The 72,089-nt window shown below is 46.3% G+C and overlaps 1 protein-coding gene across 1 annotated transcript; it reads right to left on the bottom strand.

Annotated features, from left to right (window-relative positions):
* Positions 1–51,195: 51,195 nt before the first annotated feature.
* LOC122941197 (osteoclast stimulatory transmembrane protein) lies at positions 51,196–59,156 on the bottom strand. The gene is made up of 3 exons (XM_044298253.1): positions 59,092–59,156; positions 54,154–55,204; positions 51,196–51,658 (listed from the first exon to the last, which is right to left on the bottom strand). Exons 1-3 carry the CDS (start codon positions 59,118–59,120, stop codon positions 51,383–51,385), a joined length of 1,356 nt encoding a protein of 451 aa, XP_044154188.1. The 5' UTR covers positions 59,121–59,156; the 3' UTR covers positions 51,196–51,382.
* Between the last annotated feature and the right edge of the window lie 12,933 nt (positions 59,157–72,089).

Below are 72,089 nucleotides of genomic sequence, written 5' to 3'. Positions count from 1 at the left end.
GGTCCTACTACTGCGCTAACTATGGTGTGAACACGGTCTGAAGGTGATGAAATCCAGCTCACAGCCAAGCTTCCACACAACCGCACAGCTGGACAACTAATGCAATGTGAACAAAGCAAGACTATAAGCCCAAAGAGAAACACGCTACAGTGTTTGGAGCTTGGGCAGTTCCCCCATATTGGCCACTATATGTCTGTGATTTTGTTTTATAAGTATTGAATGTGCCTTCATCTGGCAATTGAACATTCTTTTGCACCTGGAAACCTCCATCACATGGTCTGATATGGGTGTGGCTTATAGTCTTGCTTTGTTCACATTGCATTAGTTGTCCTGCTGTGCGGTTGTGTGGAAGCTTGGCTGTGAGCTGGATTTCATCACCTTCAGACCGTGTTCACACCATAGTTAGCGCAGTGGTAGGACCCCTTGCCATGCTGAGGACCGTGACGTGGTGCATGATGGGCTCCGATATCTTCCTGACTGGAATATATTGGCTAAAGTCTCAGCTTTTAATATCTGCTTGTATGACCAGCTAGTATAGTCAGTGGCATATCAGTTTGGTGCACTTTCTTCAGTGATTTATATAATTGTATTGTCATCCGCACAATTTTCTGGTCTGTGTAGGATGCTTTTGTGGTGCATGTGGACCGCAAAAGCATGGACTATTAAGGGGACACTAAGTTTTCTTTTTTGGGAGCATTGTTACAACATTGTTATTGGGCACAATGGTTCTAAATACTATGGGGGCAGTAGGGTTGGTTTTCTTATAGGACACTGTGACTGATTCTGTAGTGGGGTGCTTAGGCTTGCTGTTGGAGGCCTAGTTCACATGTCAGTGTTTGATCAGGGATTTCCATGTGTCATTGTGGGTCTACACAGAGATAAGTAGAGATTAGCGAATCGAAGTAGAATTCGATACGAATTTCAGGAACAATTTGATTCGTCTCGAAGTCAAATTTCCTTGCGCTTCATGGTAACGAATCGTATTTTCTCCTAAAATGGCTGCTGCACATGTTATAACATGGAGCTAAGAACTGTGGGAATGAGGGATCACCCATGTCACGAACCACTGTGCCACGTGTCCTGCCTCCTCTAAGGGCATTGTCTAAGTGAACCCCTTGATCTTCACAGCACCCCTGATGGTGGGGATAGACTTTCTGAGGGGAACACTATGTCTCTACCACTTGAGGAGGATAGGCACACGAGGCAGCTGGTCCAGGCGGACCAGGAGGTACCTGAGAAAGGTACCAGAGGTACAGGTGTTGTCAGCAGGCTGAGTTGTAACCAGGAGAAACAGTGCAGGACCAAAGGATGAGGCAGAGGCGAAGTCAAACAGGCAATAGGTCAGGGCAGCCGACACAGGTACAGGCCAGGCAATCCGGGTCAGCAACAGGAGAGTGAAGCCAAGCAGGCAGGGATCAAACAGGTAGCAGAGTCCAGGAATACAAGTACAAGTCAGGAACACAAGCGGATATCAGTAACCTTAGCAGGACACAAGGACCTTCACACTGAGGCATCTGGGAAGGGGGCTGAGCGACTTATATATGTGCAGGAAGGCTAGGATTGGTCAGCGAGGTCACATAACCTAACCCATAAAGCACAAGTGACGCACGCCGGCCCTTAAGGAAGTACTGCAGGAAAACAAGCAGCAAGCATGCTGTGGCCAGGGCTGAGAGGAAACTGTGGAGCAGATCCCAGAACAACAGTACCTACACAGACAGAGCCTAGGACTGCACAGGTAAATGGGAAGCACTGGCTGTAGATCACCGCTGAACACGGCGCCTGGGTCCGCAGCGGTAAGCAGGGGAACAGCGGCAGACAGCAGCCGCTGTTAAAACCCACAATGCCATGCATGCATGCAGGCAGTCAGCAGCCAGCCCCTATGATGTCAAAGCCCTATAAAAAGCCTCAGTCATCTTGGTTTCTGCCATTTTACACTGTACTTAGTACAGGGAGAGATGTGATAGGCGCTAGGGACAGTGTTAGGAAAGACTTTATTCTGCAAAAAAATGACTGAGAAGTTCAGGGAAAGATCATTCAAAGTGTAGGGAACGGATAGGGAGGCATTATACACACTATCGGGGGACAGCAGGGACAAATAGGGGAGTGTAAAGCCTGGGTAATAGGAGTGATTACTATTACACCTTGCTGCACTTATTGGGGATCCAAATTGCACTAGATGATAGCTCAGTAATTCCAGCAAACCTTGCTTGTTATTGGGGTGAAATTACACTCAGATACAGCCTTTTTTGGGATGTATTAATAGGAAATATAAGTGTGTGTTATTAGATGTTCTGCAGTGAAATCACATTGTCATACAGCCATTTTTGGGGTGTATTAATAGGAAATATAAGTCCGTCTTATTAGTAGTTCTGCGTTGAATTTACACTGTAATACAGCCATTTTTGGGGTGTATTAATAGGAAATATAAGTACGTCTTATTAGTAGTTCTGCATTGATTTTACACTGTAATACAGCCATTTTTGGGGTGTATTAATAGGAAATATAAGTATGTCTTATTAGCCGTTCAGCTGTGAAATTACATTGTGATACTGCCTTTTTTGGGGTGTATTAATTTACTTTTAATTGAATTATTTTATTTTACAGTATGTCAGACAAGGGACAGGCTCTTCAAAGGGAATGGGCAGTAGCCAAAATGTTTCTGGCGTAGGCAGAATTAGCAGCAGAAGAAGGGGAGGGGGGGGGGGGGGGGTGGCAGCAGGAGTCGCAGTGACAGGCCTGAGCTCCAAGTGTCATATAGTGCATGCCTCCCAACTGTCCCAGGTCCAGCAGGACGGTCCAGGATTTCAGTGGCTGTCCCGTTACGGGGGAGGTATGTCCCGCTTTCTGACAGCTGTCTCTGCATCCATAGGAAGCAGAGACAGTTGCCATAATGAAGCAGAGAGCCAGCATCGGCTCCCTGCTTCATTATTCCTTCCCTCCCTGCTGGCTCTCCACACCGCCTCCTTCACAGACTAGAGCAGCCGATGTCCTGCTGATGCTAGGAAGAAGGTAAGTATGTGGCATTTTTTTTTTTACATTCTGTGAGGGGCACAATGTGGGCATATTACTAGGGGGCACAATGTGGGCATATTATCGGCGGCACAATGTGGGCATATTGCAGCAACTGGGCACCAGGGGCAATATGTGTTAGTTATGGTGGGTCGATGGGGGTAGTAGTTTCTACTCACTGTTCTGTAGCTCCCTGGGCTGGAGTGCAGTGATTAGAAGGACAGCACTAAATCCTCTGGGGCACTCTCTGTTGTCCAGGGATCACCAGCCAGATGGTAGTTGAGGTGCCCTAGGTGGTGTGGGTATTTAAGGTGCCTTGGGGGCCGGGTCCCTGGTGTTCGTGACGCCAGCACCACTTGGTGCAATGAGAGATGGTGTAGAATAAGGAGAGAGTCAGGAGTTGAACCAACAGGAACTTTACTTGAAGTTTTTGCCTTGAGGTATTCAGCATCCATGCAAATAATGCCTTGGTACATAAAATGGGGATGAGCTGACTCCAGACAACAGGTTCGGTGAGGCAGTTTTATACAAGATCCAACTCTATCTAAGAGAGAGAGTGTGATACTTTCCTTTCTTCCTGAGCTTGCTCTGACAACCTAGCCTTTCGGTATTTTGGATTTTCTGAACTAAGATTCGGCAACCAACAGGGCCGTCTCTATAAAAAGGGATCCAATAAGTCCTGGGTCTGGCTTCCTAGATAAATATATTTATCTTGCCCCACTGGGAGGTGCCCAGGGGCACAGAGCAGGATCTACATGCTCTCCTCTCCTTCACTAATCTCTCAACAACCTATCTTGTGACTGACCTGTTCTATATACAAATGTTGTGATAGCACCACCTAATGGTGACTGTGTGCAAATGCGGTTACCAGCCTGCTATGAGGAATTTGCAGCTGTTACAGATGAAATAGACAATGGCATAAGATGACATACACATAGGTTTTTACACATAGTGGGACACTGCAATATTACTGAGGGGCACAATGTGGGCATATTACTGGGTGGCACAATGTGGGCATATTACTTGGTACTTGGGGCACAGCTGGCCATATTACTGGGGGCACAATGTGGGCATATTACTGGGGGCACAGCTGGGCATAATTCTGTGAAGGAGGCACAATGTGGGCATAAATACTGTGTGGTGGCATGAAGGGGGAATAATTACTGTGTGGGGCATTAAGGGGACTGGGTGAAATTAGGTGTTATGTAAGTTATTTATAAGATATGTTTTGGGTGGAGTTAGAGGCGTGGCCTAATGTGGAAAAAATTTGCGTCCCTCTTTGTTCGTTTACAAAGTTGGGAGGTATGATCTAGCTGTTGTGTCTTGACCAGCAACCCATCAGTGCTTGTGTAACGGTCAGCAGAGGAAGAGACCGTAGAGCAGGACTCAAGTACAGTGCAGCAGACAAGGAGGCTGAAGTAGAAACCGGCTTTATTAAAGGAGAACTCTAACTGCCGGAGAAGCAGATTTACAATATGAACAGCTTGAGAATTCACAACAAAGATAATGGAAATTTGCATAAAGAACACAAATGAATCACAAACACAAGTACAGACAATAGCAGGCTACTCTCTTCTAGGTCGTCCTATCTGTCCCCGCTACCCGGGGTGCACCTCTACGGTGCACTAAACTAAATCCTATCCCACTATGCCCTAGCTCCGGTTAGCATCAGTGCACTCACAGTTCGGTGTCCGGCACATGCAGGCAGATACAGTCTGGGTCCCGATCTGGTTGCTTGCTTGCTTGCTTGCTTCAGCGTGGCTCAGCTCTGGCCTCTCTTTGTAGTCTCTGTAACTCTGGTTAGAGATAATCAGCAGCTCTGGACGTGTAATCAGGCAGGGCCTGGAATTCACTCACAGTTCCTCTGGTAAGTGCCTCACACTACAGCAGTCTCTCTTCTACACCAGGACACATCAGCTCAGTCAGAGAGCAAACACACTCTAATGTCCCAGATACCATGTCACAGCAGGTTGGCAGGGAGAAATCACTCTAATCTTCCCTGTGGATCTCCCTCTCAGTGCACAGCGTCCTTCTTCCTGTGTACTCAGACACCTGCAGCCCAGGCTCTCTGCTCAGCCCGGGAAAAAACACTTAACTCCTTGTCCTCTGGAAACAACTCCTCTCACTGTCCTACTCAGCCACAGTGGCCTCTGGTGGCTGGAGGGAAACATGACAATCTGCTATATATATATGTGTTGGAAATGTTGCTGGATGATCAGGGCTGCCTCTTACATGCCTCCCCACTTAAAGGTGGCCGTCCTCGGCCTTGCTATATAGTCCATAGAAATAATGGTTAATGTAACTTTTTATACAGCAGTACAACATTGTCCACAATACATACAGGTGGACCAAATGAACTCATCAGCAGCGTACCTGTTTGGTGGAACCCCTGCAGTAAGCCTACTGGATCTCCGGAGGTCCTGGCTATCTGTTACGACCTGACTCTCTCCACTAGGAACTGCCAGTCTGGATTCATCCACCACAATAGGAGGTTCGGGTGTGTCCGAGGGCCCCTCTCCATTACGGGCTGGCAATGGTTCTGTGACAGTGCCTTCATCACCTGTAACCTGGGAGGCTCCTTCAGTGTTGGGAGCAGTCCACCAGTCTTCACCATAATCTCCATCAGAGATAACAAGTTCTGAGTATGGGGCAGGAGGAGGTGTCCTCTGAACAGGTGCGGGATCTTTGGACCGGCATGGCCGTAACATATTCCTATGTAGAGTCCGTGAAGCAAATTCCTCATTCTCAACCTGCACTTCGTAGACCGGACCATTAGGGTACACTCTCTTGATCACTTTATACGGCTGTACTTCCCAACGCTCACTCAACTTGCCTCTGGGACGTTTCTCTCGTACCAGTACCCGATCCCCAGGCTGCAATGGAACCTCCTGAACTGGAGGACGGTCTGTATGAGCTCTCTCCTGTAACCGCTGACCTGCCAACCGGCGAATGGTCTGGAGACGCCGACGGTGTTCTTTCACCCATGAGGTGGTTGATCGCTCTATTAGGTCTTCTGGCTGTTCTAGGTTTAATTCCACGATCTCTCGACCAGCCCTACCGAACAGTAACATGTATGGGGTGTAACCGGTGGTGGTGTGGACACGATTATTGTAAGCCCAGACTAATTCTGGCAGGTAGTCAGGCCAGTGTGCCCTCTTGTCTTCCTCTAGCGTCCTCAGCATTTGCAGCAATTGTGCGGTTAAAGCGCTCACAGGCTCCGTTTCCTTGGGGATGATAAGGAGTTGTCCTGGATTTTTCAATGCCGTACAGTCGATGTAGCTCTTCCATCACTTTTCCTTGAAAGCACGCCCCTTGATCTGAATGGATCCGCTTTGGACACCCATAGACCCGAATGAAGTCTTGACAAATGGCTCGTGCCGCGGACTCGGCCGTCTGGTCCCGAGTTGGGGTGACTACTGCAAACTTGGAGAAGTGGTCGATCATGACCAGGCAATACTGTGGACCTCTTGACGATTGTCCCACAAGAAGATAGTCTATCATCAACACTTCCAGCGGTTCTGTGGTCTGGATGGACTGTAGGGGTGCTCTCTGTTCTGTACTCTTCGTGAGTTCACACACTCGACACTGTCGGCAAACTTCTTCAACTGTGGCCTCCAGTCGCGGACAATACACATAACGCTGCAGCCACTGGTATGTCTTGACTGGCCCGAAGTGAGCTCCAAACTCATGAGCCTCTTTGGCTATCTCCCGTGCCATTCTTCTGGGTATCACTACCTGCCACCTCGCCTCTAGGTCGGCAGGCTGTTGCCACTTGCGGAACAAAACAGCTCCATGCACTTCCAGTCTGTCCCATTGATGTAGAACAGACTTCATCTCGGCATCCAGATCAGTCCTTTCTTCTTTGTTGGGTTTCCTGCACTGGGTTACCCAGCTTTTCATTTGCTGCAGTCCAATGTCTTCATCTTGCAATCTGCCCCATTCTTCATTAGTTCTCCCCAATGCTTTGGGTAGCTTACGGGCCTCCCCACTTGTCTGGGCCGCGACTGTTGGGGGAGCGAACTTGCGGAAGTCAGGAGTTTCATCTTCTTCCTTTTGTTCATCCATATCCCCTACTGGAGTTTCAAAAGTAACCCTCGAGAGACCATCAGCATTAGTGTTCTCTGTAGCGGAGCGGTAGCGAATTGAGAAGTCATACTTTGCGAGGCGAGCCGCCCAGCGTTGCTCCAGGGCTCCCAACTTGGCAGTACCCAGATGGGCCAGGGGATTGTTATCCGTCCGTACGAAGATCTTAGCTCCTGTCAGATATCCTGCAAATTTCTCCGTCATAGCCCACACCAGGGCAAGGAGTTCCAGCCGGAAGGAACTGTAGTTATGGGGGTTTCGCTCCGTATCTCGCAAGGATCTACTGGCATAAGCGATCACTCTCTCATGTCCATCTTGTACCTGCGACAGGACTGCCCCAAGTCCGTAGAGGCTGCCATCAGTAGCTAAGATGAATGGTTTATCAAAATCGGCATAAGCCAAGATGGGGGCCGATGTCAGGGCTTCTTTCAGGGCCTGGAAGGCCTCTTCCTGTTTCTGTCCCCAGGGGATACTTTGGCCCTTGGGTTGCCCAGCCGTTCCTCTCAACAACTCATTCAGAGGGCCCGCTATTTTTGCGTAGTCTTTGATGAACCGCCGGTAGTACCCAGTCAGTCCCAGGAAGGCCTTCAACTCACGCAGTGTTCTCGGCACTAGCCATTGTCGTATTGCAGCCACTTTGTCTTGGGACGGTAGCACTCCGTCTTGGGACACCCTATGGCCCAGGTACTCGATCTCCCTCTTGAAGAGATGACACTTCTTTGGCTTTACCTTCAGGCCATGGGATCGCAGTCGCTCGAGTACCTGCCCTAGCCGATTCAAGTGTTCTTGAAAAGTAGCAGAGTATACGATGATATCGTCTAGGTATATCAGAGTGGCTTCAAAATTCAGGTCTCCCAGGCATCTCTCCATCAGCCGCTGGAAGGTTCCAGGGGCATTAGTCAGTCCGAATGGCATCCTGTTGAATTCAAATAACCCCATGGGGAGTATGAATGCTGTCTTTGCCTTGTCCTGCTCAGCCACTGGTACTTGCCAGTACCCACTTGCTAGATCCAGGGTGGAGAAGTATTTGGCTCGTCCTAGAGCCGTCAGAGACTCCTCGATGCGTGGCAGAGGATATGAGTCTCGCGCAGTGCAAGCATTCAACCGCCGGTAGTCCACACAAAATCGAATAGTGCCGTCCTTCTTCTTGACAAGCACCACTGGGGCTGCCCAAGGGCTCTGGCTTCCCCGCACCACTCCGGAATCTATCATCTGTTTCAATAGCGTCTTCACTTCCTGGTACAACTTGGGCGGAATCTGTCGATATCTCTCCCGAATTGGTGGAGTGTCCCCCGTCGGTATATCATGTGTGATAGCATTCGTGCAGCCAAAGTCATCGGCGTGGCGGGCAAACGCAGCCTGATTCTCCCACAGCATGGTTTCAACTGCTCGCTGTTGGTCTAAACTGAGAGCCTTAACATCTATCTTCATTTGATCCAAGATGGTTCCCCCATTCCATTCTGGGGTCGGCGCCTCTTCTGCACTGGCAGTAACTGCCAGGGTCCAACCAGCATCCCCTACCGGAGCTAGAGTCACTTCTCTCTGACTCAGGATTTCTCCCTGATGTAGGTACACACGAGCCAGTTCCACCCCTGGCGTCAAGGGAACTTCTAGATATCCCACATTCACAGCTCTTATGGGTACTCGTCCATTCTGGACCACTCCCAGTGTCCGGGCCACCAGGACGTCCTGACCCAGCTCTCCTAGGCCTGTTGGTTCAACGAACACCTCCATGCCTTCAAGATTACGGAAAGTTCCCACGGGTAACGTCAGCACGGTCTCCCGACCAGGGGGAAGGGTGAAGGTAGCCTTTCCTGGCGCTCGGATCGTTCCCACCGCCTGGTGTGCTGGTACACTTTTCTGTGTTCCACAAAAACGGATTAGCCGTTGAAATGCTTTCTGGGTAGGTTTGTGCGGGGTGGCTTGTTTCCAGTAACCCGGCCCCCGTTTGGTTAACATGATCTGATCCAATTCTCGCAGGATATTCATGCCCATTATCACCGGCACATCTTCTTTGAACGTTTCGGGGACCAACAAGATACCTTTCCGCCCCACTTCCTGTCCACATAGCCGTACATTCATCCACACGACCCCTGTGACAGGAATCTGTTGTTGGTTAGCCGCTGTAACCCGGACCAGTGTCTCTCGTTCCGGCTTGGCCAGCGCTTGAAAGTAACGGTAGAAGAATGACTCGGGCATAGTTGTCACTTGAGACCCAGTATCCACTAAGCAGTCGACAGGAACACCTTCGAACTCAGCTCGTATAGTGGGGCACCCTGCGACCAGGTGTTCGGAGCTTTGCTGGGTAACTTGGCTCTCCACCTCCCCTGCAGTACGCCCCACTACTGCAGGGGTCGGTAGTTTAACGGCGGCTCTTGGCGTCCAGCTGGATTATTCCGACACTCTCTGGCGAAATGTCCTAGATCTCCACACCGCCAACACTGTGCCCCTTGACGGCCCATTTTTTGCCTGCGAGTGGGAGGTGCCCTCAGAGCTTGGCTGGATGGCCCCACTGAATGGTAATGAGGGGCTTGATGGTATGGTAAACTAGCATAAGGGCATTCGGGTGTAGGAACCCACGGAGTCGCCTGATAGGTTTGTTGTCGGGCTGGATAGGCAGCCTCAGTAGTATGGCGCGACTCTATCCGTTTCTCCAGGTGTGTCAACTTTTCGTGCATGGCACTCAGGGAGCTCTGCAAGTCTTGTACCACTCTGACCAGGGCTTCCTCATTTCTTGTAACCCCGGGGGGTGTAACGGTCTGGGTCCGTATTACTCCAGAAGCATAGCCGTCTTCTTTGTTTCGCGTCACGGCCTCTGCCAAAATTTGTCGAAAGGTTAGGGTAGGGTCTACTCTGACTCGTTCCCGCAGAGCCTGTTTCAGGGGATTGCTGTAGAGCCCCAGAATAAATTGTTCCCGCAGTATCCGGTCTATGGGTCCCATGCCAGTAACCCCATCTGCCTCTTTTTTTTGTACCTCGGCCAACACTTCCTGTAGGGCTGTAGCGTACTGAGAGACACCTTCGTCTTCCCGTTGAATCCGGTAAAAAAACTTCGCCCGGAGGTGCCCTGCACTGGCTGTTTCCCCATATATTTCTTCCAGGAATCTCACCATCTCTTGCAATGTATTGCGCGTGGCTTCTGGTTGTAGGAGAACATTTCTTCGGGCCTCACCCTCGAGAGCGGCCAAAGCAATTTCTACTTGTAGTTCTGGGCTGACATTGTAAATCCTAACAGCACTCTGTAACCTTGTCACCCAGTCTGACAGTGTCATGTTCTGGCCATCAAATTTGGGTAGCAAGTTGAACAACGTGCCAATAGGAAGGGCCCTTGCAAGGGTTCCACCATTGCCTGAGGTACTCACATTAACATCATACACATTGCCTTCAGCCGCCTCCATCTCTGTGACTGTACCCTGCTCGCAGCGCCACTTGTAACGGTCAGCAGAGGAAGAGACCGTAGAGCAGGACTCAAGTACAGTGCAGCAGACAAGGAGGCTGAAGTAGAAACCGGCTTTATTAAAGGAGAACTCTAACTGCCGGAGAAGCAGATTTACAATATGAACAGCTTGAGAATTCACAACAAAGATAATGGAAATTTGCATAAAGAACACAAATGAATCACAAACACAAGTACAGACAATAGCAGGCTACTCTCTTCTAGGTCGTCCTATCTGTCCCCGCTACCCGGGGTGCACCTCTACGGTGCACTAAACTAAATCCTATCCCACTATGCCCTAGCTCCGGTTAGCATCAGTGCACTCACAGTTCGGTGTCCGGCACATGCAGGCAGATACAGTCTGGGTCCCGATCTGGTTGCTTGCTTGCTTGCTTGCTTGCTTCAGCGTGGCTCAGCTCTGGCCTCTCTTTGTAGTCTCTGTAACTCTGGTTAGAGATAATCAGCAGCTCTGGACGTGTAATCAGGCAGGGCCTGGAATTCACTCACAGTTCCTCTGGTAAGTTCCTCACACTACAGCAGTCTCTCTTCTACACCAGGACACATCAGCTCAGTCAGAGAGCAAACACACTCTAATGTCCCAGATACCATGTCACAGCAGGTTGGCAGGGAGAAATCACTCTAATCTTCCCTGTGGATCTCCCTCTCAGTGCACAGCGTCCTTCTTCCTGTGTACTCAGACACCTGCAGCCCAGGCTCTCTGCTCAGCCCGGGAAAAAACACTTAACTCCTTGTCCTCTGGAAACAACTCCTCTCACTGTCCTACTCAGCCACAGTGGCCTCTGGTGGCTGGAGGGAAACATGACAATCTGCTATATATATATGTGTTGGAAATGTTGCTGGATGATCAGGGCTGCCTCTTACACTTGAATGGGTGACTCAGTCTTCTACTTCATCGCAAGTGACATCAGACACCCCCAGCCAAGAGTCGGTGGGTTCCCCTGACACGACGCTTAGTTGGCATGGCCCTGGAGCAGGCCTTGTGTCACCTGTCCTGAACCTGCCTCTGTCATTTTCAGTTCCCTCAGCTCGAAAAGTATTATATGCTTCTAGAAGACAGTCAGCAGTTACTGCCCAGCCAAGATCTAAAGGAGAAATCTGCCGCTTCCTCTGGTAGGTGGGCAAGTAGGGATAATGAGAGTTGCATGGGAGCTGGTGTTGCGAGCGGTCAGGCTTCTGGCCATTAGACCGTTGAGGGGGACATCAATGACATGCAGACAGTAGTGGATGATGATGTAGCCGGGTGAAGAAGGGGCTTCATCATCATTAGGAGAAGAGGGTGGCAGCTTGCACGTGAGGCAGCGGCTGAGACATCAGGGTGGTAGCATGGCCGTGAGTTAGCAGGGTGGCAGCAGTGCGAGGTCAGGAGCCAAACGTGCTAGGGGAAGACCGCCCAAATCGCAGGAGCCTACCCGCCCGGAAAGTAGCGGTGTAGGGCTTAACGGAGGCAGCAGTAGAAGGCAGTCAACGCGGAGTGTTGGGGGAAAATGCCATAATCGGCAGTGTGGCAGTTTCTCATCAGGCCGCCGGAGGAGGTGAACATGGCCATTTGCTGAATCTGTGGGCAGAAGGTGAAGCGTGGCCAGGGTGCCAATGTTGACACAACAGCCCTGCGTCAACACATGCAGCGCCACCATAAAGTGGCCTGGGAGAACCATGGCTCCGATGTAGTGGTCCAGCCTGATGCAGCAACCGCTGCATCATCCAATGGCCCGCACCCCTTATCCTGCAGTCAAGGCTCCACCACCTCAGCCGACGGAAGCTGTCTTTCTTTCCCATCAGCTACTGGTCCTGATGCCCCTGCTCCTTCTACTCCCCATTAGTCATTTCATCAGCAAGCGATTGTAAAAAGACAACAGTATGCATGCACTCATCCAACGGCGCAGAAGCTGAACGTGCTCCTGGACAAGTTTATGGTACTGCAGGCCCTCCCTTTTCAAGTGGTGGACTCTGCACCTTACAAAGAACTGATAGCTTGTGTCGAGCTAAGGTGGATAGTACAAAGCCGAAAAAGGCAGCACCAGCCCTGCACATGTATGTTAGACAGAAAGCCTGTCGGTGTCCTCCAAAGTTCAAGGCAGCGCCGACATGTGGAGCTGTAACTACGGTTTAGGACAATATATGTCCTTTATGGCCCACTGGGTAAATGTGGGTCCTGCGCCAATGTCCGCCTCTGTCTCCTCATCCTCCACCGTGTCCTTCACTGCAGGGACAATTCAGAGTGCTCCTCCAGCATACCACATGTGCAGGGCACAGCAGTGTCACACTGTTCTGCACCTAGTTTGCCTGGGTGAACATAGAAACATAGAATGTGTCGGCAGATAAGAACCATTTGGCCCATCTAGTCTGCCCAATATACTGAATACTATGAATAGCCCCTGGCCCTATATTATATAAAGGATGGTCTTATGCCTATCCCATGCATGCTTAAACTCCTTCACTGTATTTGCAGCTACCACTTCTGCAGGAAGGCTATTCCATGCATCCACTACTCTCTCAGTAAAGTAATACTTCCTGATGTTACTTTTAAACCTTTGCCCCTCTAATTTAAAATGATGTCCTCTTGTAGCAGTTTTTCTTCTTTTAAATATTCTCTCCTCTTTTACCTTGTTGATTCTCTTTATGTATTTAAGTTTCTATCATAGCCCCTCTGTCTCGTCTTTCTTCCAAGCTATACATGAACGGAGTCACACAGGGTAGGAACTGCTCCGCGTCCTCCATCAAGAAATCAAATCCTGGCTTTCTCCTCGCTAACTCAAAATCGGAACCTTGGCCCGACAACGGGCAGAACATGGTGTTGGCGCTGTGTCAAGGAGGGCTGAGCTATGCCCCTGCATGGTGCACGTGTTTAATATGATTGTAAAGAGGTTCCTGAAGTCTTCCAAGTCTGCAAGAAAATGGTCAGAAAACTGTGCATGCACTTTAGACACTCTTACACTGCAAAGCACACCCTCCTTGAGCTGCAAAGGCAGAATGGCGTTCCCCAACATCGGCTGATATGAAACGTTTACACCCGTTGGAACTCCACCCTCCATATGTTGGACTGACTATATGAACAAAGAAAGACCATAAACTATTTTTTGATGATACAGGTGGACGGAGGTACTCCACTGTGTAACCTCGATGTTAGCCAGTGGCAGCTCAAGCGTGACACCTGTTATTTGCTCGGCCCCTTTCAGGATGTCACTTTATTTGTCAGTCGCCTTTCTAATTGGCCCTTTGTCAATCCTTTATTCCTGAGTGAGGTGCTGGTAAATTCCCAGAGTCTTAAGAAACCATAAAAACTTAAATGCATGGCAGCCTTGATGATGGTGCTAGGATATGGCCCAAAAGGATTCCCATCTAGTGAATTGGATAGCTTCCTGAACAGGTCGCCTGATACTGGCTGTCTAATGGAGGTGGAACCCTTGCAATTTTTTTGAATACCCCTGAGGGTTGCTTTTACCGCCTGAGATGAAAAAACCAATGCACTATCCGGATGCTCGAGCATGAAATAATGCTGGACCCCAGCCAAATACAATCTGATGGTGTTGTAAGAGAGCTTGAGCTCCGTGTGGCAGTAAGCCAGAAACGCCAGAATGTATGTGGTTTTGTCAGTGTTGGCACCAGGGTATGAGAGCGAGAATTTGTTGAATATTTTCCATGCGGACCCGTAGTTCCTGCTGGTGTTGGCTGACAGTGACCTGTGGATGAGAGCTTTCGTGGAGGCAATGTGGGAATTTAGTCCATTGTCAGGGTATGGAAGGCTGGCGGGGTTAATCCTGTTCGGTCCGCTTCTGGCATTAACTGGAAAAAAGTGGGGAAGTTAAATTGAGAAAGGGCGTCTGCTGCCAGTTTCTTGGAGCCCTGGATATACCTAAAGAAAAAAATGGAAATTTTAATCCATTGACAACCAGATCAACTTGCGCAAAAAAGACATGATTAGGGGGGATCTGGATCTGCCCTTGGTGACTATTTCCACTCTAGACTGGTTGTCTGTGATGAAGATGACTGGGGAATTGGCCCAGTGCCTACCCCAAACTTGAGCTGCTGCTATGATGGAATAAATTTCTAGCAATGGTGAAAATTTAAGGGCTACCTCGTCTGACAGTATTTCTGGTGGCCAAGGACCTGCGAACCACTGCCTTCCAAAGATTGCCGCAAAGCCGCAGGAGGCGGCTGCATCTGAAAAAACGGTGGGGAAAGCAGGGCTCCAGTGTGGAACGAACAAGGAAACACCATTCCATTGGGACAAAAATCTGTCCCAGATTGCTAGGTCGGCCATGGCTTGGTAATCCAAATAAATGGGAGAGTCCTGTTCGGCGGCTGTGGGGAGTAACTGGAGCAACCTGGAAACGAAGGCCCTGCCTTGGGGCATGACTCTCGTGGCAAAGTTTAACATGCCTAATAAGGACTGCAAATCTGCCTTGGTGAGGGTATTAGATGACACTGATTTGGAGATAGTGACTCTGATTTTCTCCAGCTTTTCTTCCGGAAGCCTTGCTTCCATCTTAACAGAATCCAGAACAATGCCCAGGAATGTGACGGTCGTGGAAGGAAAAAAAATGCACCAAACGGATATGCCACTGACTATACTATCTAGTCATACAAGCAGATATTAAAAGCTGAGACTTTTGCCAATATATTCCTGTCAGGAACATATCGGAGCCCATCATGCACCACGTCACGGTCTCTCAGCATGGCAAGGGTCCTACCACTACGCTAACTATGGTGTGAACACAGTCTGAAGGTGATGAAATCCAGCTAACAGCCAAGCTTCCACACAACCGCATAGCAGGACAACTAATGCAATGTGAACAAAGCAAGACTGTAAGCCACACCCATATCAGACCGTGTGATGGAGGTTACCAGGTGCAAAAGAATGTTTAAATGCCAGGTAAGGGCACATTCAATACATATAAAATAAAATCACAGAAATATAGTGGCAAATATGGGGGAATTGCTCAAACCCCAAACACTGTAGCGTGTTTCTCATTGGGGGAGCAGTCCTACCGCATGTGGACCGCAGCAAACGACCGTCCACATGCACCACAAAGGCATCCTACACAAAACGGAGCATTGTGCGGATGAAAATATAATTACAGTGGGATGCGAAAGTTTGGGCAACCTTGTTAATCATCATGATTTTCCTGTATAAATCGTTGGTTGTTACGATAAAAAAATGTCAGTTAAATATATCATATAGGAGACACACACAGTGATATTTGAGAAGTGAAATGAAGTTTATTGGATTTACAGAAAGTGTGCTATAATTGTTTAAACAAAATTAGGCAGGTGCATAAATTTGGGCACCACAAAAATGAAATGAAATCAATATTTAGTAGATCCTCCTTTTGCATGAAATTACAGCCTCTAAACGCTTTCTGTAGTTTCCAATGAGAGTCTGGATTCTGGTTTAAGGTATTTTGGACCATTCCTCTTTAGCAAACATCTTTAGTTCATTCAGGTTTGATGGCTTCCGAGCATGGACAGCTCTCTTTAAGTCACAGCACAGATTTTCAATTATATTCAGGTCTGGGAACTGAGATGGCCATTCCAGAACGTTGTACTTGTTCCTCTGCATAAATGCCTTAGTGGATTTTGAGCAGTGTTTAGGGTCGTTGTCTTGTTGAAAGATCCAGCCCTGGCGCAGCTTCAGCTTTGTCACTGATTCCTGGACATTGGTCTCCAGAATCTGCTGATACTGAGTGGAATCCATGCGTCCCTCAACTTTGACAAGATTCCCAGTCCCTGTACTGACCACACAGCCCCACAGCATGATGGAACCACTACCATATTTTACTGTAGGTAGCAGGTGTTTTTCTTGGAATGCTGTGTTCTTTTTCCTCCATGCATAATGCCCCTTGTTATGGCCAAATAACTAAATTTTAGTTTCATCAGTCCACAGCACCTTATTCCAAAATGAAGCTGGCTTGTCCAAATGTGCTTTAGGCCACCTCAAGCGGCACTTTTTCTGTTGTGGGCGGAGAAAAGGCTTCCTCTGCATCACTCTCGCATACAGCATCTCCTTGTGTAAAGTGCGCCGAATGGTTGAACGATGCACAGTGACTCCATCTGCAGCAAGATGATGTTGTAGATCTTTGGTGCTGGTCTGTGGGTTGACTCTTACTCTTCTCACCATTCGTCGCATCTGTCTATCCGAGATTTTTCTTGGTCTGCCACTTCGAGCCTTAACTTGAACTGAGCCTGTGGTCTTCCATTTCCTCAATATGTTCCTAACTGTGGAAACAGATAGCTGAAATCTCTGAGACAGCTTTCGGTATCCTTCCCCTAAACCATGATGGTGAACAATCTTTGTCTTCAGGTCATTTGAGAGTTGTTTTGAGACCCCCATGTTGCTACTCTTCAGAGAAAATTAAAAGAGGAGGGAAACTTACAATTAACCCCCTTAAATACTCTTTCTCATAATTGGATTCACCTGTGTATGTAGGTCAGGGGTCACTGAGCTTACCAAGCCAAGTTGACTTCCAATAATTAGTTCTAAAGGTTTTGGAATCAATAAAATGACAACAGTGCCCAAATTTATGCACCTGCCTAATTTTGTTTAAACAATTATAGCACACTTTCTGTAAATCCAATAAACTTCATTTCACTTCTCAAATATCACTGTGTGTATCTCCTATATGATATATTTAACTGACATTTTTTTATCATAACAACCAGCGATTTATACAGGAAAATCATGACGATTAACAAGGTTGCCCAAACTTTCGCATCCCACTGTATATAAATCACAGAATAAAATGCACCAAACGGATATGCCACTGACTATACTAGCTAGTCATACAAGCAGATATTAAAAGCTGAGACTTTTGCCAATATATTCCTGTCAAGAACACATCGGAGCCCATCATGCACCACGTCACTGTCTCTCAGCATGGCAAGGGTCCTACCTCTACGCTAGCTATGGTGTGAACACGGTCTGAAGGTGATGTAATCCAGCTCACAGCCAAGCTTCCACACAACCGCAAAACAGGACAACTAATGCAATGTGAATAAAGCAAGACTGTAAGCCACACCCATATCAGACTGTGTGATGGAGGTTACCAGGTGCAAAAGAATGTTTAAAGGGCTTCTGTCAGCCCACTAAACCGTTTTTTTTTTTTTTTTGGTTAATAATAATCCCTATACTGCGAGCTCCCTATACATAAGCTAAATATTCATTTTGGTTCAGTAGATTTTGTTAAAAAGCTATTTTTATAATATGTAAATTACCTGTCTACCAGCAAGTAGGGCGGCTACTTGCTGGTAGCAGCCGCATCCTCCGATCCTAATGACGCCCCCTCCGCTGTGTGATTGACAGGGCCAGGGAACGGAATCGTTCTCTGCTGGCCCTGTTTGAATTCAAAATCTCGTGCCTGCGCCGAACCTGTCTTTAATCGGCGCAGGCGCACTGAGAGGCGGCCGCTCCATCCTCAATGCGCCTGCGCCGGGTGTAGATGTGACGTCATCGGCGCAGGCGCATTGAGAATGGAGCGGCCAGAGAGCGGCCGCCTCTCAGTGCGCCTGCGCCGATTAAAGACAGGTACGGCGCAGGCGCGAGATTTTGAATTCAAACAGGGCCAGCAGAGAACGATTCCGTTCCCTGGCCCTGTCAATCACACAGCGGAGGGGGCGTCATTAGGATCGGAGGATGCGGCTGCTACCAGCAAGTAGCCGCCCTACTTGCTGGTAGCAAGGTAATTTACATATTATAAAAATAGCTTTTTAACAAAATCTACTGAACCAAAATGAATATTTAGCTTATGTATAGGGAGCTCGCAGTATAGGGATTATTATTAACCCAAAAAAAAAAAAAACGGTTTAGTGGGCTGACAGAAGCCCTTTAACCACCTGTGCAGGTCCGGAGGTGGCAGCGCTGCGCACAGTCACAGCATATACGCATCATCTCGCGAGACGCGAGATGACGCTTATATGCGCCCGCGCATGCGCAGTTCGCGCCGGCATTTCGTTCAGGACTATTTCGTCAGCAACCTGCCAGCCGTGATCATTGGCTGGCAGGTTGCTGATTTTTAAAAAATCCAATCAGAGAACCGAATAACAGATCATATTTGTAAATTTTCGTCGGTTGGATCCAGCAGAGGAGCAGGCTTCACAGTGAGTACACCAAACAGCACACTTTAGCCCCAGATCACCCCCCTGAACCCCAATTAACCCTTTGATCACCCCTTTGATCGCCCCTGTCAATCACAAGTGAAAAGAAAAAAGTGATCAGTGCAAACTGTCACATTTTTTTTTCACTGGTATTGACCGTTAGGTTTCAGTATAGTTTAGGCCCCTTGGTTAGGTAGTTTAGGGATCGGTTAGCGCCCAGCCCACCGCACCGCAGTCCGTTATTCGCTGATTAGCGTATCGCTAATCAGCATTTGTACTTTTATAGTATCTGGAAGTGATCAAAACTGATCACGGTCAGATCTATAATAGTACTAGTGTCACTTTAGTTCTCCCTCCACCCAAAACGCAGTGTTTGCCCGATCAGGCCTGATCGGTCGCCCACACGTGCGTTCGCCCACACCCGCCCCACCGCAGTGACAAAAAAAAATTTTTTTTTGGTTCACTGCACAATCACTTTACACGCACTGCGGCGATAAAAAAATCAGTTTTGATATTTTTTATCAACCGCAGCGGCCTCCGGTACTTCGCTAGCTTCCCCTTTGTAAGACAGGCTTGCTTTTTTTTTATTGGGTAGTCTCAGGGAATACCCCTAAATTTAGTTGCCCACATGTCTAACAGGGGGTATTCCTCTGAAGAGGCCTACAGGCTTCTGACCCAGTCGGATGAGGAGTGGGAACCCTCATCTGATGAATCCAGCGGGTCAAAATACGAACCTGTAGAAAGCAGTGGCTCTCTGACCCAAAGTTCGGACGAGGAGACTGAGGTCCCTGATACCACCAGGCGTACCCGGCCCCGTGTCGCTAGACCGCAGGTTGCGCAGGATCCGCTTCAAGAGCAGCAGAGTGGGGCTGGTGCTGTCGGATTACGTGGTGAGGCATACACCAGCAGCCCAGCCCTCCCTGGACCTAGTACCAGCACTGCCGTACAACCTGGTGAAGTAGCGAGCACCAGAAGGGCAGTTGAAGCTGGTACGGTGGCACGTGCAGTAGTGACCCCGTCGCAGCCACCGCAAAGACGTGCCCGTAGAGCCCCTAGAATCCCAGAGGTGCTGGCAAACCCTGATTGGCAGTCCCCAACTTCAGCCGCACCTGTAGTTTTCCTTTTCACTGCCCAGTCTGGAGTTCGGGTTGAGACAGCTCAGATCGGTTCGGCCCTGGGATTTTTTGAGCTGTTCTTGACTGCGGAGCTTTTAGACATAGTTGTGGCCGAAACAAACAGATATGCCACACAATTTATCACCGCTAACCCGGGAAGCTTTTATGCCCAGTCTTTCCGGTGGAAACCAGTCCAAGTTTCCGAACTTAAAACTTTTCTGGGCCTCCTCCTCAACATGGGCCTGACAAAAAAGCATGAATTGCGGTCATATTGGTCCACGAACCCAATTCATCACATGCCCATGTTCTCTGCTGCTATGTCCAGGGCACGTTTTGAGGCCATCCTGCGTTTCCTGCACTTTAGTGACAACACCGCCTCCCGTCCCAGGGGCCACCCTGCTTTTGACCGGCTCCACAAAATTCGGCCCCTCATAGACCATTTCAACCAGAAATTTGCAGATATTTATACCCCAGAGCAAAACATCTGCGTAGACGAGTCCCTGATACATTTTACCGGGCGCCTATGGGGTCAAATTGTATAAGCTCTGTGAAAGGGCCACAGGCTATACCCACAAATTTCGGATCTATGAGGGAAAAGATCAGACCCTGGAGCCGGTCGGCTGCCCTGACTACCTGGGGAGCAGTGGGAAGACAGTTTGGGACTTGGTGTCACCCTTATTCGGCAAGGGGTACCATCTTTATGTGGACAATTTTTACACAATTGTGGCCCTCTTTAGGCATTTGTTTCTAGAACGGATTGGCGCCTGTGGTACCGCGCGAACTAGTCGCGCGGGCTTCCCCCAACGGCTCGTTACCACCCGTCTTGCAAGGGGGCAGAGAGACAAGCGTGACGTTTACATGCTCTCCTCCATTCACGCAGACACGACAATACAAATTGAGCGAGCAACCCGTGTCATTGAAAAGCCCCTCTCAGTCCACGACTATAACCTCCACATGGGAGGGGTGGACTTCAATGACCAGATGTTGTCTCCGTATTTAGTTTCCCGCAGAACCAGACGCTGGTATAAGAAGGTGTCTGTATATTTAATTCAATTGGCTCTGTACAATAGTTTTGTTCTCTACAGTAAGGCTGGGAGAACTGGATCCTTCCTCAAATTTCAGGAAGAGATCATCGAGAACCTCCTGTACCCAGGAGGTTCCGTGGCCCCATCCACCAGTGTAGTTAGCCGTCTACACGAGCAACATTTCCCCAATGTCGTTCCTGGTACCTCAACCCAACCGTCACCCCGAAAAAGATGTCGTGTCTGTAGCAGGAGTGGAATAAGGCGTGACACCCGCTATTTCTGTCCTGACTGTCCTGACCACCCTGCCCTATGCTTTGGAGAGTGTTTCCGGAAGTACCACTCACAGGTACACTATTAGCATAGGGATCATCTCACCAGGATAGGCACACAGGGCTATTAGGGCCCATTCACTCACTGCTGCTGCAAACGTCTCCTTTCACATGGGACAAAGTGCATAACGCACTTCGCCACATCTTTGGACGATTTGCGCTTTGCACATTGACCCATGGGGAAGGAGAGGTTTGTTCTATAAAGGTAAAAAAACAAAAATTAAAAAAAACACCAGTAAGCAAAAAGGTTAATGTTCAGTTAAAAAGTTAAAGTTACATGTTCTGTTGCAAAGTTAATAAAATTATTGCGTTGCGGCCTGGTTTTTTCTTTTTTTTTTTTTTTGGTTTTTTACCTTCCAGGTGGACCAACCGATCGATTAGCTGCAGCACCGATGTGCATTCTGACAGAAGCATTGCGCTGCTGTCAGATTACACGCAAGTCGGTGTATGCGGCGCTGCAAGACGGGATTTTCTCCTCTGCAGTAACAGATATGTTTGCCGAGGCATACGAGCTGAGGAGGAGGCGGCGTTCCTATGCTTTGGCAAACACTTTGTATATATATATATATATATAAAAAAAAAAATATAAAATCCCGGCAATGATTTATTCATCCACATCGATTGATGTGAATGGAGAAATCTGGTTTGCCAGGGCATACGAGCTAAGTGGGTATGGATGTAGGGCGGAGCTCCTATGTCCTGGCAGACGCCATTCCCCTCCATTTTTTTTTTTTGGCAGAGATTTTTTCATCCACATTGATCGATGCGAATGAAGAAATCTGTGCCGTTCATTTTTTTCTTTCAGCCCAGAGGCTGAACGGAAAAAAAAATCTCATTACCTGTATGCTCAATATAAGGAGAATAGCAGAAACTCCTAATGCTGGCCATACATGTAATGATTGCGGAGACCCTCAAATGCCAGGGCAGTACAAACACCCCACAACTGACCCCATTTTGGAAAGAAGACACCCCAAGGTATTTGCTGAGGGGCATATTGAGTCCATGAAAGATTTAAATTTTTGTCCTAAGTTAGCGGAAAGTGAGACTTTGTGAGAAAGAACAAAAAAAAAACAATTTCCGCTAACTTATGCGAAAAAAAAAATTTCTATGAACTTGCCAGGCCCCTCATTGGATACCTTGGGGTGTCTTCTTTCCAAAGTGGGGTCACATGTGGGGTATTTATACTGCCCTGGCTTTTTAGGGGCCCTAAAGCGTGAGAAGAAGCCTGTGATCCAAATGTCTAAAAATGCCCTCCTAAAAGGAATTTGGGCACCTTTGCGCATCTAGGCTGCAAAAAAGTGTGACACATCTGGTATTGCCGTACTCAGGAGAAGTTGGGGAATGTGTTTTGGGGTGTCATTTTACATATACCCATGCTGGGTGAGATAAACATCTTGGTCAAATGCCAACTTTGTATAAAAAAATGGGAAAAGTTGTCTTTTGCCAAGATATTTCTCTCACCCAGCATGGGTATATGTAAAATGACACCCCAAAACACATTCCCCAACTTCTCCTGAGCACGGCGATACCAGATGTGTGACACATTTTTGATACCAAGGTGGGCAAAGGGGCACATATTCCAAAGTGCACCTTTCGGATTTCACCAGTCAATTTTTTACAGATTTTGATTGCAAAGTACTTCTCACACATTTGGGCCCCTAAATTGCCAGGGCAGTATAACTACCCCACAAGTGACCCCATTTTGGAAAGAAGACACCCCAAGGTATTCCGTGAGGGGCATGGCGAGTTCCTAGAATTTTTTATTTTTTGTCGCAAGTTAGAATATGAATATGAGACTTTGTAAGGAAAAAAGAGAAAAAAAAAAAATCATCATTTTCCGCTAACTTGTGACAAAAAAAAATTAATTCTAGGAACTCGCCATGCCCCTCACGGAATACCTTGGGGTGTCTTCTTTCCAAAATGGGGTCACTTGTGGCGTAGTTATACTGCCCTGGCAATTTAGGGGCCCAAATGTGTGAGAAGTACCTTGCAATCAAAATGTGTAAAAAATGGCCTGCAAAATCTGAAAGGTGCACTTTGGAATATGTGCCCCTGTGCCCACCTTGGCAGCAAAAAAGTGTGACACATCTGGTATCGCCGTACTCAGGAGAAGTTGGGAAATGTGTTTTGGGGTGTCATTTTACATATACCCATGCTGGATGAGAGAAATATCTTGGCAAAAGACAACTTTTCCCATTTTTTTATACAAAGTTGGCATTTGACCAAGATATTTTTCTCACCCAGCATGGGTATATGTAAAATGACACCCCAAAACACATTCCCCAACTTCTCCTGAGTACGGCGATACCAGATGTGTGACACTTTTTTGCTGCCAAGGTGGGCAAAGGGGCACATATTCCAAAGTGCACCTTTTGGATTTCACCGGTCATTTTTTACACATTTTGATTGCAAAGTTCTTCTCACACATTTGGGCCCCTAAATTGCCAGGGCAGTATAACTACCCCACAAGTGACCCCATTTTGGAAAGAAAACACCCCAAGGTATTCTGTGAGGGGCATGGTGAGTTCCTAGAATTTTTTATTTTTTGTCACAAGTTAGTGGAATATGAGACTTTGTAAGAAAAAAATAAAAATAAATCATCATCATTTTCCGCTAACTTGTGACAAAAAATAAAAAGTTCTATGAACTCACTATGCCCATCAGCGAATACCTTAGGGTGTCTACTTTCCGAAATGGGGTCATTTGTGGGGGTTTTCTACTGTCTGGGCATTGTAGAACCTCAGGAATCATGACAGGTGCTCAGAAAGTCAGAGCTGCTTCAAAAAGCGGAAATTCACATTTTTGTACCATAGTTTGTAAATGCTATAACTTTTACCCAAACCATTTTTTTTTTTGCCCAAACATTTTTTTTTTATCAAAGACATGTAGAACAATAAATTTGGTGAAAAATTTATTTATGGATGTCGTTTTTTTTGCAAAATTTTACAGCTGAAAGTGAAAAATGTCATTTTTTTGCAAAAAAATCGTTACATTTTGATTAATAACAAAAAAAGTAAAAATGTCAGCAGCAATAAAATACCACCAAATGAAAGCTCCATTAGTGAGAAGAAAAGGAGGTAAAATTCATTTGGGTGGTAAGTTGCATGACCGAGCGATAAACGGTGAAAGGAGTGTAGTGCAGAAGTGTAAAAAGTGCTCTGGTCATGAAGGGGGTTTCACCTAGCGGGGCTGAAGTGGTTAAATCCCAGGAAAAGGCACATTCAATACATATAAAACAAAATCACAGAAATATAGTGGCAAATATGGGGGAACTGCTCAAACCCCAAACACTGTAGCGTGTTTCTCATTGGGGGAGCAGTCCCACCGCATGTGGACCGCAGCAAATATAATTATATTTTAATCCGCACAATGCTCCGTTTGGGTAGGATGCCTTTGTGGTGCATGTGGACCGCGCCGGCATCCTCCATTGTACGCATTTTTTGCTGGGGATGGTCGTTTGCTGCGGTCCACATGCGGTGGGACTGCTCCCCCAATGAGAAACACGCTACAGTGGAACATTGAAAAGTTGCAGTAGGGACGCTAACCTGTCGGGCTCATGACCTGGCTCTTTTATTATAAGGAAGTCATCTAGATAGTGAATAACCATTGGGCAGTGGCAGTGGTTAACCAAAATCCAGTGCAGGGCTTGGGCAAACTGGTCGAACAACCAAGGGCTACTTTTGGATCCGAAAGTCAATCTGTTCGCGAAGTAGTATTTATCCATCCATTTGATGCCATAAAATTTCCATAGCTGAGCCTGGACAGGCAGCAACTTGAAGGCATCAGCGATGTCTACCTTTGTTAACCATGCACCTCTTCTTGCCAGCAGGATCAACTGGGCAGCTTCATCTACTGAGGAATAGTGCATGGAAAATTCTTCAGATGGAATCAAAGAGTTAAGTCTGGGTATATGCGAACCATGAGGAGCTGAAAGGTCGTAAAGTAATCTTTTTTTATTTGAAAACAGTATTCGTGACAATTCCTATGGGGCTAACCCTCCAGTGGTCGAAGGGGACTGTGGAAAAAGGACTAATTAGAAAGCCCTTTTGGAGCTCAGACTGGAGCAGGGTACTTACAGAATCGGGATCCCAAACTGCAGACAGAATATTATCTCCCTCCCAGGTGGACTGAGGCAGGGCTATGAGCCCCGTGTGAAAACCCCCCGTGAAGCCGGAAACCAAGAATCGGGTGAAGGAAGGATCGTGGTGATTCAGCAGAAGGGATGCTAAGAGCTCTACATTGACCCCGACTAGTCAGGACTGCTTTGAGGATCTATGAGGGCAGGTGGTTTGGGGGTGGGCCCTGAAGCAAACTGAGCAGACGTGGAGAGCTCGACACTTATTATAATTGCAAACTGCGAGATTGTAGTTATTGCAGATTTGACTTTTGACGAGTAAAACTATGGGTCTACCTAATTTGTCCACTGCTGGGGGCCTGCCTTTGGAGGCCAGATGGACCGGGGACGGGCCTATCTTGGTAAGCTGAGGCTAGATTGGGGCACAAGTTGGAGGAATGGAGAATGTACTGGCAAGATGCGCAGGAAGGAGCCTTGAGGCCTGCGAAGTGCCAGCAGAAAAGCTCCATGTCTAGTATGGCCCAATTGGTGACGTGCCTGAACTGAGCTAAGGTAGCGGCGGCTTTGGCTGAGAAGGAGCTATGGTAGTCGTAAAAAGCAAAAACCACCATACATATGCCCCAGGTCGGTGACCCTGTAGAGATAGATGTCCAGCTCCTCCCATCTCTCTGGCTGGGCAGAGCAAACAATGTCCCTGAAGAGGCTGAAAGCCAGAACGAATTCCGGTATAGACAGCTTCTTGTTTAGATGGGCGTCTTTGGACTTAAGGACTATGGACACATCGCTGCAGGTGATTGTCTTGTTCTCCATGGTATCGTGGGTGGCGATAAGTATGGAGGCTAAATTGACGTCCTTCCCAGCCAAAATGTCCTTCCTAATATTCTCGGGAACAAAATGGGAAGGTGCGATGGCCGGGGTGCTGGGAACCCTACCTGGAGAGAGGCAGCGGGAAGTGGAGGGGACTGGAACAGGCGGGACTGGACTACCAGCCGCGAAGGTTCGGGACTCGACAGCGAGCAGCCGAGACTGCATGTCCAATACTGGCGATGCTATTTATGGATGCGTGCAACTGTTGCAGGGAGAGTTGAATAGAGGACATTGACACCTGATCCTCAGCTGGTGTGCTGGTGACCAAAAGCCTGTATAGTTCAGCCTTCCGAGCGGAGGCCGGATGGCGAATGCTTCGATGATTTAGTTCCGCGATTAACCTAAGTACGGTCCAGCTTCGCAGGGACATGCCACTAGCACGATCGGAGGTTTGAGATTCCGGAACTGAGACGGCGTCCTCGATATCAGAAGAGTGTGAAATGACTGCAACTGTGAAGCAAGAAAAAATTAAGCCTAGCCGTGACCTCGAACTAACCAGAGCCACCTGAAGTGTGCAATGGAGTAGAAGTGAGAAGGTTGATGGTTGAGAGCAGACGATAGCAGCCCGCAAGGCTGGATGTGGAAGTAAGAAATTAAAGCGAGGAGAGGGAAGTGACCGGCTGTTGGATGCACTGTTACCTGAACTGAGATTAGCTGAGACCTGGAAGAAAAAACAAAAGAAACACAAATGCAAAACTAGAAGAAATAAATTGCGACGACATGTAAAACACGAGTACAGGCAGCAACGTAATGGACAGTGGAACTTGAATGAGGAACTGCCGGGTGGAGGCCCGATTGTGAAACGGGCTATGTGGCCTGGGAGAGGATAATAAGAAATATATCCTGGGCGACGTGGCAGGTTGACCCTAAACAAATTGTAGTATGTGATCTGAGGAACGTGGCAGGCCCCCCTCCCCCCTTTCTTTTTTTTTTTATTATAAGCATGAGCTGGCGAGTTGGTGGTTTGGCTCTGGTCAATTTGAGCTACGTGGCTTGAGTGATGACAGGCGTTAGAGAAATTAACAAACGTAAACCTGGCCGACGTGGCAGGTTGACCCTAAGACAAGTTGTTACTACGTGGCCTGGGCAACGTGGCAGGCGGCAAAACATAAACAAACGTGACCTGGTGACGTGGCAGATTGGCTCTGAACAATTTCAGCTACGTGTGCTGAGTGAAGAGAGGCGGTGGAGAAATTAACAAACGTAAACCTGGCCGACGTGGCAGGTTGACCCTAAGACGAATTGTTACTACATGGCCTGAGCAACGTGGCAGGCGGCAAAACATTAACAAACGTAACATGGTGACGTGGCAAGTTGGCTCTGAACAATTTGAGCTACGTGACCTGAGTGATGAGAGGCGGTGGAGAAATTAACAAACGTAAACCTGGCCGACGTGGCAGGTTGACCCCAAGATGAATTGATACAACCTGGCCTGGGCAACGTGGCAGGCGGCAAAACATTAACAAACGTAACCTGGTAAATGCAGAAGGTACAAAAACAAGAGGCAAGAGAGTGGTTCGTTGAACCTTGTGAGATGACTCAAGGCCGCAACAGCTGAAAGCAATGGCAAGGCAAAGGATAAATATACTTTTTTTTTTTTCACAACTCTCTGCGGCCTCTGCGGGTAGCGAGGAAAGAGAGGGATCAGATACAGCAGAAATTGTAGGTGAAATCGCATGTGAGCTCCCAAACTTTGCTGTTGCATTGGGTGATGGTAGAGCTCAGTACCGATGTATCTGCTCATACACTTAGACTATACTCATTTCATGACAGTTTACATAACTGTTTATGAGAATCTGTGTGGCGCTTGATAATTAATAATATTTGTATTGCAGTGTGTCTATGCTTATATTAACTATGGTTGCAGGAAGCCTGAGGACGCCAGGGTAACGTGGTCGGAGTTCGGGGACGCGAACTCCACCGCCAGGGAACAGGAAGCCCGGGCGGCGAGAATCAGAGCATGTGGCCCATCTCGGGGCCGTGCATACCTGCGAAGTAACGCTGCGAGAGGGGACGTGCTGCTTGAGGATGGCACCGGAAGCACACGGGAGCAGCAAGCACCCCCCTGGGGGTAGATATATCCTATACGCCCCTCCCACAAATGCAAGCTTGAGAAAACTCAGCCTTCTAACTTGGTTAAAATACAGAGGATTTAACAAATGTGGGGGACACCCCTGTAAAACCTACAAATTTTCTGTGCAAATAACAGAGTTTAAAAATTTCACACATACTGATACTTTCCCGATCAGAAGTCATATTGATTGTAATACGACAGCTGTGATCTATGCCAAAAATGCACCTTATGTGATTTGATGTATGTGGGAAGTACAAGCAGACAATTCAATGCAAGGTTGCGAGAGCATCTTAATTAGATTATTAAACCCCTAGTAACAGGCATATCCAATGCAGCGAACCATTTTATAGTGGAACACAATAGCAACATGAATAGTTTACGCACTTTTGCCTTTGAGAAAGTGACAGTTCCTCCAAGAGGAGGTAATATTAAGAAAAACATCCTGTTATGGGAGGCATATTGGATTTTTAGACTGAATACTAGGTTTCCATCTGGACTTAACTTAAAAAAAAAAAAAAGAATTGATGCACTTTTATTAAATGCTTCATTATTGTATGATTGATATTGGGAACTTACTTTACAGGCCATGTAGTGTCACTGTTAACCCAGAGAGAGAACTACATGGAGGGTATTATAGTCTGTTCCCTCACCACTCTGTGGTCTCCTAATGCTGCTGCCACCTCACCCCTCTGTGGTTTCCTCCTGCTACTGCCAACTCGCCACTCTGTGGTGTCCTCATGCTGCTGCCAACTCGACACTCTGTCTTTCGACTACTCTGTTGTCTCCTCATACTGCTGCTAACTCAACACTCTGTGGTCTCCTCATGCTGCTGCCACCGCAACACCCTGTGGCCTCCTCATGTTGCTGCCAACTCACCACTCTGTGGCCTTCTCATGTTGCTGACACCTCACCACTCTGTGGCGTACTCATGCATCTGCCAGATCAACACTTTTTGGTTTCAGTGAAAAGAAGTGGCGCACTGGATTGGTGTTAACAGCTGGAGAGGTGCTCTCAGTAAAAATGACTCACCCTTCCTTTGGTATAATAGAAAAATGTAAAACAGATACTGGGCACTCTCTTAATATAGGAACCTCATAGTTTGTTTATTACTTTTTGGTTTCAAATGCTGCTGCCACCTTAACACTCTGTAACTGGGCAACTCTGTGGACTTCTTATGCTACTGCCAACTCAACATTCTGTGGTCTCCTCATGCTGCAGCCAACTGCAGCCAAAGGCTGATGGAGGCATATTGGGCTGTTTGAGGCATGTGGGGGCTGTTTGAAGCATATGGGGGCTGTTGGAAGCATATGGGGGCTATTTGAGGCATATGAGGGGCTGTTTGAGGCATTTGGGGGCTTATAGAGGCATACCGGGGCTGTTTGAGGCATATAGCGGCTGATGGAGGCATATGGAGGCATATGGGGGGCTGTTTGAAGCATATGGGGGGCTGTTTGAGGCATATGGGGGCTGTTTGAGGCATATGGGGGCTGTTTGAGGCTGATGGAGGCATAGTGGGGCTGTTTGAGGATTATGGGGGGCTGTTTGAGGCATATGGGGGCTGATGAAGGCATATGGACGCTGTTTGAGGCATATGGGGGGCTGTTTGAGGCATATGGGTGCTGTTTGAGGCATATGGGTGCTGTTTGAGGCATAAGGGGGGCTGTTTGAGGCATATGGGGGCTGTTTGAGGCATATGGGGGCTGTTTGAGGCTGATGGAGCATAGTGGGGCTGTTTGAGGCATATGGGGGGCTGTTTGAGGCATATGGGGGCTGATGAAGGCATATGGGCGCTGTTTGAGGCATATGGGGGCTGTTTGAGGCATATGGGTGCTGTTTGAGGCATATGGGTGCTGTTTGAGGCATATGGGGGGCTGTTTGAGGCATATGGGGGCTGTTTGAGGCATATGGGGGCTGTTTGAGGCTGATGGAGCATAGTGGGGCTGTTTGAGGATTATGGGGGGCTGTTTGAGGCATATGGGGGCTGATGAAGGCATATGGGCGCTGTTTGAGGCATATGGGGGGCTGTTTGAGGCATATGGGGGCTGTTTGAGGCATATGGGTGCTGTTTGAGGCATATGGGGGGCTGTTTGAGGCATATGGCGGCTGATGGAGGCATATTGGGGGCTGTTTGAGGCATATGGGCGCTGTTTGAGGCATATGGCGGCTGACGGAGGCATATGAAGGAATATGGGGGGCTGTTTGAGGCATATGGGGGGCTGTTTGAGGCATTTGGGGGCTTATAGAGGCATATGGGGGCTGATGGAGGCATATGGGGGCTGTTTGAGGCATATGGGAGCTGATGGAGGCATATGGGGGCTGTTTGAGGCATATGGGCGCTGTTTGAGGGATATGGGGGCTGTTTGAGGCATATGGGGGCTGTTTGAGGCATATGGGGCTGATGGAGGCATATGGGGGCTGTTTGAGGAATATGGGGGTGTTTGATGCTGATGGAGGCATATGGGGGGCTGTTTGAGGCATTTGGGGGCTGATGGAGGCATATATGTGCTGTTTGAGGCATATGGGGGGCTGTTTGAGACATATGCGGGCTGATGGAGGGATATGGAGACATATGGGGTGCTGTTTGAGGCATATGGGGGGCTGTTTGAGGCATATGGGTGCTGTTTGAGGCATATGGGGGGCTGTTTGAGGCATATGGGGGCTGATGGAGTCATATGGGGACTGATGGAAGCATATGGGGGCTGTTTGAGGCATTTGAGGGCAGATGGAGGCATATGAAGGGCTGTTTGAGGCACATGGGGGCTGTTTGAGGCATATGGGGGGCTGTTTGAAGCATTTGGGGGCTGTGTGATGCTGATGGAGGCTTATGGAGGCATATGGAGGGCTGTTTGAGGCATATGGGGGCTGTTTGAGGCATATGGGGGCTGATGGAGGCATATGGAGACATATGGGGCCTGTTTGAGGCATATGGGGGGCTGTTTGAGGCATATGGGGGGCTGATGGAGGCATATGGGGGGCTGTTTGAGGGATATGGGGGGCTGTTTGAGGAATATGGGGGCTGTTTGATGCTGATGGAGGCATATGGGGGCTGTTTCAGCCAATATGGGGGCTGTTTGAGGCATTTGAGGGCTGATGGAAGCATATGGGAGCTGTTTGAGGCATATGGGTCGGCTGTTTGAGGCATATGGGGGCTAATGGATGTAGCCAAGCTGAATAGTAACAAGGCAAAAAAAAAAACTAAAACTGTGAGGTAGAAGCCAATTTTCCCCACTTTAGGGGAATAAAAAATTCCTTCCTGACTCCAATCAGGCAATCAGAAATACTCCCTGGAGCAACAAACCCTCTCTAGTAGCTATAGCCTGTAATATTATTACACTCCAGAAATACATCCAGGCCCCTCTTGAATTCCTTTATTGTACTCACCATCACTACCTCCTCAGGCAGAGAGTTCCATAGTCTCACTGCTCTTACCGTAAATAATCCTCTTCTATGTTTATGTACAAACCTTCTTTCTTCCAGATGCAGAGGATGTCCCCTCGTCACAGTTACAGTTCTGGGGATAAATAGATGATGGGATAGATCTCTGTACTGACCCCTGATATATTTATATATAGTAACTAGATCTCCCCTCAGTCGTCTTTTTTCTAAAGTGAATAACCCTAATGTTGATAATCTTTCAGGGTACTGTAGTTGCCCCATTCTAGTTATTATTTTAGTTGCCCTCCTCTGGACCCTCTCCAGCTCTGCTATGTCTGCCTTATTCACAGGAGCCCAGAACTGTACACAGTACTCCATGTGTGGTCTGACTAATGATTTGTAAAGTGGTAGGACTATGTTCTCATCACGGGCATCTATGCCCCTTTTGATGCAACCCATTATCTTATTGACCTTGGCAGCAGCTGCCTGACACTGGTTTTTGCAGCTTAGTTTGCTGTTTATTAAAATTCCTACTGCTGCTGTTCAGCCATAGTTCTAGTGGCTAAGGGAATAGACAGATGTAGCAGAGCTGTATATGTAGAGGGTCAGCATCAATGCTGGTGGAAGAGAGAAACTGATGTAGCATAGCTGTATATGTGGCGGGTCAGCATCAATGCTGGTGGAAGAGAGAAACAGATGTAGCAGAGCTGTATATGTGGCGGGTCAGCATCAATGCTGGTGGAAGAGAGAAACTGATGTAGCAGAGCTGTATATGTGGCGGGTCAGCATCAATGCTGGTGGAAGAGAGAAACAGATGTAGTAGAGCTGTATATGTGGCGGGTCAGCATCAATGCTGATGGAAGAGAGAAACTGATGTAGTAGTGCTGAATACGCTGCTGTTCAGACACAGTTCTAATGGGGAAGGGAATAGACAAATGTAGCAGAGCTGTATATTTGGTGGGTCAACATCAATGCTGGTGGAAGAGAGAAACAGATGTAGCAGAGCTGAATATGTGGCTGTTCTGACATAGTGCTGTTTGAAGAGAGAAACAGATGTAGCAGAGCTGTATATGAAGCTTTTCAGACACAGTGCTAGTGGGGGAGTAGACTAAAGATGTATCAGGGCTGTATAGGAAGCCATTCAGCCAATGTGATGTTAGGGGACTGGAGAAGACACATGTATCTGAGCTGTATATGCATCTATAAAGATATATAGTGTAAGGTTTATACACAACTGGAGTACAGCTGTAATGGAAACAAATCTGCATCAGTGCTGGTGGGTGGGGGTTGGTCAAGCTTTTGAGCTAATGTATAATATGGAATTATAGTTTTTGATGCACAGAATGGGTTTGTAAATGATCAGACTGAGATTTTATGTGTAAAACTGTGCAGAACAGCCAGGTGTTACTGTACACTGAGCTCACTTCACATGGCTCTCTGATGATTCCCCAGCAGGGGGAGGGGCCTCACAGACACTGCAGGCTGCCAGACTGATGAATCATACTCTTCACGTGAACTAGCACGCAAGGACTGAGTTCTCAGTGTGATGTCATAAGGAGGCGTGGCTAGCCTTCACTCAAACTGCCTAAGCCCGCCCAGCCTTAGCAGCAGAAAACCAGGAAGTGAACAACATAGCTGGCAGCAATTAAGGATGAAGTAGCAAGATGGGAATACCCCTTTAAGGTGAAAATTAGCCCGGTCCTTAAGGGGTTAAAATAAGCATAGGAAATTATAAATGAGACAGGCCTGCTGCCACATTCTCCTCCTCAGCCACTCCATGCCCACAATTTTAGACCGGGATTAAGTCGCAGAGAGCAGCGCAACTAACCATTGCACAGTCATCTGCATCTGAAATAATCCTCACACTGATACCCCTTAGGGCTATGCAGTAACGGGACAGTGCATAATTTCTGCCCTCGGGGCACACCCTGGAGTTAGAGCCTGCTGGAAGCTGGGGTGCCCTTAGTGTTAAGTGTTTTTGGCAGGGTGGGAGGCAGGCTCGTGGAAGCAGATGCATTGGCCAGTGAATGGTGATGGAGTCCAGTGACCAGGATAGTTGGTGCAAATAAATAAGACTCTCTTTGCTAAATTGCAGGATAGAGAAAGTAGTACATCCAACAGTATCAATGAACTGTTCTAGGCAAATCACAGCTCAATTCTTCCCCAGTAGTAATGTTTGGACCACTGCAATGATGGGGGTTGTGGTACTCCTTCTCTCTTTCTTAATAAGTCTCTTTTCAGAACCTTAGGCATGCAATTAAGATTCTATGCATATGTTCTGTAATTTCCATGCTGAGGGGTTCAGAATTAAGTTATGGCTGGCCAAGCCATCTCATAGTGTGGAAGGGTGTGCTGGTAACCCAAGCCATCTCATAGTGTGGAAGGGTGTGCTGGTAACGGTCCCTCTCACAACAGTAAGGTCTCTTTCTGCCATAAATAAGCACAATATCTTTCTGGCTGACTGCATTGCACCTCCTTGTAGATTCTGGACCTTCTAGTTTCTTTTCTCTCTGGAGTACTTTTGAAGCAGAGTACAGTAGCTTGCTTGGGTAGCTATGCTCTGAGATGTCTCTGAGATGATAGTTCTCTGAAAGTCGGGTTAAGCTCTGAGGTGGTCACATAAAATAGGTCCTCTCTCTTCCTCAGCCAAGCACAGAATCTAAACTTATTGACTAACCAGGGGGCGGATCCAGGTCTATTTCCTGGCAACCTGAAGGGGTTGAGTCTAGGTGTGAACCCTGACTTATCCATAAAATGTTGTTGGGTATAGAAATTAAGCGAATCAGAACATTTTACTTAAAGAGGAAATGTCACTTTAAGTAACTGCTTGTATTCCCCGTGAAATACCAATTCTGGAGCATCTATTCTTATGACCCTATGTTATGCCATTCCTGTATTATTCCTGATGAAAATTAACATCATCAAAAATTCTTTAAAAATATGTTAAAGAAAAAGACGTGATTTAAACAATAGGTCATTTTCTGACGACACATTCTCTTTAAGTCAGACATACACCTGGTAAATCGGAAATATCTCAGCTAGAAATCCCTGGAGCATATGAGCATGCCAAGTTGGGGAACATTTCATGGTAGAATCACATATATCTTGATTACAGTTCATACTTACATTAACTGAAGCATCTGTTGTCATCGCTCTTCTCTCCACAAAGGCATTAGCGTCTTAGCTTCCACTTCACTTTGTTGCTCATAAATATAAAATGAAGCATTTGTTTAATACTGAAAAGGCATTGAGACAAGTAACAGGTCACAGCTTGAGAGGGGTTCTTCTCAAGACATCACTTTTACATTTCAAGCGCCTCCACCAAGCTAAACCTTTCTGGGCCTTTGGAAATCATGTACCTCTAATGAACGCCAGCATATGGCAAAATGCACTCCCTGACCCTATACTTACTACAGCTTACGTAATGTTATGCGTATATATATATATATATATATATATATATATATATATATTGTTAGGCAGTGAAAGACCTCATATATGAGGTCTCCTAGAATGGTGCAGGAAACCTATTAGAGGAGGGTGTTCACCTGTTCTGAGTTGAGGCCAGGTGTGATAATCACTTGGGGATAAAGCAATCCTCAGTGTGTGAGAGGAGGAGATGGACCCCAGGAAACAGACCTGCAGAGGGCCTGTGTGGTCCTAGCCAGCAGGGCTGGTGGGGCCACAAGACTAAGGAAGCCTGAGAGAGAAGGGGATTGAAGAGGAAGCCTGCAGAGGCTCTGTGTGGTTCCAGCCAGGAGGGCTGGGCGGCCACAAGACCGAGGAAGTGTCACCACCAGACATCTGAGAAGCTCTGACAGACGTTCTTCAGAACCTCCTGCTTGAGGTTCCTTTTGTTTTGCTTTCGTTTTCTCATCTCGTTAGCCTCTCTCAGCTGTCATGTAGTTGCACTGATTGCATCCCTTTAAATCCCTTCCCATACTGCATCACTTTGCGGTTTATACAACTTCCTGGAGTGTGTGCATGCTAGATGCTACTACTGAGTCTTCTACAGATAAGTTTGTTCATTCATTTGTGGTTTCCTGTTTGCTGGATCCTAGGTGACCCTGACTCCCTTCGTATTAAGTGTAGGGAGCCGGTGGTCGTGTCCCCTCACTATTATAGGGTGTTCAGGTGTCATACAGTCGAGGAACGAGGATATGCAATCATCTACCATAGAGATTTTTGCATAGGCTGAGCAGTAAGGGAGAGAGCCAGGTCTGTTACAGGGTTTACCCTCTGGTTCCTTAGTTTTGGATCCAGTCAGTCGGATCTTCATTTTGTGTCTTCTAGTTTTCTGTACACCTTCCGTGACAGGAAGCCTGAGTTTGGGGGTACCCAGAGACGCCTAAAGAAGGGAGGTGTTGCACGGTCAGAGTCAGGAGGACTGCTGGACCATATCCCCCCCCAAAGGTATTTAGCTACTTCCACCAGGAGGACTGGTGGGTAGCACTGGTTACAGCTATGAGGCTGTCGGACCAAAGCCGAATACCACAGTGTTAACACTGACTTAGAGGTGAATTAGAGAGACCTCCGTATAGTAAGTGCCTAGCTGGGCAAGCGTTTGTTGTTTTGTGTTGATGTAATACGTCGTTGCGATGTAAAGCTATGACGTCATTGTGCCGAGTGCTGCCCAGCTTGGAAGTGTGATGTGCTGTGTGACAAATTAAGCAATGTTTGAGCTTGAAAACCCCCTGTTTGATGAGAAGTCTGCCAAGTGAAAGAGCGATCCCTTACAATATATACCTACTTAAAAGTTCCCTCAGTTAAAATAAATGAAACCCTATATGAATGCAATTTCTCTAGGAACATTCCTGCAATTCTAAGTAAATAGAACTCATAAGGTTATAATTTCCAAAATCAAGACCACTGCCATTAGAGGAACATCCAGGAAAAATTGATACAGGTTCATGAGCTATGAAGAACTAGTTGCTTGTATTCTTGTTTGGTAGGGTACTCGTCTAGTGTGTGGATAAACTATACTCTGAAGGCAGAGTATTTGAACGCCTCCGGACCGCCTAACGCAGGATCGCAGTCCGGAGGTGGCAGTCTGAGGCACAGTCACACAGGGATGCGTCAAAAGTTCGAGGGGGGGTTGCATCATCAGCCTGCCAGCCAATGATCGTGGCTGGCAGGCTGATGATTTAAAAAAAAACGAATCACAGGCCAGTTAACACTTTATATTTATAAATATAAAGTGTTAAATGGCTGCTGTGCTCCTCTGCTGGTCCTTTTCGGTTGGTCTCAGCAGAGGAGCACAGTTCACAGTGAGTACACAAGACACAACACTTAGCCCCCAGATCACCCCCATCACCCCAATTAACCCCTTGATCGCCCCTGTCAATCACCTAGTGAAAGGGAAAAAAGTGATCAGTGTTAACTGTCACTTTTTTTTCCCACTGGTATTGACTGATAGGTTTTAGGATAGTTTAGGCCCCTTGGTTAGGTAGTTAGCAATCGGTTAGCGTCCAGCCCACCGCACCGCAGTCACTGATTCGCTGATTAGCGTATCGCTAATCAGCATTTGTACTTTTATAGTATCTGTAAGTAATTAAAACTGATCACAGTCAGATCTATAATAGTATTAGTGTAACCTTAGTTCGCCCTCCACCAAAAAACGCAGTGTTTGCCCGATCAGGCCTTATCGGTCGCCCACACGTGCGTTCACCCACGCCCGCCCCGCCGCAGTGACAAAAATATATTTTTATTTTGATCACTGCACAATCACTTTACACGCGCTGCGGCGATAAAAAAATCTGTTTTGATATTTTTTATCAATCGCAGCGGCCTCCGGTACTTCGCTAGCCTCCCATTTGTAAGACAGGCTTGCTTTTTTTCTTGGGTAGTCTCAGGGAATACCCCCTAAATTTAGTAGTCCAAATGTCAAACAAGGGGTATTCTTCTGAAGAGGCCTACAGGATTCTGACCCAGTCGGATGAGGAATGGGAACCCTCATCTGATGAATCTAGGGGGTCAGAATATGAACCTGTAGAAAGCAGTGGCAGTCTGACCCAAAGTTCGGACGAGGAGGTTGAGGTCCCTGATAGCACCAGGTGTACCCGGCCCCGTGTCGCTAGACCACAGGTTGCGCAGAATCCGCTTCAAGGGCAGCAGAGTGGGGCTGACACTGTCTGATTACGTGGTGAGGCATACACCAGCAGAGAAGCCCACCCTGGACCTAGTACCAGCACTGCCGTACAACATGGTGAAGTGGCGAGCACCAGAAGGGCAGTTGAAGCTGGTACGGTGGCACGTGCAATAGTTACTCTGTCGCAGCCACCGCACAGACAGGCCCGTAGACCCCCTAGAGTCCCTGAGGTGCTGGCAAACCCTGATTGGCAGTCCCCATCTTCAGCCACACCATTAGTTCCCCCTTTCACCGCCCAGTCTGGAGTTCGGGTTGAGACAGCTCAGATCGGTTCGGCCCTGGGATTTTTTGAGCTGTTCTTGACTGCGGAGCTCTTGGACATAGTCGTGGCAGAAACAAAATGGTATGCCACTCAATTTATATCTGCCAACCCGGGAAGCTTTTATGCCCAGCCTTTCCGGTGGAAACCCGTCCAAGTTTCCGAATTAAAACATTTTCTGGGCCTTCTCCTCAACATGGGTCTAACCAAAAAGCATGAATTGCGGTCATATTGGTCCACAAACCCAATTCATCACATGCCCATGTTCTCTGCTGCCATGTCCAGGGCACGATTTGAGGCCATCCTGCGTTTCCTGCACTTTAGCGATAACACCACCTCCCGTCCCAGAGGCCACCCAGCTTTTGACCGGCTCCACAAAATTCGGCCCCTCATAGACCACTTCAACAACAAATTTGCAGATTTGTATACCCCTGAGCAAAACATCTGCGTAGACGAGTCCCTTATACATTTTACCGGGCGCCTTGGCTTCAAACAATACATCCCAAGCAAGCGCGCCCGGTATGGGGTCAAATTGTATAAGCTCTGTAGCAGGAGTGGAATAAGGCGTGACACCTGCTATTTCTGTCCTGACTGCCCTGACCACCCTGCCCTATGCTTAGGGGAGTGTTTCGGGAAGTACCACACACAGGTACACTTAGCATAGGGATCACATCTCACAGGACAGGTACACAGGGCTATTAGGGCCCATTCACACAGAGCTGCTGCAAACCTCTCCTTTCACCTGGGACAAAGTGCATAATGTACTTCGCCACATCTTTGGGCGATTTGCGCTTTGCACATTGTCCCATGGGGAAGGAGAGGTTTGTCCTATAAAGGTAAAAAAAAAAAAAAAAAAAATCACCAGTAAGCAAAAAAGTTAACGTTATGTTCAAAAAGTTAAATAGTTTATATGTTCTGTTCAAAAGTTATTATAAAGTTAATAAATTTATTGCGTTGCGGCCTGGTTTTTTCTTTTTTTTTTTTTTTACCTTCCAGGTGGACCAACCGATCGACTAGCTGCAGCACTGATGTGCATTCTGACAGAAGCATTGCGCTGCTGTCAGATTACACAAAAGTCGGTGTATGCAGAGCTGCAAGATGAGATTTCTCCTCTGCAGTAAAACATACGTTTGCCGAGGCATATGAGCTGAGGAGGCGGCGGTGTTCATATGCTTTGGCAAACACTTTGTATATATAAAAAAAAAAAAAAAATCCCGGCAATGATTTATTCATCCACATCGATTGATGTGAATGGAGAAATCAGATTTGCCAGGGCATACGAGCTAAGTGGGTTTGGATGTTGGGCGGAGCTCCTATGTCCTGGCAGACGCCTTTCCCCTCCTTTTTTTTTTTTTGGCAGAGATTTTTTCATCCACATTGATCGATGCGAATGAAGAAATCTGTGCCGTTCATTCTTTCTTTCAGCCCACAGGCTGAACGGAAAAAAAATCTCATTACCCGTATGCTCAATATAAGGAGAATAGCAGAAACTCCTAATGCTGGCCATACATGTAATAATTGTGGAGACCCTCAAATGCCAGGGCAGTACAAACACCCCACAAATGACCCCATTTTGGAAAGAAGACACCCCAAGGTATTCGCTGAGGGGCATATTGAGTCCATGAAAGATTAAAAAATTTTGTCTCAAGTTAGCGGAAAGGGAGACTTTGTGAGAAAAAAACAAAAAAAAATCAATTTCCGCTAACTTGTGCCAAAAACATTTTTTTTCTATGAACTCGCCATGCCCCTCATTGAATACCTTGGGGTGTCTTCTTTCCAAAATGGGGTCACATGTGGGGTATTTATACTGCCCTGGCTTTTTAGGGGCCCTAAAGCGTGAGAAGAAGTCTGGGATCCAAATGTCTAAAAATGCCCTCCTAAAAGGAATTTGGGCCCCCTTGCGTATCTAGGCTGCAAAAAAGTGTCACACATGTGGTATCGCCGTACTCAGGAGAAGTTGGGGGATGTGTTTTGGAGTGTCATTTTACATATACCCATGCTGGGTGAGAAAAATATGTTGCTCAAATGCCAACTTTGTATAAAAAAATGGGAAAAGGGGCCCACATTCCAAAGAGCACCTTTCGGATTTCACAGGGCATTTTTTACAGATTTTGATTTCAAACTACTTCTCACGCAGTTGGGCCCCTAAAATGCCAGGGCAGTATAACTACCCCCAAAGTGACCCCATTTTGGAAAGAAGACACCCCAAGGTATTTCATGATGGGCATAGTGTGTTCATGGAAGTTTTTATTTTTTGTCACAAGTTAGTGGAATATGAGACTTTGTAAGGGAAAAAAAAATCATCATTTTCCGCTAACTTGTGACAAAAAATAAAAAGTTCTATGAACTCACTATGCCCATCAGCGAATACCTTAGGGTGTCTACTTTCCGAAATGGGGTCATTTGTGGGGGTTTTCTACTGTCTGGGCATTGTAGAACCTCAGGAAACATGACAGGTGCTCAGAAAGTCAGAGCTGCTTCAAAAAGCGGAAATTCACATTTTTGTCCCATAGTTTGTAAACGCTATAACTTTTACCCAAACCATTTTTTATTTTTTTACCCAAACATTTTTATTTTATCAAAGACATGTAGAACAATAAATTTAGCGAAAAATTTATATATGGATGTCTTTTTTTGAAAAATTTTACAACTGAAAGTGAAAAATGTCATTTTTTTGCAAAAATTTAATGGTGTGTACTATAGCTTGTAGGGCTATCTGTGGTCTGGCATTTAGCTGGCCTTACGTGTATAAGGGGGTCATTAGCATCCCTCTGACAGTGGGTTGATGTCGCCTGTTCCCCACTGCTTTACACTGCCATACTGACAACATTCAGTTGGCAACAGCCCTGCACTAAGTAATACGGCATTGCCCTGCATTACAATTAATAGGGTGGGAGGTAGTGCACCCCTCCACGCCCTGTCATTGCCGTTTAACATCTCAATTCTTTAGTGGAGTGCTGACTGTATTTTTAATATAGTATTTTTTGGTTTGTAAAATAGTTAATAAAGGTAAATAAAATGAGCACTCATTTAGTAATTCAGATTTTAATATTTATAATAATAAAAGTGAAGTATTAATTTTCATCTGGGTCAAGATAGGTCATATTGCCTTCCTAGGCATTTGTTAAATTATTTAATAACATTGCAATGTAACATATGTATTTTATTACATGTAATGTGCCTGGTTGTCCAGCAAGTGTATATCAGGCAGAGTACCTTTAGATAGAATGTAACTTCTTCTATTCTCACCCCTTTTGGGCAGAGGTGGGCTAGTCCTGCTTCCTACCAAGGGAAGAGTTGCAGGAAGGTGTAATCAGTCCAAAGTCGATAGTGGAGCTAAAAAAAACACAAAACATGGTGCAGTGAGTCTTCCAGGGAAAGCAGCTTGCAAAGCACCCTGACTCCTTGCCGTTTATGAAATGAGTATTATAAGGGGGTCAACAACCAAAGGCACACCACTCAAAGGCCCCAGAACTGCCATTAAATCCAGAGATTAGCACAGCAGAGAAAGGCAAAGCAAAGTGTCCGAGCTGACCTGCCAGTTTACCCCAAAACCTGCTGGAGCGAGAGAAAGATCAAATATTATCCTGATGCAAGTTTATTCAAGTAAAACTGTTGAACTTTCTAATGTCTGGACTATGATTATTCTCCAACAGCTATTAAACCCTCCCCCTTTGTTTCTGCGGAGACTAACCCTGGGGAGCGAAGGTACCCATGTAGGAGCACCGTGACACACAAAACTAATAAGGCCGCATCACCACTCAGCAATTCCTAAAACCTGGTGAAGGATCGACCCTGGAGGAGCGGCACACTGCATGAGTATTTCATTGCAGCAACTCAAAAGATGCAACTTCTGCATGTGTGTGAAATTTTATGGATAAATCTTCTGCTATTAAAGGGGTTATCCAGAAAAAGATATTTATGACTTATCCTCAGGACAGGTCATCACTATCAGTTCTTTGGCAGTGTGACACCTGGGCCCCTTATCAATCAGCTGTTGGAAGAAGAAGCCTTGAGTGCCGCTGCCTCATCCTAGGCCAGTGACATCACATGGTGAGCGCAGAAGCTTCATGAAATAGCTGATAGGCAGCGGTGCAGGGATGAACTATCCTAAGGATAAGTCATCGTTATCTTTTCCAGGATAACCCCTTTAATGGTTCTTCACTGTAAACAGCTGTGCATACATATCAAAAACCATTGAGATCGATACAAATTAAAGGGGAATTGAGCTCTTCCAACCACCATGCCTGCTTGTCTTGTAATAACCATATTAAGCTTTTCTTTACTTAGCAGGCATCAGTTTAGTCCACATGCGACAGCCTTTAAAAAATAATATAATTTTCACTGTATTTGTTTAAGTGGGAAAAACCAATTGTGAGGCCTAATGCAATCAACTTGAAACCAGGGAATATACGCAAACTGAAAAGGCATTTTAAAAACTGGACAACTTTTCCAACAATGCTGAAACATTTTAACATAAATACATACAATAAACTACAGTTAGACAGACAGGCCTGGCATATATCAATCAGACTGGACAAGAATGCAGATTTGCCCAATACACATTACAACAAGTGGAATTACACATGGAATATTGTGCCAGAATCCCAAGCAGATGTAGTGCCCCGCTAGGTAAAGGTGGGCACTACACTAGGGTTAATATGTCTATTGCATTAATGTACTGTTTACTGTTCATTTTCCTGTATTATCTGGGTGTCAGGCCTGTCAGGGTGTAGTTTAGCCTCCTAGATGCTAGAGGGAGCTAGAGAGCACTATATATATATATATATATATATATATATATATATATAAGTAGGCCCAGACAGGGGAGAGTTAGTTCATGCCAGGTGACTAGAAGTGAACATAGTCAGCCTGAAGCTCCTGAGTCTAAGCTTAGCTTAGTAGAGACATCCCAGAAGAAGAATCTACCTCCTGGGAGCAACCTGCAGCCACCTTCAGACCCAGCACAGGAACAGAACGACCAGCTCAGAGAAGTAAGCTGAGAGGCAGAGGTACTTTAATATAAAGCAAGGGTCAATACTGGAGGAAGATTTATATACCAAGGATTAAAGCCAGCATTTAGGCATCCGGGCCTTGGGATCCAGCCAGCTACAATAGCTGAGGGGATAGTGCAGCATAGTTCTGCAAAGCATTAACTGTTTACCCTCCAAGTATCTTGCAAGATTTATACCTGCCATATTGTGAAGAACTTGCTGTGCATTTGTGCTATAAGGGACTGAATCATCATCTACTGTAACTGCTTGTACAAAGTTGGATTGTTCTTCCAAAGTAAAGCAACGTTTGGTTTACCATCTGTGTACTCTATTACTACTCCTACAAATCGGTGTGCCACCGTTACAGGCACTGGTGTCACGATCCTTAAAGGGACCTTACCTAAGGCACTCAAAATACCTGCAACATCTAGGGCACCTCATCCACCATCAGGCCTGGTCCCTATTTACAGAGTGTGCCCCAGAGGAACTTGTGTCTACCTCTCCTTCACTGTTGCATGCCTGCCCAGGGTTCTCCTCAGAAAAGTGAGAACCCTCGATTGCCCATAACTAGGGATGAGCGAACTCGAACTGTATAGTTCGGGTTCGTACCGAATTTTGGGGTGTCCGTGACACGGACCCGAACCCGGACATTTTCGTAAAAGTCCGGGTTCGGTGTTCGTCGCTTTCTTGGCGCTTTTGTGACGCTTTCTTGGCGCTTTTTGAAAGGCTGCAAAGCAGCCAATCAACAAGCGTCATACTACTTGCCCCAAGAGGCCGTCACAGCCATGCCTACTATTGGCATGGCTGTGATTGGCCAGAGCACCATGTGACCCAGCCTCTATTTAAGCTGGAGTCACATAGCGCCGCCCGTCACTCTGCTCTGATTAGCGTAGGGAGAGGTTGCGGCTGCGACAGTAGGGCGAGATTAGGCAGATTAACTCCTCCAAAGGACTTGATTAATCGATCGATCTGCAGCTGTGTATTATTGAGCTGCTGAAATTCAATTGCTCACTGTTTTTAGGCTGCCCAGACCGTTTGTCAGTCACTTTTTTCTGGGGTGATCGGCGGCCATTTTGTGTCTTGTGCGGTGCTGCGACCAAGTGCATCCAAGCTGCGACCAAGTGCATTTAACCCTCAATGGTGTGGTTGTTTTTTGGCTAAAGCCTACATCAGGGTGAAGCTGTCACACCAAGTGCATTTAACCAGCAATAGTCTGTTTATTTTTTGGCCATATACTACATCAGGGGCAAGCTGCGCCCGTCACCAAGTGCATTTAACCCTCAATGGTGTGGTTGTTTTTTGGCTAAAGCCTACATCAGGGTGAAGCTGTCACACCAAGTGCATTTAACCAGCAATAGTCTGTTCATTTTTTGGCCATATACTACATCAGGGGCAAGCTGCGCCCGTCACCAAGTGCATTTAACCCTCAGTAGTGTGGTTGGTCAAGCTGTCACACCAAGTGCATTTAACCAGCAATAGTCTGTTCATTTTTTGGCCATATACTACATCAGGGGCAAGCTGCGCCTGTCACCAAGTGCATTTAACCCTCAATGGTGTGGTTGTTTTTTGGCTAAAGCCTACATCAGGGTGAAGCTGTCACACCAAGTGCATTTAACCAGCAATAGTCTGTTCATTTTTTGGCCATATACTACATCAGGGGCAAGCTGCGCCCGTCACCAAGTGCATTTAACCCTCAGTAGTGTGGTTGGTCAAGCTGTCACACCAAGTGCATTTAACCAGCAATAGTGTGGTTATTTTTTGGCAATATCCCAGTCTAATTCTGTCACTAAATCCATACCGGTCACCCAGCGCCTAAATACTAGGCCTCAAATTTATATCCCGCTAAATCTGTCGTTACCGCTGTACTGTTGTGGCTGGGCAAGTTATTTAGTGTCCGTCAAAGCACATTTTTTGTTCAGGGTTGAAATACAATTCCCAATTTAGCAATTTCATAATTTAGTGGTTTCTGCTATATCAGAGCTATTTGAAATCTATCCCTAAAAGGGTATCTAATATTCAAGGTGCACATAGGGTTCATTCAGAATAACTTCACACACACGCTACTGTGCATTTCCTAGTCTAATTCTGTCACTAAATCCATACCGGTCACCCAGCGCCTAAATAGTAGGCCTCAAATTTATATCCCGCTAAATCTGTCGTTACCGCTGTCCTGCTTGTGGATGGGCAAGTTATTTAGTGTCCGTCAAAGCACATTTTTTGTTCTGGGTTGAAATACAATTCCCAATTTAGCAATTTCATAATTTAGTGGTTTCTGCTATATCAGAGCTATTTGAAATCTATCCCTAAAAGGGTATATAATATTCAAGGTGCACATAGGGTCATTCAGAATAACTTCACACACACGCTACTGTGCATTTCCAAGTCTAATTCTGTCACTAAATCCATACCGGTCACCCAGCGCCTAAATAGTAGGCCTCAAATTTATATCCCGCTAAATCTGTCGTTACCGCTGTCCTGTTGTGGATGGGCAAGTTATTTAGTGTCCGCCAAAGCACATTTTTTGTTCTGGGTTGAAATACAATTCCCAATTTAGCAATTTCATAATTTAGTGGTTTCTGCTATATCAGAGCTATTTGAAATCTATCCCTAAAAGGGTATATAATATTCAAGGTGCACATAGGGTCATTCAGAATAACTTCACACACACGCTACTGTGCATTTCCAAGTCTAATTCTGTTAGTAAATCCATACCGGTCAGCCAGCGCCTAAATACTAGGTCTCAAATTTATATCCCGCTAAATCTGTCGTTACCGCTGTCCTGTTGTGGATGGGCAAGTTATTTAGTGTCCGTCAAAGCACATTTTTTGTTCTGAGTTGAAATACAATTCCCAATTTAGCAATTTCATAATTTAGTGGTTTCTGCTATATCAGAGCTATTTGAAATCTATCCCTAAAAGGGTATATAATATTCAAGGTGCACATAGGGTCATTCAGAATAACTTCACACACACGCTACTGTGCATTTCCAAGTCTAATTCTGTCTCTAAATCCATACCGGTCACCCAGCGCCTAAATAGTAGGCCTCAAATTTATATCCCGCTAAATCTGTCGTTACCGCTGTCCTGTTGTGGATGGGCAAGTTATTTAGTGTCCGCCAAAGCACATTTTTTGTTCTGGGTTGAAATACAATTCCCAATTTAGCAATTTCATAATTTAGTGGTTTCTGCTATATCAGAGCTATTTGAAATCTATCCCTAAAAGGGTATATAATATTCAAGGTGCACATAGGGTCATTCAGAATAACTTCACACACACGCTACTGTGCATTTCCAAGTCTAATTCTGTCACTAAATCCATACCGGTCACCCAGCGCCTAAATACTAGGCCTCAAATTTATATCCCGCTGAATTTGAATACAATACATTGGGCCAAATAATATTTTTGTTGTTGTGGTGAACCATAACAATGAGGAAAACATCTAGTAAGGGACGCGGACGTGGACATGGTCGTGGTGGTGTTAGTGGACCCTCTGGTGCTGGGAGAGGACGTGGCCGTTCTGCCACATCCACACGTCCTAGTGTACCAACTACCTCAGGTCCCAGTAGCCGCCAGAATTTACAGCGATATATGGTGGGGCCCAATGCCGTTCTAAGGATGGTAAGGCCTGAGCAGGTACAGGCATTAGTCAATTGGGTGGCCGACAGTGGATCCAGCACGTTCACATTATCTCCCACCCAGTCTTCTGCACAAAGCGCACAGATGGCGCCTAAAAACCAACCCCATCAGTCTGTCACATCACCCCCATGCATACCAGGGAAACTGTCTCAGCCTCAAGTTATGCAGCAGTCTCTTATGCTGTTTGAAGACTCCGCTGGCAGGGTTTCCCAAGGGCATCCACCTAGCCCTTCCCCAACAGTGAAAGACATAGAATGCACTGACGCACAACCACTTATGTTTCCTGATGATGAGGACATGGGAATACCACCTCAGCATGTCTCTGATGATGACGAAACACAGGTGCCAACTGCTGCGTCTTTCTGCAGTGTGCAGACTGAACAGGAGGTCAGGGATCAAGACTGGGTGGAAGACGATGCAGGGGACGATGAGGTCCTAGACCCCACATGGAATGAAGGTCGTGCCACTGACTTTCACAGTTCAGAGGAAGAGGCAGTGGTGAGACCGAGCCAACAGCGTAGCAAAAGAGGGAGCAGTGGGCAAAAGCAGAACACCCGCCGCCAAGAGACTCAGCCTGCTACTGACCGCCGCCATCTGGGACCGAGCTCCCCAAAGGCAGCTTCAAGGAGTTCCCTGGCATGGCACTTCTTCAAACAATGTGCTGACGACAAGACCCGAGTGGTTTGCACGCTGTGCCATCAGAGCCTGAAGCGAGGCATTACCGTTCTGAACCTGAGCACAACCTGCATGACCAGGCACCTGCATGCAAAGCATGAACTGCAGTGGAGTAAACACCTTAAAACCAAGGAAGTCACTCAGGCTCCCCCTGCTACCTCTTCTGCTGCTGCCGCCTCGGCCTCTTCCTCTGCCTCTGGAGGAACGTTGGCACCTGCCGCCCAGCAAACAGGGGATCTACCACCAACACCACCACCACCTCCGTCACCAAGCATTTCAACCATGTCACACGGCAGCGTTCAGCTCTCCATCTCACAAACATTTGAGAGAAAGCATAAATTCCCACCTAGCCACCCTCGATCCCTGGCCCTGAATGCCAGCATTTCTAAACTACTGGCCTATGAAATGCTGTCATTTAGGCTGGTGGACACAGACAGCTTCAAACAGCTCATGTCGCTTGCTGTCCCACAGTATGTTGTTCCCAGCCGCCACTACTTCTCCAAGAGAGCCGTGCCTTCCCTGCACAACCAAGTATCCGATAAAATCAAGTGTGCACTGCGCAACGCCATCTGTAGCAAGGTCCACCTAACCACAGATACGTGGACCAGTAAGCACGGCCAGGGACGCTATATCTCCCTAACTGCACACTGGGTAAATGTAGTGGCAGCTGGGCCCCAGGCGGAGAGCTGTTTAGCGCACGTCCTTCCGCCGCCAAGGATCGCAGGGCAACATTCTTTGCCTCCTGTTGCCACCTCCTCCTTCTCGGCTTCCTCCTCCTCTTCTTCCACCTGCTCATCCAGTCAGCCACACACCTTCACCACCAACTTCAGCACAGCCCGGGGTAAACGTCAGCAGGCCATTCTGAAACTCATATGTTTGGGGGACAGGCCCCACACCGCACAGGAGTTGTGGCGGGGTATAGAACAACAGACCGACGAGTGGTTGCTGCCGGTGAGCCTCAAGCCCGGCCTGGTGGTGTGTGATAATGGGCGAAATCTCGTTGCAGCTCTGGGACTAGCCAATTTGACGCACATCCCTTGCTTGGCGCATGTGCTGAATTTGGTGGTGCAGAAGTTCATTCACAACTACCCCGACATGTCAGAGCTGCTGCATAAAGTGCGGGCCGTCTGTTCGCGCTTCCGGCGTTCACATCCTGCTGCTGCTCGCCTGTCTGCGCTACAGCGTAACTTCGGCCTTCCCGCTCACTGCCTCATATGCGACGTGCCCACCAGGTGGAACTCCACCTTGCACATGCTGGACAGACTGTGCGAGCAGCAGCAGGCAATAGTGGAGTTTCAGCTGTAGCACGCACGGGTCAGTCGCACTGCGGAACAGCACCATTTCACCACCAATGACTGGGCCTCCATGCGAGACCTGTGTGCCCTGTTGCGCTGTTTCGAGTACTCCACCAACATGGCCAGTGGCGATGATGCCGTTATCAGCGTTACAATACCACTTCTATGTCTCCTTGAGAAAACACTTAGGGCGATGATGGAAGAGGAGGTGGCCCAGGAGGAGGAGGAGGAGGAAGAGGGGTCATTTTTAGCACTTTCAGGCCAGTCTCTTCGAAGTGACTCAGAGGGAGGTTTTTTGCAACAGCAGAGGCCAGGTACAAATGTGGCCAGCCAGGGCCCACTACTGGAGGACGAGGAGGACGAGGATGAGGAGGAGGTGGAGGAGGATGAGGATGAAGCATGGTCACAGCGGGGTGGCACCCAACGCAGCTTGGGTCCATCACTGGTGCGTGGCTGGGGGGAAAGGCAGGACGATGACGATACGCCTCCCACAGAGGACAGCTTGTCCTTACCCCTGGGCTGCCTGGCACACATGAGCGACTACATGCTGCAGTGCCTGCGCAACGACAGCAGAGTTGCCCACATTTTAACCTGTGCGGACTACTGGGTTGCCACCCTGCTGGATCCACGCTACAAAGACAATGTGCCCACCTTACTTCCTGCACTGGAGCGTGATAGGAAGATGCGCGAGTACAAGCGCACATTGGTAGACGCGCTACTGAGAGCATTCCCAAATGTCACAGGGGAACAAGTGGAAGCCCAAGGCCAAGGCAGAGGAGGAGCAAGAGGTCGCCAAGGCAGCTGTGTCACGGCCAGCTCCTCTGAGGGCAGGGTTAGCATGGCAGAGATGTGGAAAACTTTTGTCAACACGCCACAGCTAACTGCACCACCACCTGATACGCAACGTGTTAGCAGGAGGCAACATTTCACTAACATGGTGGAACAGTACGTGTGCACACCCCTCCACGTACTGACTGATGGTTCGGCCCCATTCAACTTCTGGGTCTCTAAATTGTCCACGTGGCCAGAGCTAGCCTTTTATGCCTTGGAGGTGCTGGCCTGCCCGGCGGCCAGCGTTTTGTCTGAACGTGTATTCAGCACCGCAGGGGGCGTCATTACAGACAAACGCAGCCGCCTGTCTACAGCCAATGTGGACAAGCTGACGTTCATAAAAATAAACCAGGCATGGATCCCACGGGACCTGTCCGTCCCTTGTCCAGATTAGACATTAACTACCTCCCCTTAACCATATATTATTGGACTCCAGGGCACTTCCTCATTCAATCCTATTTTTATTTTCATTTTACCATTATATTGCGAGGCTACCCAAAGTTGAATGAACCTCTCCTCTGTCTGGGTGCCGGGGCCTAAATATATGCCAATGGACTGTTCCAATGTTGGGTGACGTGAAGCCTGATTCTCTGCTATGACATGCAGACTAATTCTCTGCTGACATGAAGACAGATCCTCTGTTACGGAACCTCTCTCCTCTGCCTGGGTGCCGGGGCCTAAATATATGCCAATGGACTGTTGCAGTGGTGGCTGACGTGAAGCCTCATTCTCTGCTATGACATGCAGACTAATTCTCTGCTGACATGAAGCCAGATTGTCTGTTACGGGACCTCTCTCCTCTGCCTGGGTGCTGGGCCAAAATTTATGAAAATGGACTGTTGCAGTGGTGGGTGACGTGAAGCCTGATTCTCTGCTATGACATGAAGACTGATTCTCTGCTGACATGAAGCCAGATTGTCTGTTACGGGACCTCTCTCCTCTGCCTGGGTGCTGGGCCTAAATTTATGAAAATGGACTCTTACAGTGCTGGGTGACGTGAAGCCTGATTCTCTGCTATGACATGAAGACTGATTCTCTGCTGACATGAAGCCAGATTGTCTGTTACGGGACCTCTCTCCTCTGCCTGGGTGCTGGGCCTAAATTTATGAAAATGGACTGTTGCAGTGGTGGGTGACGTGAAGCCTGATTCTCTGCTATGATATGAAGACTGATTCTCTGCTGACATGAAGCCAGATCCTCTGTTACGGGACCTCTCTCCTCTGCCTGGGTGCTGGGCCTAAATATCTGACAATGGACTGTTGCATTGGTGGCTGACGTGAAGCCTCATTCTCTGCTATGACATGCAGACTAATTCTCTGCTGACATGAAGCCAGATTGTCTGTTACGGGACCTCTCTCCTCTGCCTGGGTGCCGGGGCCTAAATATCTGAGAATGGACTGTTCCAGTGGTGGTTGACGGGAAGCCAGATTCTCTGCTATGGGACCTCTCTCCAATTGATTTTGGTTAATTTTTATTTATTTAATTTTTATTTTAATTAATTTCCCTATCCACATTTGTTTGCAGGGGGTTTACCTACATGTTGCTGCCTTTTGCAGCCCTCTTGCCCTTTCCTGGGCTGTTTTACAGCCGTTTTAGTGCCGAAAAGTTTGGGTCCCCATTGACTTCAATGGGGTTCGGGTTCGGGACGAAGTTCGGATCGGGTTCGGATCCCGAACCCGAACATTTTCGGGAAGTTCGGCCGAACTTCTCGAACCCGAACATCCAGGTGTTCGTTCAACTCTACCCATAACCGTGACCTCACTATCGCAATACCCTGCAGGTCTGGCGTGCTGCACAGATAGTCGAGCTGGCAAAGACAAATTGGAGGAGGACACCCAAAGTAATTGTTTATTTTGTTTTTCAAGCCATACAAATGACGTTTTTGTGACATTTTTGCTTAGCTTTTGCCATTTTCCCCATTGACAATGGATAAAACACAACATTGCCTCTAGGGCTTGACTGTCATCCGCCTCCCTATCACCACCACTACAGCTGCTGATTTGAGCACTGTATAATACTGTTTTTATTAGAATCGTGTGGCACTTTAGTAGCTTTTTACTATCTGGTCAAACAAATATAGAATTCTTTCTTCTTCTCTTTTCTGATAGAACATGGCAGAAATCTTGCGGCACAGGCGTTGGGCATATGTTTCCAAAAATACTACAGCAAACAAGATGCAATAGAGGAAGGCAATTGATGCAGTGACGTAGGGATCTGGAGGACTTGCAGGTCGTTTACAGTGGTCAGGGAAGAAAGTAAAGTTTAGCTGGTGTTCTACATCATGTGAGATGACATCTTTACTGAAAGTTATTATAGAGAACTGCAAAAAATAAATAAAAAGAACACATGGTCAGAACAGATCTATCATTATGACAATCAAGCACCAGAGGAATAATAACATATGGATATAAAGAGGTAATTAACTGAGGGTAATAACCCGTTAAGGACTCTTATCTATTAGTCGGCACAATGAGCAGATACAAAGAGTCTGTTAGTGCATAACGTAGCCCAATGAAATCCATATTGTGTGTAATGCTTAATTTCTCCTACAGGAAAATTGGAAACATGTGTCAAGGCTTCCCAAAAGACTACACTTAATCGTTGGAGGTCCAAGCAGTGGGACAGTCTGTGGTCAGCCTGCTGTCCGTGGACGGTTTGTGCACAAAGAGATTGTCTAAAACAGACAAACCTTTAACCCCTCCGGTACCAGCGCCGTACATGTACAGCTCTGGATCGATGTGTAAACAAGGCGCTTGCTCGCACGTGCAGCGGGCGTCATTGCTGGCAGATCTCTGCTGTTTCATACAGCAGAGACCTGCGGCTACTTACCGTGACCGGCAATAATGCAGATCGCGGAAATTAAAAGCTTTCGATGCCGTGATCAAGCGAGATTACGGCATCTAAGCAGCAAAAACCCGCGCTTCCGGGCCTCCTACCGATGCCCCATGTGGCTAATTCGGGCATCGGTAGTTGCGCTGAACACCTTCAGTCTCGCTGATGAGGCTGAAAGTGTTCATGCTGCAATTCCTATTTTGGCCACCAGATGGCAGGCCAGGATAAAAAATGAACAAATGAAGGTTTAAATGTCAATTAAAAAATCCCTGATAAAACAAAATAAAAAACATTGTTTATAGGCTCATAAATGAGCTTCAAAATGATCATAAAAATCAAATGTAAAAAAATAATAATATATATATATATATAATAAAGTTTAAATCACCCCCACCTTTTCGTATAATAAAAATGCTTAAATAACAATAAATACAAACATCATGGGTATCATCGTGACCAAAAACGCCCATACTATTAAAATATATAAGAAAATGTCCAATATGGTGAATGGCATAACGGAAAAAAGGTTCAAAATGGCCAATTTGCCATTTGTTCATTGCTTTTCTTACCTAAAAAAATTTAAGAAAATGTGATCAAAAAGTCACGTACACACCAAAATGGTATTAATAAAAACTACAGATTGTTCTGCAAAAAAATGAGCGCGTAAGCAGCTCAGTAGACATAAGTATAAAAAAGTTATGGAGGTCAGAATATGGTGATGTAAAAAAAATATTTTTTTATCAAAGTTTAAATGTATTTTTACACTATTTAGACATAAAAAACCTACACATATGGGGTATTGTTGTAATCGTACTGACCCAGAGAATGAAAAGCATGGGAAACGAAACCCGTAAAACGGTGGAGGATATGTGTTTTTTTTCAAATTCCACCGTATTTGGAATTTTTTTACCGCTTCCCACTATATTTTATGCCATAATTAATGGTGACATTAGAGAGTAAAACCTGTCCCGCAAAAAATAATCCCCCATACAGCTATGTTACCGAAATATAAAAAAGTTATGGCTCAAGGAAAATAGGGAAGAAAACTTAAAACGCAAAAACAAAAATAAAATCCAGGTATTCTAAGGGTTAAACGGATTGTGCAGGCTTTTATATTAATGACCTATCGTCAAGACATGTATCTGATCGTTAGGGCTCTGACACCGGGTACCCCAGCCAATCATCTGTTTAAAGAAGAGGGGGCACTCCATGCAAGCACTGCTTCCTCCTTATTACACTATGCGTCATCTTCCTTGCAGCGGTGGTATATTGTAATTGGTGAAGTGCGTAGTGTGAATAGAGTGAGTACATGTGATTATGCTGCATTTCCGAGATGACGGGCATTGTGATCAACAGGATGTAGCACTCTAATGGAGCGCCACCTCCTCTTCAAACAGTTGATCGGCGGGGGTGACCCACCAATCAGATATTGATGACTTACTCCTCACTCACACGTCAGTGTTTTGGTCAGGGATTTCTATTAGTGCGGCTCTAAACACAGAACAGGAGCAGATCTTTCCCTTATACCTTATGTCTGTTGAGGCTCCAATCCTGGTTTTGGCTCAAAATGACTGATAGAAAACACGGACATGTGAATGAGGCATTATCCTAAAGATAGGTCATCAATATAAAACCCTTGCTCAAATATTTACAGGGATTGCCAAGAATGACATAAATGTAAGACTCTTCTGCAGAAACATTTTATAATGCACCAATGCATCTTAATATTGAAGTAACTTTGAAAATACACTTGGTTACAAACTATCCTATTGTTTTGTTGTATAGCACATAGAGTATGCAAACATACTGTATGTGCCTCATTGCTTACAGACTACAAACAGATCCTGTTTAATCTGATCCTCATGTACTTCCATATTCCAAGCCTAATGTCTCAAGATGGCAACCAAAATTTAGCACTTGATTGTAGATCCTTTGTCTACGGGTCTACTCTACAAAAGGTCCTTCACCATCACTAAAACTTACTTGTGCTTCATAGTGCATATGAAAAGTCACTTGCATAGATGGCAGCTTTTCTGCCCAGTTGCCAGCCTCTACAGCAAGTTGGAAGACAATGTGGTCCATGGCTATGATGAGCACAGAAAGCAGTGCAAAAACCAAAATGACCAAAATACGAAACACAATAGAACCAAGCTCTTTTCTTGACATCTTGAATCCAGTTGACTTTATTAACCTTAGTGAGGAGCCATTACTCAAGTCTGTAATTTTGTTTTTCTGGGCTATCTCAACCAGTTGTCTTGTAATATATTTGTTGTCAAACTTAATGTTAGTTAGATAGTTTCTTAAGTACCAGGTCGAATTAAAGAGAACATACCAGATGAAACAACCAGCAAAAACCCTATTTACCACTAGGTTGAGGTCCTTAAAAATCAATTCCACAGCTTCAAAGTCTTTCTTCATGTTATTAGCCACTTCAGATATTTGATTAGAAACCACAGACGTATTTATATTTGCTAAGAGGTTCAGTTGTGAAGCAAACTTCAGCTGGAGCCCTTCCATCACATCTGTAGTCTCTTTAACCATGTCCCTCAATTCACCGATCAGATCTCGGAACGTGCTAGTGGAGTTTAACACCTTTTCTGAAGAGTGTTGGGATATACATCTAATGATGTGGAAAATATTCTGGAGGTTTATGAAGATATTCGGAAGGATGTTAAGAGCCATGAACATAAAACAGGTGGATAACAGTAGCCGACGTCCTTGCTTGGTTCCTAGGGTGGGAATGATGATGGTCAAAATACAACGGATTGGGTGAAGAAGAATAAGGACAATGCATATAAAGACGGTCACGGTTAGGGCCAATACAGAGGCAAGTGGTGACTTATACTGTAAGGAATGGGATAACCATATGTAAAGAAAAGTTCCAGCTAAGGATGAAAAGACAAAGCACAAGATAAAAAGTAATAGGGTTTGCCTCCAATCTTTGGGAACTGGATTAGAATATGCAGATGAGAGCTCCTGAATCCAGTTGTGGACTCTTATGTAAATCTTCTGAAAGTCCTGCCAACATGACAATCTAGAGAGAAAAAGAAATGTAAATTGTAATAGAAATATCTAAAGAAAAATGGACAAGAAAACATAAGTAGGGTTGAGCGAACCCATGGAAGTTTGGGTTCGCCAGGTTTGGCCGAACTTCAGGTCAAAATTCAGGTTTGGGACCCGAACTTGACCCAAACTGGAACCCGAACACCATTGAAGTCAATGGGGACCCGAACTTCACTTTATTATTTACAAAATAACATGGTTATATTGGAAAATAACATGGTTATATTGGAAAATAACATAATACTTAAGACGGAATGCAAAAGAGACACCTTTAGAGACATTCCTTTTTGCTTTCCGTCATAACAGAAGTCTATGGGAGCATAACTGTGTCCCTTTTGCGTTCTGTCTTAAGGAATTGTTATTTTACGATATAACCATGTTATAACGGAAAATAATAAAGTAATTCATAAATCGTCCGAACCCCGAACCTGAACCCGGACTTCAGTGGAAAAGACTGGACCATCAAAAGGAAATGGATGATTTCTCCTTTTGTTACATATTTGGGCCCATATAATCCAGGGCCTCCAAAGCTCTGTCCCACATCACTTATACTCAGTCTTGGACCCAATAATATACATTTGGTGGGCATCTGTGGATGGCATAACATGATTACAATAAAGCGTATAGAACATGTTGTAGCCTCTCTGGTAGAAATAGAAGAAATAGTATGATCTTTGTGGACCCATGCGGGCCCACACCATATATTTAGTAGGTCTCTGGAGAGAAAGACAAAGCATTAATTACAGATGTGAAATGAATAGGGCAGGTTTGCCCATACGTAAATGGAACCCATTCAATCAGTGTTGTCAGGCAGAGTATCAGAGGGCCCAGTAGCAAAAGTTACTATGGGCCTCCCAGTGAGATTTCTCATTACTACTATACGATTTTAATAAAAAATAATAATAAAGTTGTTCTCTGCCTCACCCACTTTACCAGATTTCTATGTTTGAAAAAGTGCATAAGCTTAATAAATATAGTGCTCATTCTGGAAACCATATTTCTGAATTTATTTAAGTCAGTCAATTATCGTCAGTGCATTAATAAATATGTCCACATTAAGCTGTAAATCTCCTGCTTTCCTTCAGTAGAGTATAAAACAGGTCACCTGCAGCACCCACTAGAGAGATCTAAAAGAGAGAATTTATACAGTTACCATTGCATATCAATGGAAGCTGTAATTTGTATGCATTGAGCTCCCTGTAGTGGTGGTTGCTGGAAAATTCTATGGATTTATGTTGGCAACAGAAGTTCATTGCTGAGCCCTCCCTCCCCCTTATCCTAAGCCCCAAAGCAGTCAAGTGGTAAGTACTCCACTGGTGCCATAGAGCCAACTGTCATGGGTGAAGTTGCAGATGGTCGTTTATTTATAATTTCCAGCTGACTGGCTTGTTCCCAAACTAAGGAGCATATAGGTGACTGCTATGTACATGCAAGGGTCTTGATGGTAGACACCTGAAAACCCTATAATAGTGAGGGGACACGACCACTGGCTCCCTGCACTTAATATGGATGGAGTCAGGGTCACCTAGAATCAAGCCAGCAAGGAAACACAATAAAGTAATAGACTTATCTGAGCAAACAGCAGCAGCAGCCTCCAGCAGTGAACACTTCATCCAGGAAGTAGTATAAACCGCAAAGTGAGGCAGTATGGGAGGGAATATAAAGGAAGACGATTAGTCTAAATAACCAGACATCCATGCCCACTCGTCGCTTGTGAAGAGTGGAAGCTGACTGGAAAGGCGATGACCATGTTGCAGCTGGTATTCCACTACTGCCCTCTGCTGCTCACAAAGCCTGGCCAACATGTGGAATGTGGAGTTCCAGCACGTGCTCACATCGCACAAAATAGCTCCTCGGAATTTCCAAGTGTGGGATCACTTGTTTGCCAAGACTCTCCATGCTGGGAGAAAGGAGTATCAGCGTGAGGATTCTGTTGACCAGACTCTTGGCTTCTGCGACTGGACTTTGTGGAAGACAGGGTGGTGCTTAACCGACTGGAAGCATTATCTGCTGCAATCCAACCGACCACCTGGTCGCACTGGTGTGATGTCGAGAGTGGTGTCCTACGCCGCTTTGCAAACTGGTACATGAAGCTAGGTATCGTGGATGAGTGCGTTTCTTGTGCTCTGGCAGCAGGCACAGTTTCACCGCACACAAGGCCACAACCTCTGCTTGCACCATCAGCAGCACGGCTACTTCCCCGTCCCTTACTGCTCGCTTTGCGCATATTAAATGGTATATATGCGTCTTATAGGACCGCGCGATTGTTAGCAATTTACAAGATAGACACTCCAAATCAAGGGCATGAGCACAAGGTTGCTGTGTTTTATGCAGGTAATTTGGAAGAAGGTCTCAGATTCAAGTAGGGTCCATATTAAAATCGCTTCTTTATTCAGGACATCATACAGACATGACAGACTGCCACACAGTACAACAGATTGGCGTTGACGCGTTTCGGGTACTAAGACCCTTAGTCGTAACATTACGACTAAGGGTCTTAGTACCCGAAACGCGTCAACGCCAATCTGTTGTACTGTGTGGCAGTCTGTCATGTCTGTATGATGTCCTGAATAAAGAAGCGATTTTAATATGGACCCTACTTGAATCTGAGACCTTCTTCCAAATTACCTGCAGCTTGCGACGGGGTCACTCCCCTAGAGTTTCAGAATCGGGATTATATTAACTGGGAGGTGAGCTGGATTTAAGTTTTTTTTCTTGCTGTGTTTTATCTCTTTTTATGTGCCTGTACCACCACTGACGTATGTGAGTGTAATAAACAACCTGTTTACATACACATTGGCGACAGTGCTTAACTATCAGAGCAAATTTTCTGTAGAATTGCCTATGGGAGAAAAAGAACAAGAGGAGCTTGCAATGATGTATTAGTCTGATGTGCCTGTATATCTACATGTGCTTGATTGAGTGGAGGAGGAGGTCATCTGTGGAAACTAATATTTTACCTATATGCGCAAAAGTGGATGGTTTTGATTTGGAGTGGCAATCTTGTAAATTGCTAACAATCGCGCGGTCCTATAAGACGCATTGAACTAAGTGTGAATTAAGCCCACATCACCATTGGGACATGCTGCGGCAAATTATCGAGGTAAAGTATTGGAGGACCTTAATTTTATATTTTTAAATGGTATATATGCTTGCAAGTATGTCACACGTACAGCGCAGGTTTTGTAAGTGTATGCGTAAGTAAATTAGACTGAATGTCACTGATACTTAGGATGGGCAAACGTTATTAAGGAGATGTAGCACAGGTAATGTTGCTGCCACCAGCAGCGAAAAAATTACACTGAATGTCACTGATATTTAGTATGGGCAAACATTATACAGGAGATGTAGCGCAGGTAATGTCGCTGCCACCAGAAGCAAAAAAATTACACTGAATGTCACTGATATTTAGTATGGGCAAACATTATACAGGAGATATAGCACAGGTAATGTCGCTGCCAGCAACAGCGAAAAGATTACACTGATGGTCCATTCACACGTCCGCAATTCTGTTCTGGATTTTGCGGAACGGAATTGTGGACCCATTCATTTCTATGCGGCCACGCGATGTGCTGCCCGGGTCCGGAATTGCGGATCCGCACTTCCGGGTCCGCAATTCCGTTCCTGAAAAAAATAGAACATGTCCTATTCTTGTCTGCAAGACATTAGGCATATTCTATTAAGTGGGGCGTAGCACACGCTGTATTTGGCCGAGCATGCTCAATCAACACTAAAAACAAAGATAGATAGATCCATATAAGTAAGATAGATTGATAGAGATCAATTATATATTATACAAAATAGATAGAGATGATAGATATCTTTACGTGAATTGCTATCAATGGTGGATATAATTACCTTTTATGAGAAGTATTTTGGAGGCTCATTGTATAGATTGTGAGGACTTGTCAGTGTCAGATGATGTGACCTACTTCTTATGGCACAATCAGCTGACATTGAGAAGTCTGGGCACTGCAGATACTCACACCCTTACATCTGACGTGGGCTTTTGAGGAAATTCCTTTTCTTCTAGTTGGATCTGGAAGTTGCTTGCAGACAGCTGAATGCATTTAATTAAGTAGTATACTGTGTGTTTGTGTGTGTGTGTATATATATGTATATATATATGTATATATATATATATATATATCTGTATTACCAGAAGGACCCGGCTTTGCACGGGTATATTTAATCTATTTCATTTCATGTTTGTGTGTGTCGTTAAAAGATATCGACAGTATCCACTATAACAGTGACATCTACAGTATCCCGCCGCTTTAGCGGTGACATCCACAGCGGTCTGCGCCCTTAACAGTAACATCCACAGTGCCCTCCCCTTTAATAGTGACCTCCACAGTACCCTGTCTCATTAACAGTGACTTCCACAATAACTCGCCCCCTTAACCGTGACCTCCACAGAGCTTCATTCCCTTAAAATGTGACCTCCACAACACCCCACCCCCTTAACAGTGACCTCTACAACACCCTGAGCCTTAACACTGACCTCCATAGCGGACCGTCCCCTTAACTGTGACCTCCACTGTTCCCTGATCCCTTAACAGAGCCCCCCACAGCACCCACCCTTTAACAGTGACCTCCACAGCATCCCACTCCCTTAGCAGTGACCTCCACAGCAGTAATCCCATTTAACTGTGACCTGCACAGCATCCCACCCCCTTAACAGTGACCTCCATAGCAGCCCCTCCTTTAACCATGACCTCCACAGTGGTATTAGTGACCTTCACACTATCCAATCTGCTTAACAGTGATTTCCACAACACCCTGTCCCCTTAACAGTGGCCTCTACAGCAGCCTGTCCCTAGGGTGGCCAGAGGTCAGGTTTTAGGCCGGAGGGAATTGCCACCACCACTCCAGCGCTGGGTCGGCCAGACGTCTCCTACTAGTACCCTGGAGATGGTGGACCTGCTCGTATGGTATAGGGCTACTGAGGAACTCCAAGGGTGAACTCTGGGGAAGGGTGTAACAAAATCCTGAAAATCCCCTCCCCAGACCTGGTGGCCTGAGCTGAGAAAGACTGCACGGGATGTGACCTTTGGGGATCGGAACCCGATAATCTGCCGGCGTTGTCATGAGCCCGCCCATATATGGGCCGACTGTCCCCACCTGGTCGAGCCCATGAACGTAAACTTTGGGTATCGACAGTCATGGTATGCAGAAGGGTCGGTGCGTCAGACACTCCAGAAACTCTCAATAACGAACCTTTGTGTCAGGTGGAGGTGGGAGTCACTCCCGTGGTGGCTCTGCTGGACTCGTGTGACCCTTGGGAGGGCAGCCCTGGTGCAACCCACCAAGTTTACGGGCTGGAAAGTCAGGGTGCTCAGCAAACATGGAGATTTAAAAGAGTACCTCACTGCTCCGGTGTCCCTAAGCACATGTGCCAGCAGGCGGATCCATGAGGTGCACATAACCACCAGCATGCACTATAAAGTGATACTAGAAAGAGACTTTCCATTGTTCCCAGTCTTGTGGCCGTCCGTTGAACATACCGATCCCTGGGAGATAGGAAAAGCTCCAGTAGCGAGGCCTGGCCCAGTTGAGGTGTTAGAACACCAGAAACCCAAGGCGGAGGGGCCCACGGTGGGTGAGGGGGAGACAATCCCACTGAATTGGATAGGTAGGGTGCATAGGAAGATAGCTCAGTCAGCCCAGAATCGGGCCTATAATCTAGCATCTTGGGTCCGTAACTGTAGCCGGGGAGATCTGGTTTTGGTTTTTGGGCCTCCTGTCGACAGTAAGTTCCTTGCTAGGTGGCAGGGGCCCTACAAAAATAAGAGAAAGTTGGAGACACATATTACAAGGTATGCCAGCCAGGTCGGCAAAAGCCGAGGCAGGTCTACCATGTCAATTTACTACAATTTTGGAAGGTTAGGGAGACCTGTACTGAGAACAGCCCATGGCCGGTTTATCTAGGGGAAGAGATACCGGTCCCTCTGCTACAGGGGAAGTGGCTGCCACAGAAAAGATTACTGACAGCCTTTTCCGCTAAACAGACTCAGGGGGCCAGGTAGTTCGTTAGTCGGAACACGGATGTGTTCTCTGACCTCCCTGAACGCCCTTCCGTAACCCACTGTGATATTGTCACTGAGCCCCAGGCAAAAGTCTGGTTAAAGTCGTACCGTGTGCCCGTGACTCGGCGACGAGCCATCTCTGAAGGGGCGATACGGGGTTGGCCGCGGCCTGGACAAAGAGGTGAAGTCCCGGGTCAACAGATGGCTCTGGTCACTGCAGAACTTTGAGTCGATGGTGGATCACAGAGCAGGCCAGTTGCAGGGAAACGCGAAGGCACTGTCTGGTGCACTGTGTATGCATGTGTTCACTACCTCAAGGTTGAACAAAGGGGGGGGGGGGGTATGTGACACAGTAAAGGGAATTGTATGTGGAGGCAGGTATTTTCCTCCCAGTGTGTGCTGCTGGACTAATTAGAGTCAGGTAAGGTCAAACACCGGACTGGATCGCAGGTGCCGGTCTGGGTTTTTGTTAACACGTAGCTGCCTTTAAAAGACAGCTGGGTTCATGCAGAGGGGATCTCTGTATTGGGATCTGAGGCTTGTGCTGGGGTGGAAGGCTGAGACCCATGTGAGGGGAAACAGGCCGAATAAAGCCTACTGATGGACTCTGGTTGGCAGAACAGGCCGCATGGTGTGAACTGACATCAATACTGCAAGGTGACTTTTTTTGCTTGAAAGTTTTTTTTTTGTTCTTTGAACTTTCTAACGTGTGAATAAACACTGAACTTTTGGTTTACAAACTGGTCGGTGGCTCTATACTGCGTCCGCTTATCCTGTTTACCAGAGGGAATCCCATATATATACTATATATACAAACTAGGGCTGCAGCTAACGATTATTTGAATAATCGATTAGTTGCCGATTAATTTCTACGATTAATCGATTAATCGGGAAAAACGACAAAATTACAAAACAGAGAGGTTTATATGATCTTACTTGAAAAATTATGTTCAAAGGCCATATTAAAACAAATTGTGGACGACACTATTATGGGGGATCTGTGGACGACACTATTATGGGGGATCTGTGGACGACACTATTATGGGGGATCTGTGGACGACACTATTATGGGGGATCTGTGGACGACACTATTATGGGGGATCTGTGGACGACACTATTATGGGGGATCTGTGGCCGACACTATTATGGGGGATCTGTGGACGACACTATTATGGGGGATCTGTGGACGACACTATTATGGGGGATCTGTGGACGACACTATTATGGGGGATCTGTGGACGACACTATTATGGGAGATCTTTGGACGGCGCAGTTATGGAGAGGGGGATCTGTGGACGGCGTAGTTATGGAGAGGGGGATCTGTGGACAGCGTAGTTATGGAGAGGGGGATCTGTGGACAGCGTAGTTATGGAGAGGGGGATCTGTGGACGGCGTAGTTATGGAGAGGGGGATCTGTGGACGGCGTAGTTATGGAGAGGGGGATCTGTGGACGGCGTAGTTATGGAGAGGGGGATCTGTGGACGGCGTAGTTATGGAGAGGGGGATCTGTGGACGGCGTAGTTATGGAGAGGGGGGATCTGTGGACGGCGTAGTTATGGAGAGGGGGATCTGTGGGTGGCGCTGTTATGGAGAGGGGGATCTGTGGGTGGCGCTGTTATGGAGAGGGGGATATGTGCACTGTTATGGGCATAACAGTGCACAGATCCCTTTCCTCATAACAGTGCACAGATCCCCCTTCCCATAGCGGTGCCATACACAGACCCCCCCTCCTCCCCATAGCAGTGCTATACACAGACCCCCCTCCCCATAGCAGTGCCATAGACAGATCCTCCCCCCTCCCCATAGCAGTGCTATACACAGACCCCCCTCCCCATAGCAGTGCCATAGACAGATCCTCCCCCCTCCCCATAGCAGTGCTATACACAGACCCCCTCCCCATAGCAGTGCCATAGACAGATCCTCCCCCCTCCCCATAACAGCCCCGGCCCCGATGCTTATAAGTCGGACTAATCACTGCATCTTTATTTTACCTTTTTACAATGACGCTCCTGTAACAGCCAGGCAGAGCGGACGGCGGCGTAACGTCACTCACTCACGTGACGCACCTGCTCCGCCCACTTCATGAATGAAGGAGTGACGTTACGCCGCCGTCCGCTCTGCCTGGCTGTTACAGGAGCGTCATTGTAAAAAGGTAAAATAAAGATGCAGCGACCGCCCGCCCGCCCGCATAGTAACGAATCGGCGATTATTCGATAACTGGATTCGTCGACAACAAATCCAGTTATCGAATATAATCGATTACATCGATTCATCGTTGCAGCCCTAATACAAACCGGATTCCCAAAAAGTTGGGACACTAAACAAATTGTGAAAAAAAAAACTGAATGCAATGATGTGGAAATGGCAAATGTCAATATTTTATTTGTAATAGAACGTAGATGACAGATCAAACGTTTAATCCGAGTAAATGTATCATTTTAAAGGAAAAATACGTTGATTCAAATTTTCACGGTGTCAACAAATCCCAAAAAAGTTGGGACAAGTAGCAATAAGAGGCTGGAAAAAGTAAATTTGAGCATAACGAAGAGCTGGAAGACCAGTTAACACTAATTAGGTCAATTGGCAACATGCTTGGGTATAAAAAGAGCTTCTCAGAGTGGCAGTGTCTCTCAGAAGCCAAGATGGGTAGAGGATCACCAATTCCCACAATGTTGCGCAGAAAGATAGTGGAGCAATATCAGAAAGGTGTTACCCAGCGAAAAATTGCAAAGACTTTGCATCTATCATCATCAACTGTGCATAACATCATCCGAAGATTCAGAGAATCTGGAACAATCTCTGTGCGTAAGGGTCAAGGCCATAAAACCATACTGGATGCCCGTGATCTCCGGGCCCTTAAACGACACTGCACCACAAACAGGAATGCTACTGTAAAGGAAATCACAGAATGGGCTCAGGAATACTTCCAGAAACCATTGTCAGTGAACACAATCCACCGTGCCATCCGCCGTTGCCAGCTGAAACTCTACAGTGCAAAGAAGAAGCCATTTCTAAGCAAGATCCACAAGCTCAGGCGTTTTCACTGGGCCAGGGATCATTTAAAATTGAGTGTGGCAAAATGGAAGACTGTTCTGTGGTCAGACAAGTCACGATTCGAAGTTCTTTTTGGAAATCTGGGACGCCATGTCATCCGGACCAAAGAGGACAAGGACAACCCAAGTTGTTATCAACGCTCAGTTCAAAAGCCTGCATCTCTGATGGTATGGGGTTGCATGAGTGCGTGTGGCATGGGCAGCTTGCATGTCTGGAAAGGCACCATCAATGCAGAAAAATATATTCAGGTTCTAGAACAACATATGCTCCCATCCAGACGTCATCTCTTTCAGGGAAGACCCTGCATTTTTCAACAAGATAATGCCAGACCACATTCTGCATCAATCACAACATCATGGCTGCGTAGGAGAAGGATCCGGGTACTGAAATGGCCAGTCTGCAGTCCAGATCTTTCACCTATAGAGAACATTTGGCGCATTATAAAGAGGAAGGTGCAACAAAGAAGGCCCAAGACGATTGAACAGTTAGAGGCCTGTATTAGACAAGAATGGGAGAGCATTCCTATTTCTAAACTTGAGAAACTGGTCTCCTCGGTCCCCAGACGTCTGTTGAGTGTTGTAAGAAGAAGGGGAGATGCCACACAGTGGTGAAAATGGCCTTGTCCCAACTTTTTGGGGATTTGTTGACACCATGAAATTCTGATTCAACATATTTTTCCCTTAAAATGGTACATTTTCTCAGTTTAAACTTTTGTTCCGTGATTTATGTTCTATTCTGAATAAAATATTAGAAGTTGGCACCTCCACATCATTGCATTCAGTTTTTATTCACGATTTGTATAATGTCCCAACTTTTTTGGAATCTGGTTTGTGTATATATATATATATATTACTGCATATACAATGCAATGTTTGTGTTCAATAATAGTCAAGCTTGTGTAGTGTGAATGTTACCTGTGCTGTAATATCATTAGGAGTGTTCTAAAACACTCGGATTGGTTTCCCAGCCCCAGTCACCCATAGGATTGCAACTTGTCCCAGGGCCGCCTCCAATAAGCCTTCAGTGTCTTAGTTTTATACTGCATAGGCCATGCCAACATCCTAGTCCTGATTAATGACATATGTACTGTAAGCCATAAGCGAAAATATATTAATGGATTTTGGTATCACCAGTCTATTAATCAGATATTACCAATAAATCGAACACCAAAATCAAACACAATATATCTTTAATTAATCACTATACATGGCCGCCTTCATACCATATACACACATGAAACAGTAGTTGAGGAGCATACCCAGGCACCCTACATAATCAGAGCCGTTAGCTTACAGCCAGATCACACAGAGACCACTAGACCTGGGGCGTATTGGGTAATCTAGATACCTATAGATTCACCCTAAAATACTGGTGGATCGAACCCCCCACCCACCAGGATTTCATGTGTGCTTTGAGCCAACACCTCATTCCAATATCCTATTAGATGATAGACATGATCTGTACATCATAACATAATAGTGACAGTGGATAATACTTGTATTGTCTTGTAGCATAAATAGTAAAAGTTACGTTTTATCTCAATAAGGGTCAGGGACTATTTTTGAGTTATAAACCCTCTCGTTCAGTTTATGAGGAGAGAAAGACACCACAACTGGTGAGAGACGTTGCATTGTGTGAGCTGGGAGTTGTAATGACAGAGGTTCTTTAATATGGGAACGCCTATTCATATTGTGCAATGGTTTGCCACAAGTAGAGACTGCTGGGGCCATAAGGCACTTACAGTACAGCCATCTTCCTTGCTGCCAACATACAGTAGACTATATCCAGAGTGAAGATGCCCAAGGAAATTGGGTCCAATGCACCCAAAGAGATAGTAAGCTGTTGCCTCTTAAATAGACACTATCCCCATTTAACCTGTTGCCTCTGACTAACACTCAGAGGCAACCTCACTGAGAGTCTCTGTAACCATATGCTTCTTGCCCCACCTGAGACTGTAACTGACAAGCTTGTTGCCTCTGTAAGACTGTTTTGACCACTATGCTTGTTGTCCATTATGTGAGTTAATTGAAAGCTTCTGTTCAACCTTGTACTGTGTCTGTGTCCGCTTAATTCTTTCCACCATTCTTGAGTGCAAAACCGTGCACTCAAGAATACTCAGTGGCCAAAAAGAGCCTTTGGTAAGGTCTAAACCCCTTACATACTACATCTGTTATGTTTGTGTATATGGTGTCTGTGGTACGTCATTTTAAAGTGTGTTACAGTATGTGTGGTTTACCTTAGTGTTCTTCTTTATTCTCCAGGGATTTATTGATTATGTGTACAGTATTATAGTCCCCCCCTAGAGAAGGCCTTCAATGTGATGAATGGTGTCCTTCTTGTTGTAAGTGATGATAGAGATGTTGAAGAGTGTGCACTTACTGCTGCTGTAGTGCTGATGACTATTGATTGCACTATTATTATTATACTGCTCTATTACACTGAGTTGCTCTATTACTATTACACTATATGGCACTATTACTGTGGTAACATTACATTGTATTGCACTATTGCTGATGGCTATTGATTGCACTATTATTATTACACTGCATGCATTATTACTATTACACTAAATTGCTCTATTACTATTACATTGTCTTGCTTAAATTGCACTATTACTATTGGACTATTAAACTGTATTGCATTATTACTAGAGATAGCGAAATTTTGAAAAATATGATTTGGCAGCTTCGCTGAAGTTAGGCTAGAAATTCTATTTGTTACAAATTAATTCGTCACAAATCACTATAAATCAGGTATAACCAGGCCAAACTTTCTAAAAGAAGCATTTTTAAATCCAGAAAAATGGATTTCAGATGAAATTGGAGCAAACGGATGTCAATACAATGACATCTGTCCTCCATTAAAGTCTAGGTTAAATAAAACGGAAATGTTTGTTTCTGTTTTAAAGATTAGGCATGCAGGTCTGTCAGATGGAAGGCTAGAAAACCAGCAAAATGCTGGTGTGAACCCATTCTAAGTCATATTCTTCCCACTTGGTAGCCCAATCTCAGCGTGGGGGCTTGGAAGTGACAGCTGCATAACGCAGTATTTTCAACCAGCTTGGCAGACCAAGTGTCTAATAAATTTCATAAAAAGTATTATAAAGTAGTGGCCCCACAACAGAGTGGGGAGGGTGACAGTAGTGGCATACAGCACAAGATGGTGGCAGATCACAGTAGTAGCAGAACAGCAGTGTGATAGCAAGGGCCAGGAGTATGCACATTTTTGTAAAAATGTATAGTGATGAGCGGCAGGGGCAATATTCGAATTCTCGATATTTCACAAATATTTTGTAGAATATTCATCATATATTTGCGAATTCAAGATTATATTCTTGATTGCGAAAATCGGCAATGTAATATTCGTGTAATGCACGTGAAATACAGGTGTGGGTCTCGTATGCTACATTTTTCAAGCTGTTATAAGTTTCCTGAGACTGGAGAAAATGGTTGGCAGAACATTAGAATAGCTTTATATGCATATAAAGTGCTCCAATATATTTGTGCTTGTGAATTTTCGGCAATAGTAAGCGTTAGGCAACTTTTCTGTTGGTTGCTAGGGATGTTGCTAAGCTGTGACGAAGCCTTGTCATTGACCCACAAGCTAGACGAAGGAAGGGATAATCACCTGATGTGTACTGTGTTTTAAAAAAAAAAAAAAAAAGAATATTAGATTTTACGAATTCTCGAAGTGCCGATATTTGCGATTAAAATTCGCTATTTGAATATTCGCGCTCAACACTAAAAATGTACCATGTACATATTAGTAGGCTAAGAAGCCCCATTGTAGGTGTGGCATTAGAGGCAGCTGGCGGGTGGCATCAGGTGGGTGGCAGCATCAGAATATTAGCTACATGCTGCTGCCACCAGTAACGGCCTATTTTGCACAATATTCTGGTGTGACAGCACACTACAGTGTGATCATTAGTGGCAAAATGATCTATTCTGTTGCATCAGGCACCAGTGTCTGGAACTCTTGGTCGATCAACTCCTTATTCATCTAACCAATGAAGGTTAGTCTCTCAACATTTTGGGAGGAATGGCGAGTTCTCTCAGGGGTAACTATGCCCCCCACCACACTGAACACTCTCTCTGATGCCACACTACTGGCTGGGCAGGAAAGCATGACCATGGAAAACTCGACCAGTTGCGGCCACACTTCAAGTTTGCATGCAGTAGTCCAGGGGAACTTGGATCATGGGCGACAGGGTACAATCCAATAATGCTACTACCTGCTGGTTGAGGTTCTGCTGGATGTCCCACTGCTGAGGTGGATGAAGAAAACTGCTCATCAGAGACTCCAAACTTAATGTGCTACTTATGGAGCTGGTGCTGCTGCTATACTATATCCCCATCCCACCACCAGTCATGGCAGTGGTGTGTGAGTGCAGAGGGTCCCCCCCCCCCCAGTCAGACCTTCCTGAGGACAACAGATGGTGCTCCTGGGCAGCGACCGACCGACTACACAGCATGTCTCTATAGTAGTCTATTTTTGCATCCCTCCCAGAAGGTCTAAACTATTCACCTATTTTTGACCTGTGGCGAGGGTATAACAATGTGGAAAGTCAGTAGACCTCCCTCTGACGAATCCTGACAATGCAGCTGTCTCTACGCAAACATAACGACATGCTTTGGCCATTTGCGCAAGGAACTCAGAGGGCCTCAATTTCCACTGCATACTGCCACGGTCTGACGGGGTCATATGTATTGTCTTTGTTGTCATCCTCCAGCTCCTCTTCTGTCCCTTGGGCAGATAAACCATCTAAGTGTGTATAAAATTCCTGGGCGTTTGTCCTCCTTCTTGTCCTCATCCTCCTCCTCTGCCAGTTCATCCTCCTCAGGGCCCAGATGGCCATGTTCTTGCCAATCAGATCTCTCAGCATCCCCTCTAGGATGTGAAGGAGTGGAATTACATCATTCATGCCGTAATTCTGCCAACTGACAAAGTGGCCTCCTCAAAGGGCCTGAGCAAATACAGTAGCAAGATTCACGCATGAGCTGCCACTGGCTAAGATGGAAATTACACCGGGGAGTAAACCTGTCCATCTGCTGCATTAAGAAATCATTAACTGCCTTCCTCTGCTTGTACAGGCATGGAGTTCCAATGGGTGGAAATGTTATATATCATGTGATGTTGGGAAAGAGCATTTTACCTTTGTAGCTCAAGGAGGGCATGTTTTGCATGAAGTGCATGCACAGATTCCTGGAACAGCTCTTGCAGTTCAGCGTGACAACAAGATTGAAGATGTGCGCTATGCAGGGTGCATGGGTCAGCCATCCCTGATGCAACACAGACAAAATGTGTTATTCTTGTTATAAGTAAACATGGTTCCTATTTCCAATTTGCGAGGAGACAGCCAGTATTCGATTTCTTTATTGATGATATGGAGCAGTTCCTCCCCAGTGTGGCTCCATTCACCATGGCTGACCAGGTGCAGAACCACATGACAACGCCTAGCTTTGCATAGGTGATATGCTGGAGGACCACTGTGAACTATACCTAGAGGGGAAGGTGGGGACAAGTTGGAGGATGAGGAGGTAGAGGAGGACATTGGCGCTAATTCCAGCATTACAATGCGGAGGCAGCATTGCCATCACCTGGTCAAGTTGTTTGTGTGCTGGGTTCGGAACCACATTTACCCAGTGGTCTGTGAACAACCTTTATTGTCCTTGACCATAGTTATAACTCCATACGTCAATGCTGGCTTGAACTATGCCAGAAACTGAAAGGCCCAAGGACTGACCCACCTTCTGCTCAACGTGCAGGTGTGAGATGGGGGAAACGGCTCATTTTTTGAACATTGTATTTGTGTAAATGAAGTTAAATGTGAATTGACTTTCTGCTGTTTGGTTACAAGTTTCCTAAGCACAGCTAACAGACTGCATATTTTTATATTCATGAGAGGTTAAACTCTCAGGAGCGGAGTTACAAAGCTTGGGGAGGAAGTGATTCAGCAGCCATATTTGAGTGAAGCCTAGGAGAAGCATACAGGAGCTGTGTGTGAGGAGAATCCCTTGACATCCAGGTGTGAGAGTATGCTTTGTAGACCAGAGCTTCATGTTCGTGTTCATGACCCTGATCTTGTTCAGAGGAAGGGGAAATGCTGCCAGGAACACAGATGAGAGCTAAGGAGTAAAGCCACAGACACTGCAATACTGTATGCTGGTTGGAGAAACCCTTATTTTGTCCACAGTCACCAGTCAACTTATACAGAGCAGACCTGGGTCGGTAAGACTAATTGTGCAAGAACTTCATTACAGTTTTTTCACCTAGGATCCTAGAGACTGAGACCAGGCCTATAGTTAGTTAGGTTTTTTGTTTGTGTCAGGCCACAGTTATTGTTAACTGCTCATAACAAAGTAAAATAAAATATAAAAGTCAGTCCTGTGTCCCAACACGGACAGGTACTTGCGCTGCTGGTCCCGATGTGGTGTGGTAGGTAATTCACACCGAATAGTCAGGCAATAGAAGTTTTGGAACCGCGCTGCTTGAGACTATGCTCTCCGGTTCACCGGTGAATGAAGCAGGGCACCAGCCTCTCTCCTCTTCACCTAAGGGATCCGATCTTCCACAGACCGCCTCCTCTACAGGATTAAGAAGATTTGGCAGAGTAGTGAAGCACCCTCTTACAAGTTTGGTTAAAAGGTTTTATTCTACTCACAAGAGTTGGTAGACAAAAGGCATTTGACACAATAAAAACCGTCACGTTCCTGCCCGACCCGGGTTTCGCTCTCTGGCTTCCTCAGGCAGCGCGGTTCCAAAACTTCTATTGCTCATAACAAAGGACTTCATGTTTAAAGTGCCAGTTCACACCGGAGTGCTGAGAAGCACACATTCAATCCAGGCTGGTGTTTATTCAGGAGAAACACTATAGGCATGTGCTATTTGATCAGTTTTTGGGGGAGGGAATACCATAGCATGTAATAAGATTGTAAGCTATTGTGCTATACCGCAGGCTAGCCTGCATCACATACCCAAATAATTGTTCCTGATTTTAGAGTAATAATAGGTAAGGCGTGGCTGGTCTATTTGACCCTGGCAGTAGGTAAATTCACTGCTTTTATCTCCAGCATCCACCAGAGGGCGCCACGTTGTACAGCACAAGGGTCCCAGCCTCCTGGCTGGGTGTATATAAATTTAATTGTGTGTAACCATAATCTGTGGTCTCATTCATTACCACGTTTAAGTAAAATACGGTTTTGGCAATACTGGTGTCGGAGTTGCTTTCCTCGTTCCTGACTTCGCTGTATCCTGGGGAGCCCACCCCGCTGCACGACTTACACCAGGCTGGTACAGCTTTTTGGGAAAAGTAATGTCGTCTTGCGATTCTCCACTTTGGGTGGGGATAAGCAATCGTTTCTCTGAAATGTGCAGAGTCAACTACATGGAAAGGAAGGGACTGTAGTACCAGCAACTTGGCCAGGTGCACGTTGAGCTTCTGCGCCACTGGATGATAGCACACCAAGGGCATACATGGAAATCACTGTGCCCCATAGAAAGAATCTAAATTGGGCCCCTATGCCCCATTCATAGCCCCTCCCACCACCCGTTCTTGGCCAGTATATACAGAAGTGTACTGATATGTGAGGTATAAATTACAGCTCATACCTCATATATCAGTACACTGCCGTATATACTATATATTTTAACACACTACATTTATTATTCCTCATACTTCACATATCAGTACACTGCTGGATATACTATATATCTGTACACACTGTATCTATTATACCTTGTACCTTACATATCATTACACTGTTGGGTATACTA

The sequence above is a fragment of the Bufo gargarizans genome, chromosome 6 (genome assembly GCF_014858855.1).
Source record: "Bufo gargarizans isolate SCDJY-AF-19 chromosome 6, ASM1485885v1, whole genome shotgun sequence".
NCBI lineage: Eukaryota > Metazoa > Chordata > Amphibia > Anura > Bufonidae > Bufo > Bufo gargarizans.
Note: the sequence above shows the minus strand (reverse complement) of the source record. Positions and strands in the feature narration are given on the sequence as shown.

Coding starts and splice junctions, on each gene's coding strand:
- LOC122941197 (XM_044298253.1), bottom strand. CDS start 59,120: ATGAGCCTCCAAAATACTTCTCATAAAAG. Junction 55,205..59,091: donor CAAAATACTTCTCATAAAAG/GTAATTATATCC, acceptor TTTTCTCTCTAG/ATTGTCATGTTGGCAGGACT. Junction 51,659..54,153: donor ATATGCACTATGAAGCACAA/GTAAGTTTTAGT, acceptor TATTTTTTGCAG/TTCTCTATAATAACTTTCAG.